A 72,089-nucleotide genomic window follows, 5' to 3' on the forward strand; every position below is an offset into this window, starting at 1 on the left:
TAAGCTTGGGGATGCCCAAGGCACCTCGAGGTAATATTCAAGGACAACCAAGCATCTATGCTTGGGGATGCCCCGATTGGCATCCCCTCTTCTGTCTTCGTTCCGTTAGTAAATTTACTTGAGGCTATATTGTTATTCACCACATGATATGTGTTTTGCTTGGAGCGTCTTGTATCATATGAGTATTTTCTTTTTAGTTTTCCACAATCATCCTTACTGTACACACCTTTTGAGAGGGACACACATTAATCGTGAATTTATTAGAATACTCTATGTGCTTCACTTATATCTTTTGAGCTAGGCAGTTTGCTCTAGTGCTTCACTTATATCTTTTTAAAGCACGACAGTGGCTTTATTTTATAGAAATTGTTGAACTCTCATGCTTCACTTATATTATTTTGAGAGTCTTTAAACAGCATTGTAATTTTCTTAGGTTATGAATTTAGTCCTAATATGATGGGCATCCAAGAGGGATATAATAAGAACTTTCATATAAAGAGCATTGAATACTATGAGAAGTTTGATTCCTTGCATATTGTTTTGAGATATAAAGATGGTGATATTAGAGTCATGCTAGTGAGTAATTGTGGATTGGTAGAAATACTTGTGTTAAAGTTTTTGATTCCCATAGTATGCACGTATGGCGAACCGTTATGTGATGAAGTCGGAGCATGATTTATTTTTTGATTGTCTTCCTTAGGAGTGGCGTTCGAGGACGAGCGATGGTCTTTTCCGACCAATCTCGTTGGGAAACGTTGCATGGAAAACAAAAAAATTCTACGCACATGCAAGATCTATCGAGGAGATGCATAGCAACGAGAGGGGAGAGTGTGTCTACGTATCCTCATAGACCGTAAGCGGAAGTGTTTAGTAACGCGCTTGATGTAGTCGAACTTCTTCGTGATCCAACCGATCGAGTACCGAATGTACGACAACTCCGTGTTCAGCACACGTTCAGCTCGGTGACGTCTGTGCCTTCTTGATCTAGCAAGACAGTGAGGTAGTGGTTGAGTTCCGGCAGCACGACGGCGTGGTGACGGGGATGGTGATGCTATCTCCGCAGGGCTTCGCCTAAGCACTATGAAAATAGGACCGAGGGTGTAAACGGTGGAGGGGGCACCGCACACGGCTAAGAGATTGTCGTGGTTGTGCTAGGCGCCTTCCTCCCACACACACACACACGGATATATATATATATATATATATATATATGGGGGAGGAGGGAGCAGCCAGGAGGCACCTCCAAGTAGGCCAAATCCTACTTGGGCCCTCCCCAAGTGGCCCCCCTTTCCTTATTTGAGCGCGGGAGGAAGGAAGGAGGAGGTGGCGCCGCCCTCTTTCCTTTCTCTCCTGAGGAGGAAAAGGCAGGAGGGGCCTCCCCTTTACTTCCCCTAGGGCCGGTCAGCCAAGGAGAGGGGAATGTCAACCCCTAGTGGGCTGGTCTGTCCCCTCCTTTGGCCCATTAGGCCCATACACTTACCGGGAGTGTCCGGAACCACTTCGAGTGACCCGATGACTACGTGGTGCACTCCGGAACTCTTCCGATGTACGAATACCATTGTCCTATATATCAATCTTTACCTCTCGACGATTTCGAGACTCCTCATCATGTCTATGATCTTATCTAGGTTTCCGAACAACATTCGTTCACCAAATCATATAACTCATATAACACTATATCGTCAACGAACGTTAAGCGTGCGGACCCTACGGGTTTGATGACTATGTAGACATGACCGAGACACCTCTTCGGTTAATAACCAATAGCAGAATCTAGATGCCCATATTGTATCCTACATAATCTACGAAGATCTTTTATCGGTCGAACCTTATGACAACATACGTAATTCCCTTTGTCCATCGGTATGCTACTTGGCCGAGATTTGATCATTGGTATCTTCATACCTAGTTCAATCTCGTTACCGGCAAGTCTCTTTACTCGTTCCGTAATACTCATCTTGCAACTAACTCATTAGTCACTTTTCCTGCAAGGATTCTTATGATGTGTATTACCGAGAGGGCCTAGAGATGCCTCTCTCATACTCGGAGTGACAAATCGTAATCTCGATCTATGCCAACTCAACAAACACCTTTGGAGATACCTGTAGAGCATCTTTATGATCACCCAGTTACGTTGTGACCTTTGATAGCACACCAGCTATTCCTCCGGTATCCGGGAGTTGCATAATCTCATAGTCGAAGGAATATGTATTTTACATTAAGAAAACAATAGCAATAAACTGAGTGGTCAATATGCTAAGATAACGGATGGGTCTTTGAGGGAGTCCTGGATTAAGGGGTCCTCGGGCGTCCGGGCAATGTGATGGGGGACGGACTAATGGGCCGTGAAGATACAAGACAGAGGACCTCCTCCTGTGTCCGGATGGGACTCTCCTTTGCGTGGAAGGCAAGCTTGGCATTCGGATATGAAGATTCCTTTCTCTGTAAACCAACTTTGTACAACCCTAGGTCCCTCCGGTGTCTATATAAACCGGAGGGTTTAGTCCGTAGAGGCAATCATAATCATGCAGGCTAGACATCTAGGGTTTGGACATTATGATCTCGAGGTAGATCAACTCTTGTAACCCCATATTCATCCAAGATAATCAAGCAGGAAGTAGGGTATTACCTCTATCGAGAGGGCCCGAACCTGGGTAAACGTCGTGTCCCTGTCTCCTGTTACCTTCGATCCTCAGACGCACAGTTCGGGACCCCCTACCCGAGATCTGCCGATTTTGGCACCAACATTGGTGCTTTCATTGAGAGTTCCTCTGTGGCGTCGACAACAGGTTTCATGGCTCACCTTGTTATCAAGGGCAGTGTCACTTCCGGCGAGGCCCTGGCCTCAGGCCAAATCCTCTGGTTGGGCAGCTTTACCATGGCTGCCAGTTTTACCTTTAAGCCGACGATAACTTCCCAAGTCGTCGAAAATCGCCTCCGTGTTGACCCCGAATACTCCAAACGAATGGATCCGGTGGATTTGCCGTCTTTAAACGAACTCCTGGATCGCATCGCCGCCCTAGGGGTCGCTTCAGACTATGATCGGATTGGGCTTAAACCCGATCAGAGAGAAATCAAATCTCCGCCGATCACCCATCAGATAGCGGTCGTGGAGGAGCGAAACAACGACTCTTCACCTATATTGAAAACAAGCTATGTTCGGATCTCTGAGCTCGGAGAGCCGGATACCCGTCTGCCGAGGGACACTCCCAATCCTTCGAATTTAGAACCGGGCGTTGATCCTAAAGAATCATTGGACATCACAGAGCCACTGATAAACTCGGAAGTTTCCCAAACTCCGGACTCCACATTGGGTCAGGGTTCGGATTTAACGCCACCAACCCACCACAAGTAATATTCACCAAGCAATTCCGGTCCCCCGGATATATGCGACCTCATGTACGTACGGCGGCAGTCTCAGGAAACAGCCCATCACTTCTGGGCCAGATTCCTCCTTGTCAAGGACAGGAATAAAGATTGCCGCGACGAGGACGCGATTTCAGTATTCTGCAATAATTGCATAGACGAAGGAATTCTCAACGCCCTCAATCGTCGTCGTGTACTATACTTCGCCGACTTGGCAACAATAGTACAGAAGTACTGCGCAATGGAAAGCGCCTGGAAAACTCAGACCGCTCGCTGGGAACCACCTGCCTCCATGCCACCTCCCTGGCGGGCAAAAAGGATGCACACTCGCGGGGCACCCGACCCCGTAGGCAAAAAAATTAAACCCATTACGGGGCGTGGAACCGTTCTTGAGGGATGGCTCGATAAGCCATGCAAGATACACACGACACCGGATTCCGAATCAACCCACAGCCTTATAGCATGTTGGATACTCCGGCAAGTGGCCAAGAGCGGCGACGATATCCTCACCAAAAATACCTCAGAGTAGTACTCTCCGGAAGACGACGACCTCAGTGTATTGACGGTCTTCGAGACTTTCACCTCAAACAATCGGCGCAAGAGGGCACTCCGTGACCTCGCCGAAGTCTGCCAAGTCGCAGCAATAAATCCTTGGAACGACACGACCATAACTTTTAATGCCGATGACGAACCAAAATTCTGGTCAGTCGAGGAACCAGCCACCTTAGTCCTCAATCCAATTTTGGATGGATTTCGGCTCACTAAAGTGCTCATGGACGGCGGCGGCGGGCTGAACCTCATCTACGAGGACACGCTCAATAAAATGCAAATAGACAGAAGCCGAATCGAGCAAAGTAATACGACTTTTCGAGGAATCATTCCCAGTCAGGAAGCAAGATGCGCAGGAAAAATTAAGCTCGACGTGGTATTCGGCACTTTGGAGAACTATCGGTCCGAAGAGATAACCTTCCAAGTTACCCCTTTCAACAGTGGGTATCACGCCCTGTTGGGGCGAGATGCATTCACGCGCTTTCAAGCCATACCTCATTACGGGTATATGAAGCTCAAGATGCCCGGGCCTAACACTATTATCACTCTCGCTAGTGATCCGGACATAGCACTCCGCGCCGAAAACAAAACCGCATCCCTGGCGCTCGAGGCACTACCCGAGGCTTTTGCAGTAGAAGAATTAACCGCACTACGCTCCACGGTGGATAGAGACAATGTAATCCTTGATAAACGGCCCAAATCCACCTCCTTCAAACCAGCAGACGAAATAGTCAAATTCCAAGTTCACCCGACGGACCCCAAGAAGACAGCTTCCATCGGGGCACAGCTAGACCCGACGGTCGACGCCGCACTAAGCACGTTCCTGTGCGAGAACTGGGACATATTCGCCTGGCACCATTCTGATATGCTAGGAATCCCACGCAGATTAGCCGAACACAACCTCAATATATTGAAGGGATACAGGCCGGTCAAGCAAACACTGCGGCGCTTTTCCAAACCCAAACGACAAGCTATGGGGGAGGAGCTAGCCAAGTTAATTGAGGTCGGGTTCATCAGAGAAATAAAGCACCCGGACTGGCTAGCAAACCTGGTGATGGTACCAAACAAGGATAAATCCTGGCGCCTGTGTGTCGATTTCAAAGACCTCAACAAGGCCTTTCCTAAAGATCCCTTCCCCCTCCCCCGCATTGATCAGGTCATTGATGCTACTGCAGGACACGACTCACTGTGTTTCCTCGATGCATACTCCGGATACCATCAAATCAAAATGAAGGAGTCTGGTCAAGCCGCAACAGCCTTCATTACCCCATACGGGCCTTTCTGCTATAACACTATGCCCTTCAGGCTGAAAACCACCAGCGACACCTACCAATGCATGATTCAAACATGCCTGGAGAAACAAATCAGCAAGACGGTCGAAGCATATGTGGAAGAAGTTTTATGAAAACTAAGCACGTCGAGTCACTAGTAGACGACCTGCGTCTCACATTCGACAACCTCCATACATATGACATCAAGCTCAATCCGGAAAAGTGTGTCTTTGTTGTCCCCGCCGGAAAACTACTAGGCTTCATCATTTACAATAGAGGAATTGAGGCAAACCCAGCCAAAATCCAAGCTTTGTCACAATTGGCTACACCAACAGACCTTAAACAGGTCCAAAAACTAGCTGGATGCTTGGCAGCTTTAGGAGAAAAGGCATTGCCACTATATCACCTGCTGTGACGCACCGACCACTTCGAGTTGACGGACACGGCAACGGCCGGAGTAGAAGAAATAAAAGCTCTTTTAGCAAGCAACCCAATCCTGGCCGTGGCGAACGTCGGCGAACCCATGTTATTATACATCTCTGCAACACACCAGGTGGTGAGTGTGGTGCTTGTCGTCGAACGAGAGGAGGACAGACATAAATTCCCACTTCAGAACCGGTATACTATGTATCCACTGTCCTCACACCATGCTAATATCCGTACCCTCATTGCCAAAAGATAGCATATGCGGTGTTCATGGCATCCCGGAAGCTACGGCACTACTTCCAAGAGTGCTCGATCACGGTGGCTTGCGAAGTACCACTCAATGACATAATAAACAACTGCAATGCTACAGGCCGGAGTGCCAAGTGGGCCATTGAGCTTTTGCCATTCGATATAACATACAAACCACGCCGAGCCATTAAATCCCAAGTATTGGCCGACTTCGTCCCCGAATGGAAAGAGTGAGGGAGTCCTGGACTAAGGGGTCCTCGGGCGTCCGGCCTGTTATTCATTGGGCCAGACTAGTGGGCTGTGAAGATACGAAGGCCGAAGACTATACCCGTGTCCGGATTGGACTTTCCTTGGCGTGGAAGGCAAGCTAGGCGACCAGCTATGAAGATTCCTTCTTATGTAACCGACTCCATGTAACCCTAGATCTCTCATGTGTCTATATAAACCGGAGAGAATAGTCCGGATAGGGGACATTCAATACCATATACATGTAGGCTAGGCTTCTAGGGTTTAGCCATTAGGATCTCGTGGTAGATCATCTCTTGTAACACTGATATTCATCAAGATCAATCAAGCAGGAAGTAGGGTATTACCTCCATAGAGAGGGCCCGAACCTGTGTAAACATCGTGTCCCCCGTCTCCTGTTACCATCGATCCTAGACGCACAGTTCGGGACCCCCTACCCGAGATCCGCCGGTTTTGACACCGACATTGGTGCTTTCATTAAGAGTTCCACTATGCCGTCGGCAAAGGGCTCGATGGCCCCTTCGATCGTCAGTAATGATGTTGTCCAGGGAGAAACCTTCCTCCCCGGACAGACCTTCGTATTCGGCGGCTTCGTACTGCAGGCCAACTCGTTTGGCCATCTAGAGCAGATCAGCAGCTACGCCCCTGGCCATCAGGTCAGATTTGGAAGCTTGAACTACGTCGCTGATACCCGTGGAGACTCGATCTTCGACGGATTCGAGACTGCGGCAGTCGCTCCCCCTCTCTCCGATGAACATGACTTAAATATGTCATCGGATCACATCCAGGAGATGGATCCTGTTGCTGCAACGGCCTCAGAACCGAAGCAGATCGCGCCCTCTGAGGCCACAAAGTCCACGGCGTTGGAGCCGCACACGGACTCGACATCCTGCAATACCTGCGTCAATGGAACTCCGGACTCATTTCCGGCTACACGTTCCGGATCAGGTGCGCCTATGGAGACCGAGCTGGATCGGTTATCGATTTTTGAATTTGGCGCCGCGGACTTCTTCCAGCACTCACCTTTTGGTGACATGCTAAATTCTTTAAAGAACTTATCCTTGGAGGAGGACTCACAACCGAACTATGTTCGGGTCAAGCTAGAGACGGACGACGAGGAATTTTGCTTCCCACCCGCCACCCAGTTCATAGCCACTGTCGATGACTTCACCGACGTGCTTGACTATGGCTCCGAAGACATCGACGGTATGGATGACGATGCCGATATGGAGCAAGGCCAAGACCCGCCATTCACTGGATGTTGGACGGCTACCTCTTCGTACGACGTGTACATGGTTGATACACCCAAAAGATCTGGCGACGACAACGAAGAGTCAGATGCGAATAAAACCTCTGAGACGCAGTCCAAGCGCCGACGCCCCAAACACCGCTTTAAGCCTCGTCGCTCAAAAGACGGCAACACCGGCACCGGAGATAATAGTACTCCAGGCGACGCCGAAAATAATGAAGACCCTGTCGGAGCTACATCCGAACAGGAGGAACATGACAACAGGCAAGACAACCCTGATAAAGAGGCCATAGAAGATGACTCGAAGGACGACAGTTACCGTCCACCCTCTGAGGAGGAGACAAGCCTCGGCAACGAAGACTTCATCGTGCCAGACGATCCTCTAGAGCAGGAGCGCTTTAAGCTTCAGCTCATAGCCACTGCAAGGAGCCTGAAAAAGAAACAGCAGCAGCTTCAAGCTGAACAAGATCTGCTCGTCAACAGATGGACTGATGTCCTAACAGCCGAAGAATACGGCCTCAGGCGCCCAGCCAAGAGCTACCCGAAACGCAGACTGCTACCTCAATTCGATCAGGAAGCACCGAAGCACACATCTCCCGCGCGTAATGCGGAACGACCACCACGTGGTCGAGACAGGGCGGCCGACCGGCCACCCCGCGGCCGGGATAAAGCGGCAACTCAGGGCGAACAGCAGTGTGATAGCCTGGTTTTTGCCCTTTCTTATTTGCTTGAAATTTCATTTGAAAGTTTTTGAAACGTGGACTTTCTAAATCTTTTCATTTGGACTTAAACACTTGGGCATCCTTGGCTTTCACCCAAATGTTCACTTCTCTCCCAAACCATCACTCCACTTCTGATCCACCACAAAATAACCTTTGGAATATTTTTCTTAAATGAAAAATATTCATTTTCTCTCAAAAACCCTAAGCTAGATCTGTTTGCTTCAAGGCAACCCTAATTTTTATGGCTCAGAAAATTCTAAGATAATTCACAAATATTCTAGGGACCCTAGGGCACCTCCCTGAGCAAAAATATTTCATCACTTTTTGGAATATTTTTGCTATAGAAAATCTTTTCTGTTCTGGACAGAAATGGTGGTTTCTACAGCAACTACCATTTTACTTGCTCCATTTGACCTGAACTTTCTTGTGCATCTTTACCTTAGTAACTTATAACTAGCCTCCAAAGCACAGCCCCAAACTCCCAGCCATTTGACCACAGTAACATCACAAAGTTACTGACCAGAAACTTACCTGGCTTGTAAAATCTTCTCTACTGCACCTGGATCCAAACCAAACCGTGGTAAACTTCAAAACTACCACGAACAACATGCCAGACATGATTTTTGGACGAAGGCTGGCCTGAGGAGAGAGTTCGCGCGGTGACCACGCGGGTCCACGATGCCAGGCATGCGTGTCGACGCACTCTGGGTGACGCCGAGCGCTCTGTTCGAGCGTGCTAGCTTCCCCCGCCTGCGCAACCATGCCAAACCCCGCCACCATCATCGTCTCAACGTCCTTAACTCCTCCCTGGCACTCGCCGACGCCGGAGCTCACCGCAGCGAGCACGGGCAAGGTCCGGCTAGCCCAACAGTGCGGTGCGCACTGTGCTCGTCGCCATCCCCTTGATCCTGTGCTCGTCTCCGCTCGCCCACAGTGGCCGCGTAACTTCCGTCGCCTTCTCCCCCTCTCACTGACGCCGCTCGTCGCCGGGCGCCATGGACAGGTTTCCAACGGCAGAGCCCGAAGCACCCTCGCCGCTCGCCTATAAATAGAGCCACTCCCAGCCTCCTCGAGCACCATCCAGCACTCACACACACCCCACGATCGAGTAGGAAGCCGTAGCCCGGCCGGGCAGGCCTCGGGCCACCGTCCCTGAGCTCGAGCTCACCGGCAATCCCCTCTGGTCGCCGCCGTAGCTCCAGCCCCTCCCAGGCCTGGGCGACCCCTCCAAGGCCTCCGCCTCTCTCCGGTGAGGCCATCTCGCCCGCTTGGAGCCTCTGGAGTGACCTCTGCTCACCGTCTTCCTCAACTCCGGCGACCTCCACGTTCTGCCTCCGCTTGCGAGCTAGTTTCCGACGCCGTCCGACCACCCCTAGCCACGCTACGGGTACAGGCAGGTGCGCCATCGTCCCCTCTCTCAATCCCTCCCTCTCATTTGGGCCAAGGAGCCCTCGTCGCCGGCGAGAGCTCAGGTGAAGCCGCGGCCCTCTCTATTTCTCTCTCCCTCTTCCCCCACCTGACTAGCGGGGCCCGCTAGTCAGCCACTCAGTACACGCGTGAAGCGGTATGAGTGGTGGCGCCCCTGGGCTTTACGCCTTCGACGTCACCCCCCCAGCTGTTTCTTTTTATTCAAATTCATTTATATTCCAGAGAGCTTCAAACAATTTTAACCTTTTAACCATAAGTCCAAATGAGATGATTATTCTTGCATTGTGTTCTTTGAAAGGAAATCTAACAAGTCACCAAAGATGAGATTTTTCTGAGCTGTTTAGAGTTTCTGGTGAATTTCAGAAGTGTTCTTGATATTCTCTTTTTGTGTTTAAAATTATTTTCAGAAGGTGAGGCTTGTCTTGAGGATCACCAGGAGGCTTGTGAACCTCATCTTCACTAAGGCAAGCCACAGCAACATTTTTATGATGCCATTTCAATATTTGTGATTTTCTCACTTAAGTGAAATGATTAACCCATGCATTTAAATAATTATTGAATTATTTGTATTCTGTTAAGTATTGGTCAGTTGTTATGCTTGATTTACAGAATAGTTGAAACTAGTTTAAGTGGGTAAAGCAAGTTAAAATTTATTTGAGGTGATGTTAGAAATAATTTTGTTATGCATGTTAGTAATTATTTAAAGCTTTGTGTTTGCATTCTTAAATTGATAAAAATTTGTTAGAAAATATTCTGTTAAATACTTGTTTAATCATATTACTTGTCTTACAGAATGTTTGAACCCAACTTAGTGATAAAGAAATTAAGAGTTGTTGATAATGATATCTTTTGGTCAAGCATATGAAAAATTTATCGGAGTTACTTTCTTGCGTAGGAAATTAATAAAACTTGTTGCAAAATATTTTGGTTAAGTTGTGAGTCATTTTGAGCAAGTAGAGTAATATGAGTTGTTGACGTTTATGCTTGGTGTGCATATGGATGACGTCGGTCATTTTTATCAATATGTGATGCATGTGTTGTTTTGCATTTCATGGCATGCTATGACACCGGTCATTTTTAGTTTAAAGTTAATCCTGAATATAACTCAACTTGAATATACCGTTGACTGGGTCATGGTGCCGCTGAATCGAGTTTCTTTCCAGTGCAACCACATTTGCCTTGTGGGAAGGCCTTGATTCGGTCCATTGACACGGCCTCTGGTCGGTGCCTCCATCTAGGGAAGATTATGTCGTGTTTGCCCTGGCCCGGTAAGCACACATAATCTTGTGTGCTCGTTGATGAGATTATGGTACCGAGTCCCCGAGTGGGAGTGTTTTGACCACGACGGTGGTCGGGGTGTCTTTGGTAGACACGGGGCCACCCAGGACCAGCCCGTTGGGGATTTGGGTCGGAGTGGCCGGGAGAGTGCTGTGGCAATGGAGGGGTTTTGTCGGAATGCCGTTGGTCCACCCGAATGGGAATGCGAGGCCATGGGTTCCGTGGTGTGGGTACAGTGTGCTACCTCTGCAGAGTGTATAATCTATCGATAGCCGAGTCCACGGTCACGGACACCTCGTACTAGGTCCCACCATGAGTCAACGTTTAATAAAAATTGCACACTAAGCTATGAACTTTGCATTGTCAATGGATGGCAGAAAGGCCATCGAGGTATTTGGGACCAAATGATGGTCGTGGTTGTGATCGCCGTAAGGATCACGAGTTGTTCTTGAGAAAGACCACTATGGTGGTGTGTTTGTGGTCCAGAGATGATCACAGTTGGTAAGCTGTCCTGAGGGACGTTCGGGCTTGATCACAGCATGTTGACATATAATGTTGCATTATTAATAATTGGTTAAATATCATGATATTGTTTGTCATTATGATTATGCTTGTTGTGAGCTTGCAAGTACATTCAATGTACTGACCTGGCGTGTCATGCCAGATTTCAGGAAAGTCTCGTTGGAAAGGAGCGCTGTTCGAGTCTAGATCGTGTCCACATCAGTGTCCCTGTGATATGGAGCTTCCGCTACGACGTTATTCCGCTGCCACGTAGTTGTTCGAGTCGAGGCCCCTTTATGTTCACTAAATAATGTACATATTGTTCCGCCGCACCGAGTGTGCCGCTTGGCCTCGACCACTGTTGTAATATGAACTCTGTTCCGCTAGCATCAATAAAGCGGTTGTTTTCTGTACCAATATGTTGTGTGTTGCCAGAAGACATGATCTCTGGGCTGGCAATGGAGGGTAAACCGGTCGCTCTGAGCCGGGGTGCCACAACGGTTGGTATCAGAGCCGCGCTGACTGTAGGCCACGCTAGACTACGACGTGTTAACTGGACGCTAGACACGAGTAAATGTGAGTGTCGGTAGCAGTTATAGCTGGTTGTTGCATTGTAGTCATTTGATTATTATTTTTATGCTAACCTGTTAATGGTTGTGAGTGTAGATGGCTCCGGTGCCGTATCCGTGCCAGTTGCAGTTGATGTCGTACACGTCACCACACCTTCTCCGCAATGTGTGGCGTCGGCTGTACCCTCACGGAGACGAACCAGTCTACCGTGTGTACCGGGAGCGTCTAGCAGACTCAGTCTATGAGTATCACGCAGTGGTTACTCTGCGCACCAGTTCCGATTCCGGCTCTTACACTCGCACTTCTCGGAGCGGTTACGCCTCCACCGCTTCTCAGGCTGTCCAGTTTGCCGCATTTGAGGTCCTTGTCGAGCTTCGTTATACCGAGGTTCAAATGCAGCATCACCCAGGATTCTATTACTACCCATCTCTGCACGACAACGGTCGTGTCCGTTTTCCTCTCGTTAACCCGGAGTCTGATAGTGTTGCTAGCCATCTTGCTCGCTATATCACTGCTAGCTATCTGATGATCCACGAGCTGGCTCGAGAGCTGACTCGTGCCCGTACTGCTTTAGCCGCTACCTTGGTCACTACTAGATCCACCACTACTCCATCCTCACTGGGATTTACCCCTTATGTCCCAGTTAGCTCTAGCTCCCCTATTTCGCCGGTTACTCCCCCGAGTAGCACAGGCGTTCCGGCCGTGAACCCTCTCAGTACTCCTGCCGAGTGGGTCTCACTTCTTGCTACTCCTGCAGCCCCGATGCTTCATCCTACCCCTGCCCCTGAGGGAGAGCCCTCGAGGCAGCGTCGTCGTGTTACCTTTAACCCGGAGGTTTCCGTTAACCACGTCAGTTCGGGATCTGAGACCGCTTCAGGGGAGGACACCGCAGCACCAGCAGAGCAGTAGTGTCTTTGAGTATTCGCAGTCGTCTAGATGGTGTACGGATGTAGTTGTACGAGTCATGATGCTTCATGTATGAGAGTAGTGGAACCAGTCAGGTTGTTAAATTTTCATGTATGAGTCTATGTATAATTATGATGGGACTTTAATCGCCGTATTCTCTTCGCTCTTTTGTCTTTTTCGAGAATTGTTGCTGGCTTTTCCCCAATTTTATTCTTGGATGTCTCTCATCTCGATTTCGTTGCCTTGGGAAAAATACTCAATAGGATGACGCGGGGAGGCGGCAGTAGCAACGTTCGTGAGGGAACTCCTGTTCGTCGTTCCGCACGACAGGCAGGATATTCTCCCGAGCCGTACGTTCAGCCACCACCTCCTCCGCCTGATCCTCCCTCCACCGAGCAAGTTCTGCGTATGTTTGAAGAAAAAAGGAACAATGATCTGATTGAAATATTGAGAAGTGTGCAAGCTATAGTTGGACAAAATGGAAATCAGAATGGTCATCACTCAAAGCTGTCAGATTTTCAGAGGACCAATCCACCCAATTTCAGTCAGGTTGTTGACCCATTGGATGCAGACGATTGGTTGCGCACCATGGAGAAAAAGCTTGAGATCGCCCGTACTGAAGGAAATGATAAAGTCCCATTTGCAACCCATTACCTTGAAGGCGCAGCTGCCATATGGTGGGAAAATACAAAAGCCATGTGGCCGATTGATGAGGAAGTCACCTGGGAAAAATTCAAGGATAAGTTCCGCAAATATCACATCCCTACTGGAGTTATGAAGGCCAAGCAGCGTGAATTTCTCGCGCTTGTCCAAGGAAATCAATCTGTGGCTGAGTATCTGCAAAAGTTCAATCATCTGGCCTGTTACTCTCTGTATGACGTAGCCACCGAAGAAAGGAAGATGGACAGATTTCTTGGAGGTTTAAATCAGCAACTTCGGTGTGCTCTCAGTATGTTTGATTTCACGGATTTCCAAACTCTGGTAGACAAGGTATTCATTGCTGCACGGGAACACAAGCTTATATCAGATAATAGGCCTGTTAACGACAACAAGCGCAAGTTTGAGCCAAAGAAGGATGGGCAACCTATGCAAAATGCTCGTACCTGGCAGTAGACTCAGGTGGAATACCGGCCAAATTGGCAGCAGAATGTTAACAAGACCAACACTCAAGTCAAGAATGTTGTGTCCAATCCAATGCATGAGGAGCGGCAGCGCAATAATTCTTGTTTCACTTGTGGGCAGCCCGAACATTATGCCAAACAGTGCCCCAAGAACCACAAGGTGAATGCGCTGAGCAGGCCACAAGTCAACTTTATGGAGTCAGGGCCAACCCAGGAAAACTTCACTAGGCACGTGAATCATATCTCCGCCGATGAATCCCAAGAGAAGCCACAAGTCGTCAGTGGTATGTTTTCTGTTAATGACATACCTGCAGTAATTTTATTTGACTCTGGGGCTTCCCATTCTTTTATTTCTCGAAGTTTTTCCGCCCAAAAGAATTTTCCTTGCACAATTTTGGGCAAAAATGTGCTGGTACAAACCCCGGGATCTATAATCAAGAGCAATCTAGTCTGCCGTGATCTGGAGATCAATATCAACTGGGTCCACTTTCCAACACCTCTGATAATCATTGAGTCTGAACAGTTGGATATTCTATTGGGAATGAATTGCCTGGCCAAATATCAAGTTTGTATAAACTGCACAACCCGAGAAGTCAATTTAACCAGTCTGAATGGGCAGCTCACCAAATTCTATGCTCGCAAGCATATACCCAAGCCGGAACTAGTGTGCACTGCTGTGGTCAAATTGGAATTTATTCCTGTGGTCAGTGAGTACCCTGATGTGTTTCCAGAAGAACTGCCAGGCATGCCACCAGATCGGGAACTGGAATTTGCCATAGATCTTGTGCCCGGAACCGCACCATCATACAAGAAGTATTACCGGATGCCCTCATCAGAATTAGTGGAACTAAAGAAACAGCTTGACGAATTACTCCGGAAAGGTTATATTCGTCCTAGCTCTTCACCGTGGGGGTCACCTGCAATCTTCGTGGGTAAAAAGGATGGCAGTCTTCGTATGTGCATAGATTATCGCCAGCTGAATGAGGTCACCATCAAAAATAAATACCCACTGCCAAGGATTGATGATCTGTTCGATCAGCTCAGTGGGGCTAAAGTATTCTCAAAAATCGATTTATGGACCGGGTATCATCAGCTCAAGATTAAAAGGGAAGATATTCCTAAGACCGCATTCACTACACGATACGGTCTTTACGAATATACTGGATGTCCTTTGGTCTCACCAATGCCCCTGCCTTCTTCATGCATATGATGAACAAGGTGTTCATGGACTTCCTCGACAAATTTGTGGTAGTCTTTATCGAGGACATCCTCATTTACTCCAAGAGTGAAGAAGAGCATAAGGATCACCTCCGGGCAGTGCTACAACGGCTCCGCAACCATCAGCTATACGCCAAGTTCAGTAAGTGCGAATTTTGGCTCAAGCAAGTTGGGTTTCTCGGGCATGTACTATCCGCCGAAGGCATAGCCGTGGACCCGAGCAAAGTAAAGGATGTGCTCGATTGGGTACCGCCCACGACTGTAACACAGATCCGAAGTTTCCTTGGATTAGCTGGATACTATCGTCGTTTCATTGAAGGGTTTTCCAAAATTGCTAAACCTATGACGGAACTGCTCAAAAAGGATACAAAGTTTAAGTGAACCAAGGACTGTGAGAAGACTTTTTATGAGCTAAAGACGCGTCTGACAACCGCACCCGTATTGACTCTTCCAGACATTTATCGCAGCTTCTACGTGTACTGCGATGCCTCCAGACAAGGTATTGGTTGTGTATTGATGCAAGACGGCAAGGTAGTAGCCTATGCATCACGACAACTACGACCACATGAGGGAAATTATCCTACTCATGATTTGGAATTGGCTGCAGTGGTTCATGCATTAAAAATTTGGAGACACTATCTCATTGGAAAAAGGTGCCAAATTTTTACCGACCACAAAAGCCTCAAGTACATCTTCACTCAGCCAGATTTAAATCTCCGTCAGCGAAGATGGTTAGAGTTGGTCAAGGATTATGACCTTGGAATAAATTACCATCCAGGCAAGGCCAACGTCATTGCCGATGCGCTCAGTCGAAAGCCCGTCAGCTTAAATGCCATGTTAAAATCATTGCCTACCGAACTTCAGGAGGAGATCGCTCAGCTCCACTTGGTCATCGTGGATGCTGGCCTCACTAATATTTTGGAAGTTACCCCCACACTTGAGATGGAAATCCGCAAGGCCCAGCCAGATGACGCCAAGCTACAAAAACATGCAAGGCAGCCCCCAAATTTCTTCAAGGACAACTTCGGTACCCTCCAATTCTGTGGACGAATTTGTGTACCAAATCAACCGGACTTGAAGAGAAAATCTTGTCAGAAGCACATGAATCCTCATATTCCATTCATCTGGGAAGTACAAAAATGTATGAAGATCTTAAACAAATATTCCGGTGGAATGGGATGAAGAAAGACATTGCCCATTTTGTAGCCTGTTGCGACATATGCAACAAGGTGAAAGCAGAGCATCAGAAGCCAGCCGGACTTCTCCAACCACTGCCAGTTTCACAATGGAAATGGGATGATGTTTGCATGGACTTCATCACCGGATTGCCTAGGACTCAGCGAGGCAAAGACGCAATCTGGGTTATAGTGGACACCCTAACCAAGGTTGCACATTTCATCTCGGTCAGCACCAGATACAGAGCAAATGAACTGGCGCAACTGTATGTATCCAGAATTGTCAGTCTGCATGGGGTACCCCGGACTATCACTTCCGACCGAGGTTCTTTGTTTACCTCCGCTTTCTGGTCCCGCCTCCATCAAGCCTTGGGAATAGCACTAAAATATAGTACTGCTTATCACCCCCAGACGGATGGTCAGACAGAGCGACTAAATCAAATACTCGAAGATATGTTGCGAGCCTGTGTGCTAGCCAACGGGGCGAACTGGCAAGATTGCTTGCCATACGCCGAGTTCTCGCATAACAACAGTTTCCAGACCAGTCTAAAGATGTCACCCTATGAAGCTCTATATGGTCGTAACTGCCGCACTCCTCTAAATTGGTCTCAAGCTGGAGATAGCCATATCTTCGGAACCGATCTCATGATGGAAGCCGAGAAACAAGTCAGGGAAATCAGAGACCAACTGCATTCGGCCAAATCCCGTCAGAAGAGTTATTATGATACAAAGCACCGGCAGGTCAGTTTTGAACCCGGAGAACATGTGTACCTCCGAGTCACTCCTATGAAAGGAGTTAAGCAATTTCTGACTCATGGAAAGCTCGCACCCAGATTCATTGGTCCATTCTCAATTATGTCTCGAGAGGGTACGGTTGCATACCAACTGGAACTACCCCCGGAGTTGTCAGAAATACACAATGTATTCCATGTTTCGCAATTGAGATGATGCATATCCCCGCCAGAGAAAAGGACTGCAATGGCTGAGATAGAATTGGCAAAGGATTTAACTTATGAAGAAAGACCGTCCAAAATTTTGGATCAAGTGGAAAGGGTCACTCGCAGCAAAGTCAGAAAAATTTTCAAAGTTCAGTGGGAGCATCACACCGAGTCAGAAGCAACTTGGGAGCAGGAATAGTTCCTTAAGAGTCAGTATCCAGAGTGGTTTTCCCAAGCAACCGAATCTCGAGGACGAGATTCATTCTAAGTGGGGGAGGTTTGTGACAGACTGGTTTTTGCCCTTTCTTATTTGCTTGAAATTTCATTTGAAAGTTTTTGAAACTTGGAGTTTCTGAATCTTTTCATTTGGACTTAAACACTTGGGCATCCTTGGCTTTCACCCACGTGTTCACTTCTCTCCCAAACCATCACTTCACTTCTGATCCACCACAAAATAACCTTTGGAATATTTTTCTTAAATGAAAAATATTCATTTTATCTCATAAACCCTAAGCCAGATCTGTTTGCTTCAAGGCAACCCTAATTTTTATGGCTCAGAAAATTCTAAGATAATTCACAAATATTCTAGGCACCCTAGGGCACCTCCCTGAGCAAAAATATTTCATCACTTTTTGGAATATTTTTGCTACAGAAAAGCTTTTCTATTCTGGGCAGAAATGGTGGTATCTACAGCAACTACCATTTTACTTGCTCCATTTGACCTGAACTTTCTTGTGCATCTTTACCTTAGTAACTTATAACTAGCCTCCAAAGCACGGCCCCAAACTCCTAGCCATTTGACCACAGTAACATCACAAAGTTACTGACCAGAAACTTACCTGGCTTGTAAAATCTTCTCTACTGCACCTGGATCCAAATTAAACCGTGGTAAACTTCAAAACTACCACGAACAACATGCCAGACATGATTTTTGGATGAAGGCTGGCCTGAGGAGAGAGTTCGCGCGGTGACCACGCGTGTCCATGATGCCAGGCATGCGTGTTGAAGCGCTCTGGGTGACGCCGAGCGCTCTGTTCGAGCGTGCTCGCTTCCCCCGCCTGCCCAACCATGCAAAACCCCGCCACCATCATCGTCTCGACGTCCTTAACTCCTCCCTGGCACTCGCCGACGCCGGAGCTGGCCGCAACGAGCACGGGCAAGGTCCGGCCAGCCAAACAGTGCGGAGCGCACTGTGCTCGTCGCCATCCCCTTGATCCCGTGCTCGTCTCCGCTCGCCCACAGTGGCCGCGTGACCTCCGTCGCCTTCTCACCCTCTCACTGACGCCGCTCGTCGCTGGGCGCCGTGGACAGGTGTCCACCGGCGGAGCCCGAAGCACCCTCGCTGCTCGCCTATAAATAGAGCCACCCCCAGCCTCCTCGAGCACCATTCGGCACTCTCACACACCCCACGATCGATTAGGAAGCCGTAGCCCGGTCGGGCAGGCCTCGGGCCGCCGTCCCCGAGCTCGAGCTCGCCGGCGATCCCCTCTGGTCGCCGCGGTAGCTCCAGCCCCTCCCAGGCCTGGGCGACCCCTCCAAGGCATCCGCCTCTCTCCGGTGAGGCCATCTCGCCCGCTTGGAGCCTCTGGAGTGACCTCTGCTCGCCGCCTTCCTCAACTCCGGCGACCTCCATGTTCTGCCTCCGCTTGCGAGCTAGTTTCCGACGCCGTCCGACCACCCCTAGCCACACTACGGGTACGGGCAGGTGCGCCATCGTCCCCTCTCTCAATCCCTCCCTCTCGTTTGGGCCAAGGAGCCCTCGTCGCCGGCGAGAGCTCCGGCGAAGCCGCGGCCCTCTCTGTTTCTCTCTCCCTCTTCCCCCACCTGACTAACGGGGCCCGCTAGTCAGCCACTCAGTACACGCGCGAAGCGGTACGAGTGGTGGCGCCCCTGGGCTTTACACCTTTGACGTCACCCCCCCCCAAACAAAGCCCTCCTGCCCGCAGCCCTATTCTAGAAATTAGGCCCCCCAGCTGTTTCTTTTTATTCAAATTCATTTATATTCCAGAGAGCTTCAAACAATTTTAACTTTTTAACCATAAGTCCAAATGAGATGATTCTTTTTGCATTGTGTTCTTTGAAAGGTAATCTAACAGCTCACCAAAGATGAGATTTTTCTGAGCTGTTTAGAATTTCTGGTGAATTTCAGAAGTGTTCTTGATATTCTCTTTTTGTGTTTAAAATTATTTTCAGAAGGTGAGGCTTGTCTTGAGGATCACCAGGAGGCTTGTGAACCTCATCTGCACTAAGGCAAGCCACAACAACATTTTTATGATGCCATTTCAATATTTGTGATTTCCTCACTTAAATGAAATGATTCACCCATGCATGTATATAATTATTGAATTATTTGTATTCTGTTAAGTATTTGTCAGTTGTTATGCTTGATTTACAGAATAGTTGAAACTAGTTTAAGTGGGTAAAGCAAGTTAAAATTTATTTGAGGTGATGTTAGAAATAATTTTGTTATGCATGTTAGTAATTATTTAAAGCTTTGTGTTTGCATTCTTAAATTGATAAAAATTTGTTAGAAAATATTCTGTTAAATACTTGTTTAATCATATTACTTGTCTTACAGAATGTTTGAACCCAACTTAGTGATAAAGAAATTAAGAGTTGTTGATAATTATATCTTTTGGTCAAGCATATGAAAAATTTATCGGAGTTACTTTCTTGCGTAGGAAATTAATAAAACTTGTTGCAAAATATTTGGTTAAGTTGTGAGTCATTTTGAGCAAGTAGAGTAATATGAGTTGTTGACGTTTATGCTTGGTGTGTATATGGATGACGTCGGTCATTTTTATCAATATGTGATGCATGTGTTGTTTTGCATTTCATGGCATGCTATGACACCGGTCATTTTTAGTTTAAAGTTAATCCTGAATATAACTCAACTTGAATATACCGTTGACTGGGTCATGGTGCCGCAGAATCGAGTTTCTTTCTAGTGCAACCACATTTGCCTTGTGGGAAGGCCTTGATTCGGTTCATTGACACGGCCTCTGGTCGGTGCCTCCATCTAGGGAAGATTATGTCGTGTTTGCCCTGGCCCGGTAAGCACACATAATGTTGTGTGCTCGTTGATGAGATTATGGTACCGAGTCCCCGAGTGGGAGCGTTTTGACCACGACGGTGGTCGGGGTGTCTTTGGTAGACACGGGGCCACCCAGGACCAGCCCGTTGGGGATTTGGGTCGGAGTGGCCGGGAGAGTGTTGTGGCAATGGAGGGATTTTGTCGGAATGTCGTTGGTCCACCCGAATGGGAATGCGAGGCCATGGGTTCCGTGGTGTGGGTACAGTGTGCTACCTCCGCAGAGTGTATAATCTATCGATAGCCGAGTCCACGGTCACGGACACCTCGTACTAGGTCCCACCATGAGTCAACGTTTAATAAAAATTGCACACTAAGCTATGAACTTTGCATTGTCAATGGATGGCAGAAAGGCCATCGAGGTATTTGGGACCAAATGATGGTCGTGGTTGTGATCGCCGTAAGGATCACGAGTTGTTCTTGAGAAAGACCACTATGGTGGTGTGTTTGTGGTCCAGAGATGATCACAGTTGGTAAGCTATCCTGAGGGACGTTCGGGCTTGATCACAGCATGTTGACATATAATGTTGCATTATTAATAATTGGTTAAATATCATGATATTGTTTGTCATTATGATTATGCTTGTTGTGAGCTTGCAAGTACATTCAATGTACTGACCTGGGGTGTCATGCCAGATTTCAGGAAAGTCTCGTTGGAAAGGAGCGCTGTTCGAGTCTAGATCGTGTCCACATCAGTGTCCCTGTGATATGGAGCTTCCGCTACGACGTTATTCCGCTGCCACGTAGTTGTTTGAGTCGAGGCCCCTTTATGTTCACTAAATAATGTACATATTGTTCCGCCGCACCGAGTGTGCCGCTTGGCCTCGACCACTGTTGTAATATGAACTCTGTTCCGCTAGCATTAATAAAGCGGTTGTTTTCTGTACCAATATGTTGTGTGTTGCCAGAAGACATGATCTCTGGGCTGGCAATGCAAGGTAAACCGGTCGCTCTGAGCCGGGGTGCCACAAGTAGCCTGCCCCACCGCCTCGTAAAAATAGAGACGGAAGAGTTCGGGGTCACACGTACGACCTCCGGCAGATCCTGGACGATATTGCAGGACATACAAGATCGATCTACGGATCACGAGGGCGTGCCTCAAGGCACGACAACAGCTACCTATTCGGACGTGATAAACCTAACCACGCCCGGGCTGAATATCGCAGAAGGACTCCATCAGAGCTACGCCACGACGCGGCCCGATATAGAGGCGCCGCACACCCTCTCTGCTTCACAGATGAAGTACTGGATCACGAATTCCCCGAGGGGTTCAAGCCTGTCAACATTGAATCATACAACGGCACAACCGATCCTGCAGTATGGATCGAGGATTTCATTCTCCATATCCATATGGCTCGAGGAGATGACCTCCACGCCATCAAATACCTCCCATTAAAGCTCAAAGGGCCAGCTCGGCACTGGTTAAATAGCCTGCCTGAGAATTTCATCGGCAGCTGGGAAGACTTGGAAGAGGCTTTCCTTGATAACTTCCAAGGAACTTATGTCCGGCCACTGGACGCTGACGACTTAAGCCACATAGTTCAACAACCTGGAGAATCAGCCAGAAAGTTCTGGACTAGATTCCTAACCAAAAAGAACCAGATCGTTGAATGTCCGGATGCCGAGGCCCTAGCAGCCTTCAAACACAGCATCCATGACGAATGGCTAGCACGCCACCTCGGCCAAGAAAAGCCGAAGTCTATGGCAGCCCTCACGGCACTCATGACCCGCTTCTGTGCGGGTGAGGACAGCTGGCTGGCTCGTAGTAAAAACACAGCCAGCGAGGCAGACCCCGTTGAGGTCAAGAACAGCACCGGCAAGCTCCGGCGCAATGGCAACAACACCGATGACACCATAGTCAACGCTGGATCCAGCGGCTCCAAGTCCAGCCAACGGAAGAAGCCATACAAAAGAAACAATGAAGGACCTTCCAGCCTGGACCGCATACTCGACCGTCCGTGCCAAATTCACGGCACCCCGGATAAGCAAGCCAATGATACCAACAGGGATTGTTGGGTCTTCAAGCAGGCCGGCAAGTTAAATGCCGAAAACAAAGAAAAGGGATCACAAAGTGAGGACGAGGATGAAGAGCCCCGGCAGCCGAATACTGGGGGGCAGAAGAAATTTCCCCCTCAAGTCAAAACGGTGAACATGATATACGCTACGCACATCCCCAAAAGGGAGCGTAAGCGAGCACTTAGGGACGTCTACGCGATAGAGCTAGTCGCCCCAAAATTCAATCCGTGGTCATCATTCCCGATCACCTTCACTCGCCGGGATCACCTAACTAGTATCCGCCATGGCGGTTCAGCCGCACTAGTCCTCGACCCAATTATCGACGGGTTCCACCTAACACGAGTCCTGATGGACGGTGGTAGCAGCCTCAACCTGCTTTATCAGGACACAGTGCGGAAGATGGGCATTAACCCCTCACGAATCAAACCAACAAAGACTACCTTTAAAGGAGTCATACCAGGCGTAGAGGCCCGCTGTACGGGCTCAATCACGCTGGAGGTGGTCTTCGGTTCTCCGGACAACTTCCGAAGCGAAGAGTTAATCTTCGATGTTGTCCCCTTCCGCAGCGGCTATCACGCACTGCTCGGACGAACCGCATTTGCTAGATTCAACGTAGTGCCACACTATGCTTATCTCAAGATCAAGATGACCGGTCCACGCGGCGTCATAACAGTCAATGGCAATACGGAACGCTCCCTCCAAACAGAGGAGCACACCGCCGCCCTAGCAGCAGAAGTACAGAGCGGCCTTCTCAAGCAGCACCATAGTATGGCTGCCGAGCCCTCAGACATCATTAAGAGGTCCCGGACTACACTTCAACAGGACGGTGCGGCTCGTCAAGAGCTCGACTAGCAATCCGGCCTCCATCCCAGTCCCAATGAGGTAGTGGCATTCGTACCACGCGTACACAATTACGCACTCAAAATTCCATGCACATCGACAGAGGCACAAGATAACCCGGGGTCTATAGTTCGGCCAGACAGATCCTGGACAAACATACTTTTACCTTTTTCTTGTTTCAGGTTCCTTTTTCCGTGGGCCTGATCGCAAGTCCTTTAGAAGGATTGGCACACAACGGTGGCAAGCAACACATGTGTGTAGGGTAACCTTTATACGTTCTTCTTGACGGTATTCATATTTATTTCTCAGAACCCGCACGCTGCGCCCTACTGATTCCGGCATGTTGAATAGCCCGGATACTGTTCGCACCATCTGTACAGGATACGCCTTGACGTATCCATCCAGTTATAATAAAAATGGTTCGTGGCCCAGTTTCTGTGGTTTTCACTTCTCACTCCGTTTTATTTTGATCTGCTTATTTGCTGCATCGATACTCTTCTGTAAGTTTCATATTTGCCAGGGGCTACTTGTCGCCCCACAATATGGCAGTAAAGTCCGAACACTCCTTATATATAAGTTCGGCACCCCGAATTTAGCATTATATGCATCGGCTCCGAATCATGTCTTTGGTCAATAGTTGGGTTGCCCGGCTCCTGTGCTTGCTACCCTACGTTCCGCTCTATCGGCTAGGGTAGTAAAGGGAGAACTACTGCGATTGTGCCCTGGCCTTGACCGGATGAGCACCTCAGTAGAGAAAGCCGAAAACTGACTGTCATGATACGGCGAGTGCCGGTCAGCAATTCGAGGGTTACAAAATCATTGGAGATTTTTTCCGCATCATGCGAAGGATCGGCACTTCCCGATCAGATGCTGACAGCACCCTGGCCTGGACCAGGGGCTGCACACTTGCTTAATTATAAAACTCCTATGGCTAAGTGAGGGCGTTCAAGCCATACAGTCCGATTGCCTTGTTCGTTGCGCTAAACAACTCCTCCAAAGGACCATATAATTGGATCAAGATTGTTTAGAATCCATCCCGAACACCTCCGTACTACCTACGTGAGGGCGGAAGTCGACGATTGGCCAACCCTCAGATTACAAACAACACGGCCGCACAGGAGGAAACAATTCAAAGCATAATAAAATTATTTTACAAAAACCGGCTTTGTTCCCATAATACAAGGCAAGGGCAACATGAATACATTTATTCAAATACAATGTCCTGCGAACATTGCACCGCCACAAGTCGAGACCCCTCTATGACATCCGTGAAATATCGCTTGAGTTTGCGGTGCTCCTTGCCCTCCGGCGGCCCGCTGGCAACTTCAACACCGTTCATCTTCGCCCACCACATCTTGCAGCGAGCGAAGGCCGTGCGGGCACCTTCAATACAGGCGGAGCGCTTGATGACATCCAGCCGCGGACAGGCCTCCACCAGACGCCTCACGAGTCCGAAGTAGCTGCCGGGCATAGCTTCGGCTGGCCATAGCCGGATTGTCGAATCGTTCATGGCTAGTTCGGCCACCCTGTGCAGCTCCACCAGCTGTTTCAGCTGATCGGTGAAGGACACGGGATGCTCTGGCATCACGTACTGCGACCAGAATAGCTTCTCCGTAGAACCTCCTCCTTCGGCTCAGTAGAACTCTACATCGTCTGATACGCTGCGTGGTAGATCCGCAAAAGCCCCTGGGGAACTCCGAATCCGGGTTAGTAAAAGGTATTGCTTCTCCGCATACTTGCTTTGCATCTTAAATGCCTTACACGCCGTGATCTTCTTGGCCTCCTGGATCTCCTGGAGGGCGGCCTGGGCCTCATTCCGTGCGGTCACCGCGCTGTGACGAGCCTTGGTGAGCTCGGCCTCTTGAGCCGACGCATCATTCTCCAAGGTCTCACATTTTTTCACCGCATCCTGGAGCTCCTGCTGGATTTCCTTGACCCGGTCCTCGAGCTTCTTACGGGCGGCCTGCTGCTGGACAGTTTTCTCCTCGTTCTCGCCCAGGGCCTTCCTCAGGGCCTCGACCTCGGTCGCGGCTCCTGCACATATTACGACACTACAGTCAATAAACATCGCCTATGCTTTCCGAACATACAACAAGTCGTTATTCGCCTTGCTTCTCCTGGAGCCGAACCCTAACCTCGCCGAGCTAATTCTCGGTCCGCTCCAGCCTCTGCCTCAATTCAGAGACTTTGGCAGCATGCGAGGTTGCGGCCAACAGCGACGCCTGCTTATGCATACATGCTATATTAGTCTCCCACAATAGATCCTATGTCCGGTTCTTCTCGCTGAACACCGGACAGTGTCTCAGGGGCTACTAACTACAGGGTTTTTTTTCTTTCTATGTCACTTACCTCGAAACCTGTCAACAGGTTGCTGCAGGCTTCATTTAGTCCACTCTTGGCGGACTGAACCTTCTCAATCACCGCGCCCATAAGGACATGGTGCTCGTCCATAACGGAGGCGCCTCGTAGCGCCTCCATCAGGTTGTCCGGCGCCCCTGGATGGACAAGGACCACCGGCGGAAACGGCGCACCCCCCTCCTTCAAAGGGGGCTGCTCGCCCGACTCCGGAGCCATATGGGTCTCCGGAATCGTATTCGGCTGAGGGCCAAACTGGATGCGGCCCCCTTCGCCAGTCTCCATGGGGATCGTCTCCTCCATGTGTCCGGCAGTGGAGGCTTCGCCTCGTGGCGCCTCCCGGACAGCGTCCTGGGCTCCTCCCCGGTTCAGATTGGCCCTCTGGGACAGCACTTCGGTGTCGTCCCTGGCCCCGGGTGAGTAAGCAGGCAGTGGCGACTGGCTCGCCATCTCCGATGGAGCCAACGAACCTCCAGACGAGGATCGCTGGATCAGGTCGCGAGCCGGACTGCAATAGTACAGTTAACTACATCAAGATGATGGAGAGAAAGGGTTGGATGTGCGCACGAGAGAGCCCTGTCACTTATGATGCGGCCTGGGGCTTAGTGCGGGGGCGCCGTTCCGGACTACTGTCAACGTCACACGCGGTGTTGACCGCTGGGGCGCCCTTCCCCTTTTTGGGTGCCTTTGCCTCCGGATGTGCTGAGGCCGCCCTCTTCTTCTTCTCCTCGGGAGGAGGGTTGTTTTCCTCCTACTCCTCCTCCTCGTCGTCGTTGTCCTCAGGAACAGAGGAATGAGCCTCGTCGTCTTCGGACGCCGTGTCCGGAGTGCCCTTGCGACGGGGGCCACTCTTGGCCCCCTTGGCCTTCTTCTTGGCCTTCTTCTCCGACGCCGGCACCAGCATCTCCGCTAGGCGAGGGATGACCGGTTCTTCGGGCAGCGGAGACGAACACTGAATCCGCTCCGCCCTCTCCATCCAGTCCTGAAGGAACCATAATAAAAGCTCAAACATCATCCTCGAAACAATGAGGTTGGGAATACGTCAGAAATAACATACCTTGCTGGCGGGGTGTGTACAATCGTGACCACAGTTTGAATCCGTGGCCGGTGGCTTCTCATTGCCCTTAAAAAGCAACTTCCAGGCGCCTTCGTGAGTAGTCTCGAAGAGCCTTACAAAGGTCTGGTGCTTCTTCGAATTGAACTCCCACAAAGGGCGGCTTCGGCGCTGGCACGGAAGAATCCGGCGGACCAGCATCACCTGGATAATGTCAACGAGCTTGACGTTCTTGGTCACCATGCTTTGAACGCGCGTCTGCAGCGCTATCAGCTCGTCAGGTGAGCACCAGTCTGGACTCTTCTCGTCCCAGGAGGTGAGTCGCATGGGAGCTCTAGAGCGGAATTCGGCAGCCGCGGCCTAGGTGGTGCCGCGAGGTTCTGTGATTTAGAACCACTGCTTCTGCCATTCCTTTACTGTCTCCACAAAAGTGCCTTTGGGCCAGGAGACGTTGGATAGCTTGCTCGCCATGGCTCCTCCGCACTCCGCGTGCTAGCCATCCACCACCTTCGGCTTCACGTTGAAGACTTTGAGCCACAGCCCGAAGTGGGGCTGGATGTGGAGGAAGGCCTCACACACGAAGATAAACGCCGAGACGTTGAGGAAGGAATTCGGGGACAGATCATGGAAATCTATCCCGTAATAATACATCAGCCCGCGGACGAAAGGGTGGAGTGGAAACCCCAGCCCGCGGAAGAAATGAGGAAGGAATACTACACTCTCGTTGGGCTCCGGCGTGGGGACGATTTGTCCCTCGGCCGGCAAGCGGTGGGCGATTCCCTTCGCCAAATATCCAGTCGCTCGGAGCTCGGTAATGTCCTCCTCCTTGACGGAGGAGACCATCCACTTGCCCTGACCACCGGATCCGGACATGGTTGCTTGAGTGGAAAGGAGATGAGAACTTGGGCGCTGGAGCTCGAGATCGGGAAGGCGGAGACAGAGAGAAAACGTGAGAAGAGGAAGAGGGAATCCTTATCCTCTTATAAAGGCAGCAAACATTAAATGCCTCCTCACTCGCCTTAACATTCGCCTATTCCCAAGGGATGTGTAAACGGCACGGTTGAGTTACCCATGCCCGCATTGATGAGAATCCCGCAATAAGGGGACACGATCTCTGTTTCGACAAGACGTGCCAATAGCAACCGCGTCTCGGAACGTGGGATGGCAGATAAAAAACGGTTTGAAATTATGACCGGACAGACACAATGCCGTGTTGTAAAGAAGCTATCGACAGATTAGATTCGTGCAAATATTATATTCTCTCTGCGGTTGTGTATGGTGTGTGTAACAGGTCCGGATACAATCATCGCATCCGAAGACTATATTGGAGTTCGGAGAAAGGGGAACCCGCCTTGCAATGCCGAAGATAATCTGCGCGCCGGACTCCTCATCATTGAAGCCAGGTTCAGGGGCTACTGAGGGAGTCCTGGACTAAGGGATCCTCGGGCGTCCGACCTGTTATTCATTGGGCCGGACTGATGGGCCATGAAGATACGAAGGCCGAAAACTATACCCGTGTCCGGTTTGGACTTTCCTTGGCATGGAAGGCAAGCTAGGCGACCAGCTGTGAAGATTTCTTCTTATGTAACTGACTCCATGTAACCCTAGATCTCTCCGGTGTCTATATAAACCGGAGAGCATAGTCCGGATAGGGGACATTCATTACCATATACTCCCTCTGTCCAAAAATACTTGTCATCAAAATGAATAAAATGGGATGTATCTAGATGTATTTTAATTCTAGATACATCCTTTTCTATTCATTTTGATGACAAGTATTTTCGGACGGAGGGAGTACATGTAGGCTAGGCTTCTAGGGTTTAGCCATTACGATCTCGTGGTAGATCATCTCTTGTAACACTCATATTCATCAAGATCAATCAAGCAAGAAGTAGGGTATTACCTCCATAGAGAGGGCCCAAACTTGGGTAAACATCGTGTCCCCCGTCTCCTGTTACCATTGATCCTAGACACACAGTTCGGGACCCCCTACCCGAGATCCGCCGGTTTTGACACCGACAAAGAGGTCGAACTCCCTAAAGAGTATGGCACATATTCCAACTAGGTCATCCACTTCGATGGCTCTAAAATGCTGGCCGGTTTAGGAGTGGGCGTTGTCTTAACGTCCACCACAGGAGACACGGTCCAGTACGTACTCCAAATATTATACGCTGACTCCAATAACGCAGCCGAATACGAGGCCTTATTGCACGGTCTTCGGATGGCTGTCTCCATGGGCATACAATGCCTGGAGGTGCGCGGGGATTCAAATCTCGCAATATCCCAAATAAATGGAGACTTCGACGCCAAAGATCCGAAGATGGCGGCCTATCATAGCGCCGTACTCAAAATGTCAGCTCGGTTCGAGGGTCTCCAGTTTCATCATGTGGCTCGAGAAAGTAATCAATCGGCGGATGTCCTTGCTCGCATGGGCGCCAAGCGTGACCCCGTCCCGCTCAACATCTTTTTGGAAAGGCTCTTCAATCCATCCGTGGTGTGGCAGGATGAGAGCGGCAACCCTAGTCCGCATCCGATTATACCCCCAGATTCCGAACACAATATTGATATCATCGGGGGCTCAGCCACCGAAATAACACCATCTTCCCATCTAATAATGGCAGTAATTGCCCCATGGACCGAACCCTTCTTGGCCTACCTTAGTAGGCATGAACTCCCTGAGGATCAGAATGAGGCTCGATGCATCCTTCGACGTTTAAAAGCCTACAAGGTTCATGAAGGAGAGCTCTACAAGAAGAGCGCTACAGGAATACTTCAAAGATGTATCTCCGAAGAAGAAGGATGGCAGCTCCTGGCCAAAATCCATGCTGGTCTCGGCGGTCACCACCCGCGGCTCGGGCTCTTGTAAGTAAAGCCTTCCGTAACGGTTTCTTCTGGCCGACGGCCCGAGCAGTTGCACAGGACCTTGTCCGACGTTGTGTGGGATGCCAGCTCTTCGCCAATCAAAGCCATATGCCGCCTAACGCCCTACAAACAATCCCCATTACTTGGCCTTTCGCGGCCTGGGGGCTTAATATGGCCGGACCCCTTAAAGGGGGAAGCCATAAGAAAAAATATAGGCTCGTCATGGTAGATAAATGCACTAAGTGGATAGAGGCCAAACCAGTTAAAACGGACGAAGCCGGACCATTGATAGACTTTATATCCGGTGTCGTACACCGTTATGGTGTCCCACACAGCATAATCATAGATAACGGCTCCAACTTTACAGCCGACGAAGTGAAAACCTTGTGTGCTAACCTGGGCATCAAGCTCGATTATGCCTCCGTCTATCACCCCCAAACAAACGGCCAAGTCGAACGAGCTAATGGTCTCATCAGGAGCGGCATTAAGCCAAGACTAGTTCAGTCTTTAAAAGAATCAGACAAACACTGGGTCGAGGAGCCCGACTCCGTACTCTGGGGGCTGCAGACCACGCCCAATCGCACTACCGGTTACACACGATTCTTCATGGTGTACAGCGCGGAGGCTGTTTTGCCCTGCGACATCATTCATGACTCACCTCTAGTGCGCATGTACGAAGAGAGAGAAGCCGAGCTTCATCGGCAGGACAGTTTAGATGCCCTAGAGCAGGAGTGCGACGTTGCAAAAGCCCGTTCCGCATTCTATCAACAACAAGCTCGCAGATACCAAAGCAGGGAAGTGCGGGCCAAGACTTACAATGTTGGTGAACTCGTTCTACGCTTGCCAGAAAAGAAAAAGGACAAACTCAAGCCCAAGTGGGAAGGTCCCTTCATTATAGATGAAGTTCTCACTGGAGGTACGTACCGTCTGCGTGATGCATCGGATAATCGCTTAGGGCCGAACCGTGGAATGCCACCAGACTCCGAAGATTCTATGCCTAGAGCCAGACTCATTGTTCATTTTTCTTTTTCTCCTTTTCCATTTTCTCTGTCTTTAAATTTTTCTTTGGCTTTATAGCTCTTGTACGGCTAGATCGCACACTTATGAGGTACACATCCTTAAATGTAGATGCCCATAATACCTGGGGGCTTCTTTTATAGAAGCTTATTATCATTGTCCGAGCATGAAGCTCACCACATATGTGTCCTTTTCACATATATACCTTTTCTTCGCCATTATCTGCACCTTTATGACTTAAGTTTTTGCCAAGATGGGTTGCTTGGCTCATGTGCTTATGCCCTATGTTCCCGTTTGTTCAGCTAGGGCATAAAGGGAGCACCTCTGCGATTGTTACAGCCGGGTCATCCGGACTTGTACCTCAGACTGGGTGAAGCCGGAAGCTAGCGTTCTTAAGGGAATAATCGTTCGGCAGACTAAAGATGTTTTACCCTCGTTGCACTATGAACCCCCAGATATTATGTATACTGCGATTTTTCGAATCACAGTTTGGGCATGCATACTAATGCATGTTCACCCAGGGAAAGGAATCCTTAACTGAACTATTCTCTCTGGAAGATGTTTCTTACAATCAATAAGTAATATAACATAGCTAGCCGAATACAACTTGTCATTTCAAGCAACTATGACCCCTACGCCTGGTCTCCACGCATGCCCAGGTATTTATTGCCGGTCTGGTATTCGGAAACTCTTCGCACCTTCGGCGCCGGAGGTCGCAGCGAAAAGGTCTGCCATGACAATCGTTTTACAATTCGGCTAGGGACAAATTTGTCAATTGAAGTACATAGTCACTTGGACTCAAAAACTTCTTCCTCTATACCGTCTAACAGGCTGTCTAGCTTACAATCCTGTTGTGAAAACTTGGCGGCTATCTTTACTTGGTCATATACCAAGCTCACTGGGATCTCTTGTCCATCTGACCTCCAAGGTCCTAACCGGGCCATATGATTCGGATCAAGCCCAGTGTACCGCGTTTTCACCATGACCCGGGCCTCTCGCGCGCCTTCCGGGCAAGCCGATATTTTCCACAATTCAAACCGGCACCGAGCTCCCTTGAATAGCTTTACAAGCTCCTCCATACTTCCTGGAGGGGATGCGGTTGGCCATAAAGCCTTGGCAACACTCCGCATCGCTTTCCGAGCTCGCTCATACACTTGCGACAGCTCTTGCAGCAGATCGCCTTGAGCTCCGGACATTTCTTATTCGGGCCGGCCAGTCAGCATACCTGCAGACATAAATCGGTTAACTCATTTCTTTGTCGCACTACACAAGGATAAGTTCAAAAGCATATTGAATATGCCACCCCGTTGCTACCTCTTGAGCATGCGTTGGTTTTCCCTTGAAGAGGAAAGGGTGATGCAGCAAAGTAGCGTAAGTATCTCCATCAATTTTTGAGAACCAAGGTATCAATCCAGTAGGAGACTACACGCAAATCCCTAGTACCTGCACAAACAAATAAGAACCTTGCAACCAACGCGATAAAGGGGTTGTCAATCCCTTCACGGCCACTTGCAAAAGTGAGATCTGATAAAGATAATAAGATAAATATTTTTGGTATTTTTGTTGTATAGATTGAAAATTAAAGATTGCAAAATAAAAGGAAAAAGAAATAGCTAATTGATGGGAGATTAATATGATGGAAGATAGACCCGGGGGCCATAGGTTTCACTAGTGGCTTCTCTCAAGATAGCAAATTCTACGGTGGGTGAACAAATTATTGTCGAGCAATTGATAGAAAAGTGCATAATTATGAGAATATCTAGGCATGATCATGTATATAGGCATCACGTCCGTGACAAGTAGACCAAAACGATTCTGCATCTACTACTGTTACTCCACACATCGACCGCTATCCAGCATGCATCTAGAGTATTAAGTTCATAAGAACAGAGTAATGCATTAGGCAAGATGACATGATGTAGAGGGATAAAATCAAGCAATATGATATAAACCCCATCTTTTTTATCATCGATGGCAACAATACAATACGTGCCTTGCTGCCCCTGCTGTCACTGGGAAAGGACACCGCAAGATTGAACCCAAAGCTAAGCACTTCTCCCATTGCAAGAAAGATCAATCTAGTAGGCCAAACCAAACTGATAATTGGAAGAGACTTGCAAAGATATCAAATCATGCATATAAGAATTCAGAGAAGAATGAAATATTATTCATAGATAATCTTGATCATAAACCCACAATTCATCAGATCTCGACAAACACACCGCAAAAGGTATTACATCAAATAGATCTCCAAGAGAATCGAGGAGAACTTTGTATTGAGATCCAAAGAGAGAGAAGAAGCCATCTAGCTAACAACTATGGACCCGAAGGTCTGTGGTAAACTACTCACACATCATCGGAGAGGCTATGGTGTGGATGTAGAAGCCCTCGGTGATCGATTCCCCCTTCGGCAGAGCGCCGGACAAGGCCCCAAAATGTGATCTCAGGGGTACAGAAGGTTGTGTCGGTGGAAATAGGGTTTCGTGGTGCTCCTGGATGTTTTCAGGGTATATGAGTATATATAGGCGAAAGAAGTAGGCCGGTGGAGCTGCAAGGGGCCCACGAGGGTGGTGGGCACGCCTACCCCCTGGGCGCACCCTCCTACCTCTTGGCCACCTCGTGGCTTCCTTTACGTCCACTCCAAGTCTCCTGGATTGTGTTTGTTCCAAAAACGATCCACGCGAAGGTTTCATTCCGTTTGGATTTCGTTTGATATTCCTTTTCTACGAAACACTGAAATAGGCAAAAAATAGCAATTTGCACTGGGCCTTCGGTTAGTAGGTTAGTCCCAAAAATAATATAAAAGTGCATAATAAAGCCCATTAAACATCCAAAACAGATAATATAATAGCATGGAACAATCAAAAATTATAGATACATTGGAAACGTATCACCCGTAGCCTCCTGTTTTCTTTTACGGCGTCCGCTAGCTGGGCTCGCATGTCTTTCAGCTATTCGCCCAGCAAGGTGTTGGAATCCTGCAGCTTGTTCTTATCATCCCTGGTCCGTGTCAGCACACGTTCACCAGCGTCCAGTTGCTTTTTGGCTTGATGTTTACCCGCCTGCGCGACCTTCAGTTCCTCTTTCAGTTGATCTAATGATCCTGCGATGGGAGATACAACAATGTTAATATTACTGGTATATGATTATATTTTTCTGGATGAAGGAGAACATTACCAGGCGGCGCCTCCTTGGATTTCTCCAGTTCGGCAGCTAGCTGGGCCCGGCACTCTTCCAGCTCATGAGACATCATGTTGTTCTTCTCCGTGAGTGCCTGATTACACAATGATCCTTAAATCAGTTGCTTCAACTGCTTCATGTCTCGGGGGCTACTGGTATATGATTACCAGATCTATACAATGTGTACTTACCCGCATATCTTTCAAATGTTGGTCAGTGGCTCTGGCAAGCCCTTCCCGAGCAGCTCAGATGTACGCATCAGCCGAGCTGAAGGCATTGAACGCCTCTTTAGTAAAGCCAGGGTCGCGAAGAGCGGCCCTCCGGCGCCGATGATTCATGGCGCTCTCCACTTTAGAGTTTGTGACAGATACATTATCTGAATCCTCTGAAGGAGGACAATCCGGCGTCGCTCCCGTGCCAGCCCCCGCCCTAGAGGCAGGGTCTAGAACCTTGGTGGAGGCGCGACCAGCAGGATCCCCGGACATAGTCCAGCGAACACTCTTCCTGATAAAACACAGTGGACAATGTCACGGTTCGATGTGACTACCAGGGGGCATATTTAAAGCCATACCTCTTTGAATGCTCAGCAGTGTTGTCATTTGCCTTCCTCTTCGAAGACCCACCTGGCGTAGGCGCCGCTCTTTTATGAGACGCCTCGGGTGCGGCATGACGCGCCGAGTGCCTCCCCTTTGGAGCACGAGACAGTGCGATGGATGAGGCATAATGAGGAAGCTCTTTCGGAGGAGATGTCTCCTGGCTACTTGCATGTGAGGCAGGAAGGAGGCCAGGATAATCGGCCATGATGGTCACTTCTGTGCCATCATAGCTCACCTGGTAGAAGACTCCCTCTTTGAGCTCTACAAATATGTCTGGATCCTCTTCGAATCCGGGATCGAGGTCCCGGTTATGGTCCTCCGGCTGTGGAGCAGGGCTATAAGTCCCCGCGATAGCCTTCTGCCATTCCTATTAAAATGGACGGGTAAATGTCAATTAAACATGACTCAGGGAGAGGATTGAGTAAGGTGGTGGCATTAAAACTCACCCAGCTAGTGGGATTGTACATGGAGAATCCCTCTTGGCGCTTAAGACGAGTAAACTCCTCTTTCTCCCCTTTATACAGATCGGTCAATATTATGGCCAGGCCGACAGGGGTGTCCGGACCCTTCCGTCCATAGCATGAGGCGTCATCTTCCCCATTATAGTGCCACATAGGGAGCCCTCTTAATTGGAGTGGCTGAACACCTCGCACTATGGAGGTCGCCATTACCTCGATTATTGATAATCCGGATTAGGCAAGTGTCCTTATCTTGCCCATTAATTGTTGGACTTCCGCGCTATCTTCCTCCTCGAGGCTCCGAGGGCGCCAGCTGTGGCGTTTCATCAATGGAGCGCTGGAAAATTCGGGAAGGCCCATTCGGACTGGGTCGGGGATAGCGACATCTTCAATATAAAACCACTCCGAGGGCCACTCTTCGGATGCCTTCTTCGGCATGCCGGATAGGTATCCGGTCCCGGCTATGCGCCATATTTCGGCGCCGCTCACCTCGAACACGGATCCCTTTTGGGTGCAAGGGACGAGGCACAAAAGCTTCCTCTATAACTCGAAATGGGCCTCGCAGCCCAGGAATAGCTCGCAAAGAGCGACGAATCCCGCAATGTGCAGGATAGAGGCCGGCGTAAGGTTATGCAGTTGGAGGCCATAGTACTCCAGGAGACCTCAGAGGAAAGGGTGGATTTGAAATCCGACGCCTCTTAATAAAAAGGAGATGAAGCACACTCGTTCCCCCTGGTTGGATTGGGGAAATTTTCTGCCAGGGTTTCACCGATGAAAGAGGTTAATCCTGCCCGAACGGGGACTAGATCCGTGGGGGGGGGGGAGGAATCCCTGCGTTTGAAGCTTAACCAGCTGGTCGTGGGATACCAAACATCTCTCCGGATCGCCTTTTTCGGAGTCGTGGGGGCGGGAGGAAGAACTGGGAGCATTAGCCATGTTTGAGTGGTTTCTCTTAGCAAGCTCTAAGGATTTTCCGCCTGGTGTGGGATGGCATCTGAGATCCAATCCCTTTAAATAGACGCCTTCCTTATATGGCCAGGGTGTTATGTGCAAAAGATACCCTGACCTTTTGTATTCGCTCGACACGTGGAGGCGGAAGCAACGGGGGCGCAGAAGCCAAAGGGTATGACATTAAATGAAAAGGCAAGTATAGCTCTTTGGGTCAGATGTTTCGAAGTATTCGGAGAAAAAACCCGCCTTGCAATGCCGAAGACAATCTGTGCGCCGGACACATCGTCATTGAAGCCTGGTTCGGGGGCTACTGAGGGAGTCCTGGATTAAGGGGTCCTCGGGCGTCCGGGCTATGTGATGTGGGCCGGACTAATGGGTCGTGAAGATACAAGACACAGGACCTCCTCCCGTGTCCGGATGGGACTCTCCTTTGCATGGAAGGCAAGCTTGGCGTTCGTATATGAAGATTCCTTTCTCTGTAAACCGACTTTGTACAACCCTAGGTCCCTCCGGTGTCTATATAAACCGGAGGGTTTAGTCCGTAGAGGCAATCATAATCATACAAGCTAGACATCTAGGGTTTAGCTATTACGATCTCGAGGTAGATCAACTCTTGTAACCCCATATTCATCCAAGATAATCAAGCAGGAAGTAGGGTATTACCTCCATCGAGAGGGTCCGAACCTGGGTAAACGTCGTGTCCCCGTCTCCTGTTACCTTTGATCCTCAGACGCACAGTTCAGGACCCCCTACTCGAGATCTGCCGATGTTGACACCGACAGTGAATGATGTGATCCCATTATCAAATGACAAACATGTCTATGGTTAGGAAACCTTAACCATCTTTGATCAACGAGCTAGTCTAGTAGAGGCTTACTAGGGACACGGTATTTTTTTATGTATTCACACATGTATTTAAGTTTACAATCAATACAATTCTAGCATGAATAATAAACCTTTATCATGAATAAGGAAATATAAAATAACAACTTTATTATTGCCTCTAGGGCATATTTCCTTCAGTCTCCCACTTGCACTAGAGTCAATAATCTAGATTACATAGTAATGAATCTAACACCCATAGGGTTAAAGAGGACTCGTCTCTTTTACAACATAGGGTTAAAACAGCACATAGAGCTGCTCTGATCACCTTTTGTACTTCTATTGTATAGCATCCTTCTCTTTCTTTTGAACTGGTTGAGCAGCCACACATTAGGTTTGGCTGCAACAAAAATGTGATGTAAAGTAACTGATATGTCTATGTAAACCCCCCATTTATATAGATATATGATACCACAGTAGGGGATTTCCACCTACTGTCTTCTTTGTCAAAAAAATCTAACACCCATGGAATCTTGGTGCTGACCATGTTTTGCTGGTGGAAGAGGCTTAGTCAATGGGTCTGCTACATTCAGATCCGTATGTATTTTGCAAACTTCTATGTCTCCATCCTTGACCTTTTCAGGAATAGAGTTGAAGCTTCTCTTGATGTGTTTGGTTCTCTTGTGAAACCTAGATTCCTTCGCCAAGGCAATTGCTCCAGTGTTGTCACAAAAGATTTTCATTGGACTCGATGCACTGGGTATTACACCCAGATCAGAAATGAACTCCTTCATCCAGACTCCTTCATGAGCTGCTTCTGAAGCAGCTATGTACTCCACTTCACACGTAGATCCCGCCACAACGCTCTGCTTGGAACTGCACCAACTGACAGCTCCACCATTCAATATAAATATGAATCCAGTTTGTGACTTAGAGTCATCCGGATCAGTGTCAAAACTAGCATCGACGTAACCATTTACGACGAGCTCTTCATCACCTCCATAAACGAGAAAACATATCCTTGGTCCTTTTTAGGTACTTCAGGATGTTCTTGACCGCTGTCTAGTGATCCACTCCTGGATTACTTTGGTACCTCACTGCCAAACTTATTGCAAGGCACACATCATGTCTAGTACATAGCATAGCATACATGATAGAACCTATGGATGAGGCATAGGGAATGACTTTTACTTTCTCTCTATCTTCTGCAGTGGTTGCGCTTTGAGTCTGACTCAATTTTTCACCTTGTAACACAGGTAAGAAACCTTTTTTTGACTGATCCATTTTGAACTTATTCAAAATTTTATCAAGGTATGTGCTTTGTGAAAGTCCTATTAAGTGTCTCGATCTATCCCTGTCGGTGATATACCCCGCGGTATGACTTGGACGGATATATGACCCGACCGGACTTGGCGACTCACTGGTGACCCACCCTGACTTGGCGACTCACAAAGTGACCCGCCCGGATCTCCCCACTCACTGATGACCCTGTAGAACCAGGTGACTCATTGTGACCCGGTCGGCGGGTCAGAGGAGCGACAAGACCTGGAGGCCTAGAAGGCGGTTCATGGAAGGCCGGCTCGTGTTATGGTGGGTCGGCTTAAAGATGAAAAGCATAAGGAATATTCTCCTACAAAGGAAGCAAGACTAGGACTCCACTTGTAATAGAATAGTCCTAATCCTACCAGGACTAGTCATGTAACCACTAGTAGAAAAAGGGGCTTTTGGCCCAGTTGGTAAGGCCCTTTAGTCCCGGTTTTTGAACCGGGACTAAAGGGTCGTTACTAATGCCTCTCCCCTTTAGTCCCGGTTCTTACACAACCGGGACTAAAGGCCGCGGCCACGTGGAGCTCCACCTTTAGTCCTTTACACAACCGGGACTAAAGGAAATTTTATGATTTTTTTTGAATTTTTTTTTATTTTTTTTTTAATTTTTTTTATTTTCAAATTTCTGAATTATTTTAACCTCTAATCTCTAATCATCACCCCTCATCACTGCTCAATTTATCCTCTAATCTCTAATCACCCCTCATCATTCCAAATCATCTAACTTCCCGAACGGTCACCCATCCTCCCACTCCCCCAGCCTGAGCACTCTTAACTTTCGGGTTCTATTCTCCCTCGTTTCCAAGTATGCACTTGTTGTTTTCCTGACAATAGTAAGATGTCAATCCTATTAACCCTCAGAAATTTTGCTTGAGCACGAAGTGACACATTTCATTGTTTGAATTTGAAACTATTGTTTAAAAAACAATAATTATTTAGTAACACTAATATTTCTTGAATAATTAGTTTGACCATTGTTTGACCACAGTTTGACCACAGTTTGACCACAGTTTGACCAAATTTGACCAAAATTCAAAATAACTGAAATAATTATTTAGTAACACTAATATTCTAGAATAATTAGTTTGACCATTGTTTGACCAAAATTCAAAATAACTGAAATAATTATTTAGTAACACTAATATTCTAGAATAATTAGTTTGACCATTGTTTGATCACAGTTTGACCATGGTGCGCCACTGGTAAGTTTGAAATTTTTTCGATTTTTTCCACTCTAGATCTTAAAAGCCCCGTAACTTTTTCTGTTAGGTTTTGAGGATTTTGAAAAAGTTTAACGAGGTTCTCCCGTTAAATTCGGATGTAACTTTTCGAGTAGATGATTTTTCATATAAAAACTTTTTCAACCGAGTTCGTATGCAAAAGTTATGCCCATTTTACAAATTTCAGAGAGATTTTGCAAATAAAGTCGAAATTCATATTTGTAAATTTTCCCAACAACTAGACCACATATCACATGAGAAACTTATTTTATTTTATTTTTCTGACATTTCCATCATTTTCTTTTGTTTTTTCTAAAACTGAAAAGGCGGTCGGGGGTAGTTTGAAAATGGAACCTTTAGTACCGGTTCGTGCCATGAACCGGTACTAATGCCTCAAAGGCCATTAGTACCGGTTGGTGGCACCAACCAGAACTAAAGGTTGGCACCAACCGGGACTAAAGGGCCCAGGTGAAACGAGACTAATGCCTTAGCCGCACGAACCGGGACGAATGCTCACACTAGTCCCGGTTCGTGACTGAACCAGGACTAATGTGAATACTGCCCTGTGACCAAAGCCCTGTTTTGTACTAGTGAACCCGCCCTTTCAACTTATATAAGAAGGGGCAGGGCACCCCAAGAGGGACAAGTTTTGACAAGTTTAGACAGACAATCAATAGTTCTTGAGAGAGAGGTAGCCAAAGAGCACCCTTGTAATCGTGAGCTCCATGATCAATATCAATATGTAGGCTTTTACCTCCACCGTGAGGGGCCGAACCTGGGTAAAAAATATCGCGTCTCTCGGTTTCGACCAACCCCTCTCAAGCTACCATGTAGATGTGTTGGTCTCATGACTAAGTCGTCACACTAAGGACATCTGCCGTGACAAATCCACGACAGTTGGCGCCCACCGTGGGGCCGGTGCACGGTGGTGTTGAGTTCTTGAAGGGAATTCTTGAAAGATTGAGAAACTCGCGATATGCGGAAAAAAGAGGAGAAGACGCAGAAGGATCTGCAGGCTCGACGAGCAGTCGCAATGGCGTGCACGAAATTGAGATCAACAGAGTTTAGGTTTGTGCTCTGTCCGCCATCTCAACCGTGCGATCCAGAAGACCGATGGGTTATTCTTTCCGTTGTAATCAACCTACCGTAACAGTCAATCGAGCCCTCGGGGAGTTCCGCTGCAAATTCGATCTACGGCGGCCGTGTCCGAGTGCTACTGCATCTTGTCATAAGCGTGCAACACAATGGTTCAAATCCCAAGGCTATTGCCGTCAATCGAGTCACCAGGGGTACTTTAGTTTAATCCACTTCAGACTTACTAGCGCACAAAGCAACATGGGATCTCAAAAAGGAAAAGCATCAGTACAGATACTTGCGCGCTTCAGAAACACAAGGATACTGTGATCAGGCGCCATCTGGTGTTGTGCATAAAAAGGGGGAAAGGGGGGAGAAGGACGACCGAGAAACAGATACGGCCACGGCCTGGACTCTGCTATCGCTGCTTGCGTAGCGCCTGGCCTCCTGCACCACCCCGTGCCGGCTCCGTATCGGACTCGCCAAGCCGCACGTGGTCCGCCATCGAGCCGCCATCTCCATGGACTCACAAGCTGCCTCCATCGGCCGACCTCGACCGCGACATCGGGCCGTCGACCGCCGAGTCACCTCTGCCTCTCAACTCCACGGCGCTCGCCGCCTTCGTCGACCGTTTCCAGAGCCGCCGGCGAGTCGCCTTCGAGTTGCCAGCTCGGATGGCTATCAACCTCTGTGAGCCGCCGCCTCCGTTCTTCGTCGCCCGCGCAGGCATACATCCGCCCCTGCGCCCGCTTCCACCTCACCGACCTCGCGCTAAGCAGGCCCATTCCGAGTCGCATCGCCTTCGCACTCGGCCAAGCCGCCTGTTGGTTTTGCCACACCGCGGTCGCCGTTTGAGCTGCCCTTGCTTGACCTCTGCTCCGGGCTGCCCCCGCTTCACGGCGTAAGCCTCAGCGACCACCGTCTGCAAAGAGCCGCTGCCCGGGTCTCGGGTCTCATCTCTGCCGGCCATCTGCACCATGCTGAGCCGCCGTCTTGTTACGGCCCGTGTCAAGCTGCTCGCCGTCGCCGCCCTGTCTACCCGCCGCTGCTCCGGGCGCCTTCATCTTGCCTCGCAACCACCTCCGCCGCGGCTCTGCCTCGCGTCAAACCGCCCCGCTGCAGATCACGCGACGAGTCGCCCGAACCATAGTGACTCGCCTCCGAGCGCCTCATCGGCTTGATTCCGCTTCCGAGCCGCCCGCAGCGCCGCGTCCCCGCCTGGTTCCGCCTCTGACCCGTGGCTCGACTGAGCCGCCGACCTGCCTCCGCCGCTTCCAAGTGGCCCTGCGTCCGCGCCAAATCGCCTCCGCTGCTGCGGTCGACCCGCCGTCTGCTCACCGTGCTGGCTATGGAGTTTTATTCAGCTGCAAAAGCTTTACATTCATTTACATTCTGGCCTCTACGGAGCTACATCCAATGGATGAGTTGAAAACTGCTGCTGAACAGACCGCGGGGTTAGCCGTTGCCCGCCACTGCAGCTGCGACCCACGAACCCGCTTTCACTCAAGATGACAGACGCCGTCTCTGCCTCTGCCTCAACTACTATGACTGCGACCCCGACCCGCCGACCCGCTTGGCTGCCCTCGTCGTGGCGCGACCCCACTGCTGTGGACTCCGCTGTTTCGGGCCACCGCTGTGGTTTGTTGCGTTCTTCCCCTCACACTGCGCTCAGTCGCGGGTTAAATAAGAGTGACCAGTGCTCTTCCACTCATTACAGTTGTTAACAATCAGCTTTGCAGCTAATTACAGTGAGAAGGATCTGAAGAAGTATGACAAGCTGAAATAATAAGTGGATTGCTCTTAGACAGTTGCTTGAACAGTCTGTATTGATGGATGGATGGGGCCTTGCTTTCCGAACCTGTGGTGATTGGATGATTGTCATGGAAGGCTTAATTATTTCTATTGGTAGCATCATTGAGCTTAATTCATGGGTTTCGGATGAGCAACTGCCTGTGTGAAATTTGGTTGCCACATGGCAATTAGGGACTTCGTGTATTACTACGCCGTGATGGGTTGCTGAGTCCATTAAGAATTGGGCACAGAGGATATGATATGTATACGTGCCAAGGATTGCGGGCATCTACGATTCGCCCGCGGTTGACTTCAGCTTCACCGCGATGATCAACTCCGTGGTTGATAATTTCCGGCCAAACATATGAGGTGAATTATGTTCAGTCAATTGTTATTGATATGTATTTATTCTTTAAAGGGCAATTACTCCGGCTTGCGATATTGTTTATGCAGGAGAATTGTCACTACAAGAGCGATTGTCATTCCATGAATATAAAGCTCGCGCTAATATTGTCATGTGCTAGTATCCGACTGTACAGCATGGTGGAACAAAGGCGTACAAGTCGCTGCGACTGCGGTTTGTTTAACTTCAACAACCGGCTGGGTTGAACCACTGGCCGGATTACTGGTACAAATCATACGGGGTCATTTATAACACGCCGAGCTTCAACATATTACAGCGTTCCGTTGTTCAACTATATGTTGGTTTATATCACGATCAAGTATGGAGAATCTTATGACAACTCCTCGAGTCGTCTTAAGACTTGGGGGTGACGATGACATGACTTAGCAAATTTTGCCGGATTCAAGAACCCCGGGTCATTGGAGGGAAAATAACCCGGTCTCAGAGGCTACTGCCATATTGATGAAAATTTAAAGGCCGTCAAAAAATTTCCGGCTTAAAAAGAAGATTCCTGTTCAAGAGGAATTCATCTCTCGCAAGTTCGAGTTCTCGGAAAAATTAAAGGTTGCCAAAGAGAACTTGTTGCAGTGTGCGGTTCAAACATGGGTATCCTGCCTTATTGGCTTGTCATATTATTGGTCATTTGGGGGCTACCTGCGCAAATTAGCAGAGCCGTGATTACCCTCTTGATCCGACTTACATGTCGATTTTATTGGTCATTTGGGGGCGACCTGCTTAAATGAGCAGAGCCTTGATTACCCTCTTGATCCGGATTACATTTCGACTCATTGGTCACTTGGGAGCTTCCTGCTCAATGAGCATAGCTGTGCTTACCCTCTTGATCCGGCTTACACGCCTTGTTACAAATTACTTGGGGGCTTCCTGCTCACTGAGCATAGCTGTAACTACCCTTTTGATCCGGCTTATACGCCTTGTTGCAAATTACTTGGGGGTTTCTTGCCCAATTTAAAAGGTTACCAAAGAGAACTTGGTTGAGCAGTTCAAACATAGGTAACCCTCCTTGATGGCTTGTTATAGGTCACTTGGGGGCTTTCTGTTCAATGAACATAGCTATATTTCCCTTTTGATCGGCTTGGACGCCAGGTGTATTCACCAAAATTCCGGGTTATCCTGCCTTGTATGCCTACCACTCTGCCCAGGTAATCCTGGAATGACCCGCCGTACTCTTGACAGTCAATCTTATAAAGACCCTGAACTTGTCAAAGTTAAAATGGCGGTTGGTCATGTGAGGCCCGACTTACAGGTTTAAATGAAGGATTAACTCAGTGGTTGTGCGGCCCATGAATAACACTTGATAATGAGGTTTGGCAGCCTATGAAAGCCTTGCTTTGTCTGATTTGTTATTTTCTCTAAACATTATTTGGGTTCATACCCTTGTACCATATTGACATATGGTTTAAAACGATTCAGGCCATGTAGCCTTAATCCTTATGGCTCATATTGGAGCATATTTTTGGATTTTGATAACCCGTTCTGGCTCTGGACGTTAAGTTGCTAGTATACTTGGATTGCACCAATTGGAAGTGATGCGTTATAAGTCTTTGGGCTATCACCTTCACCGGATTCAGCGATGTAAGCCGGCAGTGTGAAATAATTTCACAGGTATGTTTTTACTTGTTATATGAATATGCGAGGTTTGATAACCCGCCCTGGCTTTGGACGATAAGTCGCCAATATACTTTGGATTGCGCCATTGGAATCATGCGCTTATCAATCTTTGGATTATCACCCTCATTGGATATGGCAATGTAAGCCGGCAGTACAAGTCAATTCTACAGGTATGTTTTCCTGGGTATATAAATATGCGAGGTTTGATAACCCACCCTGGTTTTTGACTTTAAGTCGCTGGTATGTTTAAGATTGAATGGCCTTAATTCCAGTCTTCTCCATAATTGCATAAGACTATATTATGTTTGGGTTGTTACCCGCCCTGGTTTTTGACGATAAGTCGCCAGGGCATGTGTTGTTTAAACTTTGTGCAGAACATGCAGAGCTATGGCTTGCATAAATGATAAATTTCAAGCCCATCATCAAAATCGGTGTTTCAAAAGGGTTATCAGTTCTTGATTTTTACAAAGGCTATAAGCCGCCGGGTTGAATCCTGAAGTACAATGGATGCGCATTAAGTCGCCATCGGCCAAGAGCCGCCAGGTATTTAACTCCGGATTTACTTGTCAACAGATAAAGTATTCAAGTCTTTAATAGCCAAAGTTGGCTGGATTATCATTATGATATTTAATGATTGATGTTTTCATACCGGATTATATTATTCAAATCTGGGATAGCCAACATGGCTGGATTTTTGTTATGGTTATCAATAACCAGTACTATGCTTGAGGTTTTCAAAGTCGCTTCAGTACAATGGCTATTGTTTCTTTATCAATGGATATGATTAATTCTACAATGGAAGGGATGGTCCCGAGTCGCCGCAGGCACACGACCCGGCACTTGGGGGCTACATTATTCAAATCATGATTATATCAAATATGGAAGTCCCATGTAGCTGCAAGCATGCACCATGACAGTTGGGGGCTAATGCAAGGTCATTTTTAACTTGCCTTATTGAAGGCCCGACCCGTCATATTGTGATGAGCCGACCCTTGGGGGCTACTAATTGCTCCTGTCAAAGGTAACCTGAAACTTGGGAGCTACATCATTTGGTGTTTATTTTTGAAGTACATGTAAAGTCCCAACTCAATATTATCTTACTGAGCCGGCCCTTGGGGGCTACACATTGATGCTTAAGTCTACATAATCAAATCTACAAAGTCCCTGATCATTATTGCATAATGACCCAGCCCTTGGGGGCTACACTGGTTGAAGTTTTTTTATGAGCATAAGGCAATTACAAGTCCCAGGTTGCTGCAAGCAAGACAACCCGGTACTTGGGGGCTACATATGTGGAACATTCAGTTTGTGACTGGTCACTCAGATGAACAACTCAGATTTCTCCAAGGTTGTAATAATTATATTGAGACAAGTCTTAAGCTATCACTACGTTTTCCTCTTAAGACTTGGGGGCTACGGGTGATATGTGTATAAGGGAGGAACATATTCAAATTCTCAGTTTTGAGCAAACCAGTCGGCTGAATATCAGATGAATATTTCAAAGACCAAAATTTTTGTCAAGACAGAGCATTGGAGGCCGACTCAAAAATGGATTATTATTCACAATGTTTTTTCACAAGAAGCTAATGTCAGCAAATTGACTATGAAGTTGGCTTATTGACCGGATTTTCTAGAAGAAGGAAATGACAATGACTTAAGGATGATCAGGTGTCGGTTCAAAAGAATGTTTGACCTGATGCACAACCTGTCTAATTTGTTATTGTGTTTATTTTGCAGGATCATTTTAACATGGATAAATCCAAATTAAACAGGGGGCTAATGTCGAGGATATACCCCGCGGTATGACCCGGCCGGATATATGACCCGGCCGGACTTGGCGATTCACTGGTGACCCGCCCTGACTTGGCGACTCACTAAGTGACCCGCTCGGATCTCTCCACTCACTGATGACCCGACCGAACCAGGTGACTCATTGTCACCCGGTCGGCGGGCCAGAGGAGCGACAAGACACGGAGGCCCAAAAGGCGGTTCATGGAAGGCCGGCTCGTGTTATTGTGGGTCGGCTTAAAGATGAAAGGCATAAGGAATATTCTCCTACAAAGGAAGCAAGACTACAACTCCACTTGTAATAGAGTAGTCCTAATCCTACTAGGACTAGTCATGTAACCCGCCCCTTCAACTTATATAAGGAGGGGCGGGGCACACCAAGAGGGACAAGTTTTGACAAGTTTAGACAGACAGTCAATAGTTCTTGAGAGAGAGGTAGTGAAAGAGCACCCTTGTAATCGTGAGCTCCATGATCAGTATCAATGAAGCAGGATGTAGGCTTTTACCTCCACCGTGAGGGGCCGAACCTGGGTAAAAAATCTCGCGTCTCTCGGTTCCGACCAACCCCTCTCAAGCTACCACATGGATGTGTTGGCCTCATGACTAAGTCCTCACACTAGGACATCTGTCGTGACAAATCCACAGCAATCCCTATAGATCTTCATGCCCAATATATAAGCAGCTTCACCAAGGTCTTTCATTGAAAAATTCTTATTCAAGTATCCTTTTATGCTATCCAGAAATTCTACATCATTTCCAATCAACAATATGTCATCCACATATAATATCAGAAATGTATAGAGCTACCACTCACTTTCTTGTAAATACAGGCTTCACCATAGGTCTGTATAAACCTAAAACCTTAAAAGTGCACGCGCACTATCTTGTCGAACCGAGCGGTCGGCTCTCCACCACACGATTGCGTCGTGATCGAACCGCGCAAGCGCCAGGTGCCGCCTGGTCCGTTTCCTCCATCCGCACAGTCGTGGGTGCTTTGTCCTTATCCGAGCCAGCATGGGACCCACATGTAAGTGGCTAGAGGGAGACCATGTGCGACAGTTTTGAAATGCGAGCCATTCTCTCCCCCATTTCCTCCGCTAGGCGTGGCACTCTCATCCCTTTCCGCTCTCGCTCTCGCCCGCAACTGTGGCGGAATCGCGCTGCGGCTCTCAAATCGCCAGCGGATTCGTTGCTGGACCGCGCGGGGGGGGGGGGATTCGCTGCTGGCCGTCGATGGTGTTGCAGGTATCTACTACTGCCCTCCATTACTCTGTCTCGTCGCCGAGGGGTTCTAGGTCGTGTCGAGGTCGTTGTTGGCGGAAATGGCGGGCTGGGATTCCTAGGGTTCCTATGGCATCAACTGCCTCGTATGGTCGATTTGGTGTAGACGTGTTGTGTGTGCTTCCGTTCGACTCTCCTGTCCTTGGATTTGTGCGGCAGGAAGGACAGTGGTGGTGGGGATTCATGGCGGGAGGGTGCGTTGGTGTTGGTGGGTGTGGTTATTCGGTTTTGCGGTCAACGCAGACGTCCGTGCGACCTTCTGTTGTCCTTCCTCTCTCTCTCCCGTCACCGGGGGTGGGGCCGTGTCCAGGTTGACGGTGGCGGTTGTGGCGGGCTGCATAGGGTCCCTTGCTGTGTTTGCTCCGATTGGACCTTCGTATGCTTCATTTTTGTGCAAATTAGGAGCAGTTGTAGACAAATTTTGAGACAATATAGCCAATCTCGCCAGCCTCTATGGTGGATCTCCTGGTTAATGTGTCTTCCCCTGTTGTGTGCAACTAGGGACCATTACCTGTTCAAATTAGTACCTATCCTTGCCTATATACTTCTATCCAATATACTGTATCCAAGCTACCAGCCTTTGTGATGGATCTGGTGGTTTGTGCGTTTTCCCCCTGCTGTGTGCAACCAGGCACCCTTGTTTGTGCAATTTAGCACTAATGCTTGCCAGTTTTCCAATATGGTCTACCCAATCTGTCAGTCTTGTTGTGTATGTGGTTGTTCATGTGTGTTTCCTCTGCTGTGTGCAACTAGGGACCATTATTTGTGCAAATTAGTCCCAATGCTTGCCAATTTTCCAACATGGTCTACCCAATCTCTCAGCCTTGTTGTGTATGTGGTTGTTCATGTGTGTTTCGCCTGCTGTGTGCAACTAGGGACATTTATTTGTGCAAATTAGTTCCAATGCTTGCTAATTTTCCAACATGGTCTACCCAATCTCCCAGTCTTGTTGTGGATGTGGTTGTTCATGTGTTTTCCCCTGCTGTGTGCAACTAGGGACCATTATTTGATTAGTTCCAATGTTTTCCAATTTTCCATCATGCTCTACCCAATCTCTCAGTCTTGTTGTGGATGTGGTTGTTCATGTGTTTTCCCCTGTTGTGTGCAACTAGGGACCATTATTTGTGCAAATTAGTTCCAATGCTTGCCAATTTTCTAACATAGTATATTATTTGTTGCACAAGTTCTCTTTGTCCCAGTTGCACAAGTAATCATAATGAGCTTGTTGCCTTTAGTTAACTATTTTCTGCCTAGTTATTACTTGCCACAGTTAAACTTAGTTGGTTATATGTTGTACAGTTTGCACAAGGTTGACTGCCAGTTGGATGCATCATTGTAGTAGTTGGTTGTCCACATGTTTTATAGTTTTTTGCAATATGCTTATGTGTAGAGGTCTGGAGATCAAAGCAACCTTTTATGATTTCTCTAGTTTGTTTGCACATCTTCTAACTATGTTTTCTTTTCTTGTATTTCCCCCACAGGCTAAAAATGGTTATAATAGGAGGATATGCGGATGGCAATGAAGAAGATGTATTTTTCCACTTTTTCTGTGTTTTTGAGTTGTTTTCAACTTATGCACGTATGCTAATTTCCATTTTTCATGTTTTCTTTGGTTGCTTAATCAGCGTTTTGGAAGTCAATCGCTTCGCCGGAACTCGAAGTGTCCTGCTAATCGTCAGCCACGACCTGCGCGGAGTGTTCAGCAGGGAGAGGAAGTTGAGGTAAGTGGCATGCTGATGACGCAAGCCCCTTTTTTGGTTTTGTTTGGGTCATATAACAATTTTTTTGTTTTTTCCCATGCTCATGTTTTTTATTTTTCTTAGGATGCTGATCAGTTTCGTGTTGTAAAGCGGACTAGACGTGCAGCACTTGGAAGGGGATCTGAGTCATCTTCTAGGGTAAGTAAATTCTTGAATATAAGTGTTTCTCGCTTTTTAGACGCTGATGAAATTATGCAGCCGTTGGCACCACTATTTTTCTTTTTAGTTGGTCAATAACAATCTTTTAGTTGACATCTCTGGTCATCTTGATCTAAATATAGTTGACATTAGTTGGCATTAGTTGGCATGTTTTAGTTGACAAGTTGGCATCTTATAGTTGACTTCAGTGGTCAATTTTTGTGCAGGCAACAGTTGTTGGAGGAGCTGTCGCATCTTCCGCAGCAGATGCTGAGGTATGTGGGTTTTTTGTGTTTATGAGCTATTGAATAGTTTCTTGCAAACCTTTTTTTAGTTGCTGTTATCTTGTTGCAATATCATTTCTTATCGTTGCACATCCCCTATAACTTTTTGTAGTTGTCAGGTCTAGTATATTTTCTTAGTTTTTTTTTGCAGGTTGCACACTGGTAGTCTTCAGTTGTCATCATGAGCTTTATTAGTTGCACAAAAACATCATATTAGTTGGCATGATCCATTTTATGTTTATATATTTTTTGCAATACTGATCCAAATGATGATTGCTAGTTTTTTTCCATTCCTATTTTTTCTCTTGTGTTTAATGTTTCCTTAATGTTTTTATTTTCTCATCAACAGGCTAGCGGTGAAGCACTTGAGGTGGCTGCAGGGGAAGATATGGAGCGACCATCACAAGCGGTCAGGATAAGGGCATCACCAGCGCGGTTTGCAAATTTCAACAGCTCTCTATCCCCACCGCAGAAGTCTGAGCTAGTTTCGAGGTTGTTCGGGGGCCTCTTGAACTTATCAGACACACTTCCAGCGGACCTCACTAAATTCCTGGTGCAGTCCTACCAGCCAGAGAGCTCTGAAATGGTTTTCCCAGGCAAGGGAAGGATCCGCGTCGATGCTGATAGTGTTCACAAGCTATTTGATCTCCCAAACAGGGGTCAAAAAGTCAGATATGTAGTAGACAAGGATGCAACTAGGAGATTCAGAGAGGCTTTCAACATAACTGAAAATTCTCATCCCCAGATCACTACATGGTGCAAGATGATTCAGGATATGGCTGGAAGAACGGATGACACATTCTTTATGGCCTGTCTTGCGGTTGCCTTCAGCACTTTTCTAGCACCAACCACGGCCCTGAAGCTCAGCCCAAAGTGCTACGGACTTGTGCTAGATCATGAATTGCTCAAGAACACAAACATCTGCCTCTTTGTAGCAGAACACATAAATGAAGCTTTCCGGAACATGGACCAGGAGAAGCAAACCGTCTGTTGCTGCTTGTATCACTTGATGGTTAGTGAAAACGAGCACTTCCATGTGTTCTTCTTCTTTGTGCAGTTAAAGTTTGCTGAAATACTCCTCATAATAACTGAACTTTGGCTTTTTTCCCTTGTGGGGTCTGGTGCAGATACTATACCTTGATGCGCTCATTCATGATATCCCAGTAAGCAACTGCGTGATACGAGCGAATGCATGGGATAGTATTCTAATTGCCAAGGTGATCAAAAAGGACACGATCTCTCTTGGTGTGTTCGGCAAATTACAAGTGAGTTCTCTTTGTTTTTTCCAACAGTGTCTTCTTTTTATGTTGCACAAAAATTGTGATCAGTTGGCACAACAATTCATGTAGTTGCACAGCTTGTAGCTTTAAGTTGGGCATCTGCACACATGTTCATTTTTAATTGGCACACCATCTGTTTTAAGTTGCACAATTTTACTTATCTTGTTGCACACATGTGTGACATCAGTTGGCAGAAACTTTTTTTAGGTGCCATGTGGGTTGCACAGTTTTATTGTCTTTGTTCAGTTGCATATATGTAGAATCGAATTGTCTAAACAGTATCTTGTTGTAGTTGCATAGGTTATAATGTTTGGTTTCGTTCAACACACACATCTGTTTTGATAACATTGTTCTTTTGTTTTTCTCTTTTTTACATTAGTTTAAAGAGGAGTATAGGGGCACGGAGCAGACACCACTGTTTGGTGGTATTTTGCAAGCTGAAGCATTCGTGGCATCCAAGTTACCAATAACCTACAATCCGCAGGTTAGTCTTTTTGATACAAAAGTTTGTATCAGTTGCCAACATTTTCTTTTGGCTGTTATGTATGTTCAGTTGCGCATATATGCCTTTTTAGTTGCGAGAATACAGGATTCAGTTGGCTGGGATGTATGTTTAGTTGCACATATATGCTTTTTTGGTTGCACATATTCTTTGGACAGTCAATGTGTTCGTTTGCAACCAATGACATCAACTTGGCAGAATGCATATTTATTTTTGGCCACAATGCATGTGTAGTTGGCTAGAATCATGTTTTTAGTTGGCCAGAAAATGTGTATTGGTCGGCTTGCTTAACACATCATGGTCAGTTACACACATTTTCCTTTTTTTAAATGTTTTCTAACTGAATCAGTACTGAATCTTTTTTTGCGCTGATGCAGAAAAAGGCAAAGATTGCCAAAGTGGTTAATGACCTGTGCAAGGCTGTAACTGAAAAGGTTGGCACCTTCATTGAAGCAGTTGCCAAGATCAAGACGAGGAGCTGGATATTGATCCCTACGTACAGCAGCCATCAATGGGAACCGGTACGTCACGCTGTGCTCCAAAAAGAAAGAGACGAGTTTTGACTATACAAGAAGAAGAAGAGTTTGTTGAGGAGGAGTCAGAAGAAGATGAGGAAATGGAAGCAGCGCTAGATGTTGACGATGACAAGGACATAGATGCGGATGAATCAGAGGAGGAGGAGGACAAAGAGGAGGATGACAAACAAGAAGATGCAGAGGAGGAGGAGGAAGAAGAAGAAGAAGAAGAAGAGGAGAAAGAAGAGGAGGACAAAGGAGAGGAGGAGGACAAGGAAGAAGATAGTGAGGCAGAGGAGGAGGAAGAAGAAGATGAGGCCAAAGAGGGGGACGGAGACAAAGGTGCACCAGTTGATGGCAGTGAGGGGGGAGAAGATGATGAGGAAGAAGACGGGGATGTTGATGGTGATGATCAAGGGGGGATACAATGGAGGCAGTGATAACATCGATGATGATGATGACAACGCCCCTGGTTCTGGTGGTACAGGCGGCAACACATCCAGGAGGACTTGCAGCTCCGCCAACCCTGCCAGCAGCAGTAATTCATTGAGCAGCAGGAGCACACTTCAGATGTTGATTGACAAAACTTGCTGGAAAGACAAGGATTTGCTGAAGTCAAAGAAAAACGACGAAGCAGAGTCTCAGGGCAGCATTGATATGTTCAAGCTATGCAACTTGAAGCCAGCTTTCCCAACCACCTTCCCTTGCTAGATTTTAGTGACAAAGAGATGTGTGAGAACATCAACTTTGCCGTTGATCAGAGCATGTTCTTAGCAAGTGAGGCTGAAAAGAATCAAATTGACATGGAGGAAGCAGGAAAGGGTCTTGGCTGGGTTCATTCAAAGAAAAAAATACAAGGAATATTTGAAGCAGCTTCCAGATGTAAGCTGCAGCAAGAGCAAGGCAGCATCCATGGCAAAGCGTCACGTGGTCGAGAAGCGCAAAGAAGTTTCAATGAAGAAGAATCTGCAGTTGCCTCAAACCAAGAAGAATATGGTGAGTGCAGATGCTGAAATAAATGTGGTCAAGGAAGCTGTGGTTCAAACTGATATGCCAACAGTAGTGAGCAGAGAGCCAACCACCATCACAGGAGTTCAACAGATCAAAGGGAAGACTCCTCTTTCAGCAGTCCCACCTAAACCAGCTAAGCAGCAAAAGATTGTCAAGTTTGCCAAGGGCATAAAGGGGGAACAGGGCACAAAAGGTGTGGGGTTCAGAGACGAGACAGAATTGCGTGCCACAACAATTGATGCAGGGGTGCCAAGTTCTGCTAGGTTGCTGCCAACTGAGATTGGAAATATGCCAACTGAAGATACCAGTGTGCCAACTGATGTGTCAGTTAGCAGCGTGGTCACAGTCAAAACCACCACTACTGCTCAGGAAGGCATCACTGCAACTGCAAGCCCCAAGGTGCCAACTCATATAGAACTTCAATGCCAAACACAAAAGGAGGTGATCAAACTGCCAAAGTGTCGTCCCCACGAGCTAGCACATAGCAGCCAAGCAAGCCTGCATCACCAAGAGCTGACTTTTAGCACTCATTAACACAAGAGGATGTCTTCAACATTGTAAGCAGGTGAAAGCCTCCAAGGCTGCCAACTACAACACTATTGCGAACCAAGTCAGCGAATGATGCACCTGTGTATGTACCGCAAGGAGATGCCCTGGGCCTTGAACCCATACGCAGATCAATCTCTTGCAGCTATCGTGGTGATGGGTTCTGCGATGCACCATCTTTTGACCTCAGCATAGATGGTGATGCTTCAGCGCCTGCTCCAGCAGCAGAAACAGCGCAAGCCGGTGTGTTTGTCATAGATCAGGGTGAGTTGGACCCAGCAGCTGTGAATGAAGGATGCGCTGCTGCTGATGCTGGCAAGGCAATAGCTCAAGAGCCAGATGTTGGATCACCAGACAGTTGCCACACCCCGATATGCGCAGAACCAGAAGTTGGCACGAGCAGTTCTTCAGGACCACCTGTTGCACGAAGACACAGGAGGGTAATAAGGCCCGCAGCATCTCAAAGGTCTCCATTCATTGATTACAACAAGAAGAAGATGTTCAGCTCTAATGAGGCAGTCAACAGGCTTTACGCTGCCCTCATGTATTGGGCCAGGCATCACCCAGGAGCAAATGATGAGGCTACCAGGTAAACCAACACCCCACAGCCTACATACATATCCTTTTCAGTTGCACAAGACCACCCACTTAGTTGCACAGAAAGCAGAGCATGTTCCACAGAATGGGGCTTTTAGTTGCACACTGTTTTGTATTAATTTCATACACATTTTTGTTGTTGCTGTGACCCTTCGAGCTAACTTGTCTTTTCATTTCTTTAAAAAAATTCAGCCCTGAGATAATCAGGTATAGTGCTTTCTACATTTCTTTAAAGGAGTTAGTTGATTCCATGAAGCCGGTTCAATGGCTGTCAAGAATTGTTATTGAGGTTGGAATCTTATATATCATGGATAACTTACTAGAAGGGTCAAAGAAGGTCGTTATGCCACTAAGGTTTTCTGTAAGTTTTTTCAAAACGTTTTTCCCCTCTTCTTTTTCTGTAGCGCTTTTGTTTACCAATTCAGGGAGTCGTTTCATCTAGTAAGTAGTTTGAGGCATGCTTATAATTTCTGCAGATCAATTTAAAGCAAGGGATCCACAATGTGAATGAGATAAACAAGAAGTTTGATTACAAGAACCGTCTCGACAAGCAAGACTTGGTGAGTGTTGTGCCCACATGATCCATCTCTTGGTTGGCACTCATAACATGTTCAGTTGCACATGACACATCTTTTAGTTGGCAAATACTTTATGGCTACTTGTTTTAACTTCGCCAATTCTTTACTGTTTTTTCTTACCCTATATCGTGTATCTGTGTCTGAATCGTTCATGCATGTAGGTCATGCTGCCGGTGCTCGAGTGCGTTGATATAAATGATAAAGAGGGAGGGAGGCATTATTGGGTGATGTCAACTTGAGGGACGAACGCTTTGAAGTTCTTGATTCAAACAGGAAGCTGGAGAACATTGAGCTGATGACCACCGCCTCTACCATCCGCGGGGGCAGTACGCCAGCTATTGAGGAAGCATTACCCAAAGTTCAGCATCGAGCACTTCCAGATTATTGACATTGACGTACCGAAGCAGCTCCGCAAGTAAGACAATAAGCATGGCATTCTTCTCAATTTCTTACCATCAATTTGTAGTTTTTAAATTTTTCTACATGTGCAATCTTTAGCTTTTTATAAGACACAGAACTAGTCTGCAATCTGTTTTTCATTTTTATGAGTTTCTCATGGATTATCTAGTCAGTTGCACAGCGGCACAAAAGTAGTTGCATAGTGGCACATAAGCAGTTGCACAGTGGAACATCAGTAGTTGCACAGTGGCACATAAGCCGTTGCACAGTTGCACAGAGTGCATTATCTTTTTTTGGTTTTAATTTTCTGTGACAAGTTTTCTTCTTTTTTTTGCCCACACGCAGCAATGAGTGTGGGCTATTCCCACTGCTTAGCGCCACTAAGTGGAACGGTAGCCAACTGCCCAACTACGAACCCAAGGAAGTACTCAACATCGGGAAGAAGCTGGCATATGATTGGGTCACCAGCCCGCACAACTCCGACCCATGGAGGAAGTTGCTCATATATGACAAGAACTAGGTCAGTTGCTGGTTTCCACAATTTTTGAGCAGATTTTGTAGTTGCACACTAGTAGTAATTCCGTTTGCAACTCAATATCATCACTTTTGTTGACACATTAGGAGCACTGGACATACAATTGTTCAACAACTAAATATTTAACTAGTTGCCACCAAAGGCACAAATAGCAACCTTTTTTTACATAGTGCATGAACTAATTCAAGGAGCATAAATGAGATAAGAGAAAGCATAGATGCTGAATGTGTCCACTTGGTCCCAACATTGCTAAAACCATCATTCTTTTCCTTTTTTGTCCCAAAGTTACAAACAATGAAAGAGAATCACAGCAGCCTGAGTGGACACACACCAGCAGTGTGCTCTGTAGATTGGCACTGGCTGCATTTGTTTTTCTTCTTTGGGTGTAGCTCCAGCACCGATTTGTACGTCGACTCTTTGCCCTACCCTTTGTAGTAGACCTTGGAGGATCCCTGGGCACAAAATCATCCGAGGCTTGTGCAGGGGATGCAGCCTCCAACGGGGTAGTAGGACCATCGCGAGGTTGTGTTCGATCACCTGTGTAATAATCATATAAAAAGTTTAGTACTTTTTTGTGCAACCAGCACTGATGTTCTCTGCAACCACACAGCCCTTGTTGTGCAACTAACTAGTTGCTGTGTGCAAGTTAAGTTGAAAAAAACACCTGTAGTAGCACAGCCCGTCATGGTACTTGGATTGTAATCACCTATGGGCAGAACAGGAAAAACAAGTTATTTTTTTATCTTGATGCTCAAACTAACATAGCGCATGCAACTAGCTAGCCTGTTCTGTGCAACTGGGCACTATGATGTGTGCAACTGAAGTCACACACCTAGTTTCATTTGGAGTTGGGGAAGGTAATTACCTGGGTGATGAGCCCCCTGAGTACTGCATGTAGGTCCACTGGGAGGAGCACGCGGGGCACTGCTTGTTGGGCCAGGCGGGGGAGGAGGTGGCGGAGCATGCCGTGTTGGGCCAGGAGGTGGAGGAGGTCCTCGAGGGTTGCCATCACCTATAGCCAGAACAGGACAAACAAGTTAGTTGTGTTATCTTGATGCTCGAACTAACACGGCGTGCGCAACTAGGTAGCCTGTTCTGTGCAACTGGCACCATGATGTGTGCAATTGAAGTTACACACCTAGTTAGATGGGGAGTTGGGGCAGGGAATTACCTGGATGATGAGCCCCCTGAGTGCTGCCTGTAGGGCCATTGGGAGGAGCACGCGGGGCACTGCTTGTTGGTCCAGGTGGGGGAGGAGGTGGCGGAGCATGCCATGTAGGGCCTGGAGGTGGAGGAGGTCCTCGAGGGTTGCCATCATCTGATGGCCCCGTAGCAGCAGCCGTTTTTTTCTTTTTCTTGGACTTGTTCAGGTGGCCAATCTCGGTACATGCTCCGCGCATATGCTTGTATACAATGGCCTGTGCTGTATCAGAGCCACTCGCAAACTTGGCTAGTTTCCAAAAATCGAATATCATGTTTCTCTCCCTTATCTGCTTCTTTGATTGAGGAGGCATTTCATCCAGTTGCTCATACCCTATCCTGACGCACTAGGGACAGCAGTAGGTGTCCACCGTCTTAGCATGTACCTTTCCGGTATGACATCAACTCCAAGATGGGTGCACACCTTGAGGATGTGGCAACAGAGCATGGCGTCCTTGTCCATTTTGCAGCACTCACACAAATAGGAACCGTCCTCCACCCTTGCCTGCACGAAGTAGTTTCAAGAACCATATTTGGCAACAAATTCCTGGTTTGGTCTGAGCTCAAAAAGGTTAGCACCAACTTGGAACGCATTATAACGTCCAATCAGCTCAAACTCTTCTCTGAACATGCAGTAAAGGTCCCTAGTGTAGGTTTCGTAAGCTTGCCTCTCTATTGGGAAGTTGGACCATAGCTCAATCTCAAGGTGTTCTGTCCTGTAATCATTGCAGCCTTCCTTGGCAAGGATGTGGTTCTGAATTTTTTCATATTGCTTGATGAAGTTCAACATTGAGTTGTGTGGGATCACATGTCTTTTTAGGACGCCGCTGAACCCCTCACTACGCTGTGTAGACTGTAGGAAGGGGAAGAACCTGTGTTTGAAGTAGCACGGCACCCAAGTTGACCTGTATTCGTACAACTTCTCAAAGTGTGTGTGTGTCATAGCCTCGTACTTCATCATTAACCCAGCCCAATTCTGCTCAAACTCGTCTATAGTGAAGCTGAAGTCAACACAGTACTTGAAATCATCAGAGAGCCCTGGATTCCGACACAGCAACCAACCAACTTTTTCCTGAGCCTTTTTCATGATGTGCCATCGACAACAGCGGTGCATGGTGGTTGGAAAGATGCTCTGTATTGACTGCCTCATTGCACCATCCTGATCGGTTATGAAGTTGTCAGGAGGTTTGCCATCCATAGCCTCTAGGAATGCTCCGAAGACCCAATCAAAGCTCGATGCCAACTCCTGCCTCACGAACGCGCAACCCAGCATGAAAGATTGGCCATGTCGGTTTATTTCGATGAAGGGCGTGAATGGCATATTGTACATGTTGGTCATGTAGGTGGTGTCAAACGATATGCAATCGTGGTATGCCTCCGCATAAGCTTTTGGAGCTGAGCCATACACCCAAAATATGTTGACAACTCTGTCCTCTTCATCATATTTCACCTTATAGAAGAAGTCTGGATCTGTTTTTTGTATATCCTTGAAGTGCGCAATTGTCTCAATCATGTCACCCTCCTTTGTGTCATCTCTACGGAAACTTGTACATAGATTTGTTATTGCCTTTGGTCCGAACGGCACCATCATCTCAGATCCATAATGCATCATACGTCATGCATAATACAAAAAGAAACAATATCTCTTTTTTAGTCGCACGAATGCACATATCCAGCTGCACAATAATATGACATGTGTTGGCACAGAAGATAGTTGCAGGAAATGGACAACCAACTGCACCTTTTAAAAAACACTTGCACTTTGCACACAGGACATTATGTAGTTGCACAGTGAAGGTAATCTAGTTGCACATGAACATTATGTAGTTGCACAGTGAAGGTAATCTAGTTGCACACTTAAGGCATTTTAGTTGCACACCAGTACCATAACAGTTGCACACTGGACTGCCTAGAGGGAAACTTAATTCTGTAAGGGATATAGAAACACACCTGTAGTCAAGTTGCAGTTATACAAGATGCGCAAAAACTCCTTTTCATCAGGAGAGATGCCTTGGTGGGATCTCAAGTATTTGGACAACAAAGTTTTGTTCACCAACGGATGATTGTGGTCACGAACAAAGTGCGTCACCTCCCATCGCCCATCTATCAGCTTCACCAACATTTTCACCTTGCATTGAGTCTAGTTTATTGTCTCGCGTTTGCGCTTCTTCTTTGTCTTACTAGTACCAGCCTCCTCTTCAGCAAATATTGGAGGTTCTTATTCCATCTCCTCATCACTGTCAACAGGTTTTGGATCTGGTATAGGATCCAGGACAGGAGGAGCCTCAGCTCCTCCATCATCAGCTTTTGGCTTCTTGTACTTGTTGCAGCAAAACTGTTGTTTTACCAATACATTTGTGCGAGCTATCCGCCTAGAGGTGTTCATTTTTACAGAGAAACCCATCCGTAGGGCGTAGCTGTTGTAGTGATCCTTAGCAATTTGAAGGGTGTCAAACCTCATGCCAACATAGGGTTCCATTGGCTGAGAACCAGCCTCATCTTCTCCTTCTCCTTCCACAGCACCGTCAACAGCCCCAGCTCCGAGCTCAGTCCTGGTTGGACCAGGAACATTTGTCGCGGTGCCCGTGTCATTAAGAGTATGGCTCTCTGACTACAAAGACACCACTACAGGGGCACCACGGGTTGATGACTGCCCTGCCACATTGTCATCACCCATAGGGTTAGGCCCACGACTTGTCTGCGTGTAGTAAACAGAGCGCCCATTTTCTGTCCATTTTCCTTGTGGTATGCTGGGTTGCTGCTCATCCATATCATGAGGAAGCTCATTGAGATTAGGAGGCAACTCACTGAGATCAAGCATTTTTTTCTTTTTCTGGTTGCTGCCACACATCCACTACATATAAAAAGAAGGAAGTGATGTCAAGTTTTAATCATCAAATAGTGTTTCAAAGAACCTAAAAACTTAGTAAATAGGCAGTTGCAGAACATTTTATGACAATCTTAGTTCCAAAAGCAACATGCCTATAGCAGAATCTTTTATTATAACAGGTATGCATTTTTTTTGCATAGACTTGTTATGTTAGTTGCACAGTTTGCAGTAAATAGTTGGCAAGAACATGACTTTCTTTCCTACAGAGTTTTTCTGAATTTTTCCTCTGTTTGTTGCAATGATCCGCAGGTTTTATGTTGGCAAGGAGCTGATTCAGATTTTTCTGCACATAATTTGGACACAATTCGATGCTACACTTTGAGATGGAAAATCCAGGTGAAAGAAGAAAGAAGAATTGGATGACAGACTATAGACATATGTTCTTCATCATCGTTTCTGTTTTTACTTCAAGTATATTTGAACATATTTTTACACTATAGCTTTGCAATAGGTGTGCTACCAGAATATATGTGTGGGACAAGTATATATGCGTGACTACTTTAATATGGTTTATGGCTTCAATAGCCTTGTTTATTTTCTCTGTTCCACAAATAGCTGGAGATGTTGCTATTGATCATTGTGTAGCTTTCACAAAAGTTCCTGTGTTTTAGCTGTCGTACTGCAGATTTTTGGTTTTGGCTAGAATAAATCTTTTCAGTTGGCCAGGAGGCATATATCAGTTGGCCAGGATGCATGTTTAGTTTTACAGTCAATGTCTTCAGTTGGCTAGGATAGATCTTTTAGTTGGCCGGGATGCATATATCAGTTGGCCAGCATGCATGTTTAGTTTTACAGTCAATGTGTTCATCTAGCTAGAATAGATGTTTCAATTTCCCAGGATGCATAAATCAGTTGGCCAGCATGCATGTTCAGTTGCACAGTCAGTGTGTTCAGTTGGCTAGAATAGATGTTTCAATTTCCCAGGATGCATATATCAGTTGGCCAGCATCCATGTTCAGTTGCACAGTCAATGTGTTCAGCTGGCTAGAATAGATGTTTCAGTTGGCCAGGATGCATATACCAGTTGGCCAGCATGCATGTTCAGTTGGCTAGAATCATGTTTTAGTTGGCCAGAAAATATGTCTTGGTTGGCTTGCTGAACACATACAGGGGGGGAACTTGCCTGGCATGCATGTTAGAAAACATGTTCAGTTTTGATCTCAAATCAAATCATGTTTAGTGTGCAGATGCGTTCATGGGGGGTGGGGGTGGTGTGATGTTGACAATGGGGTGATGTGGCAGCTTTCTCCATGGATTTGCTGATAGATCCATGGAGAAGGGTGTTTATAGATGCAGTACAAGAAGGGGGAGAACTGAAGAGGGGCAGAGAGGAATTACTTGCCTGTTTGTTGATGCCTGGTATGGCTCTGATCACCCTGCCCTTCAGATCAACTTTTTGAAGCAATTTCTTCTAATTTTGGGCTGCCATGGCGGCTGTACATGAGGAGGAAGAAGGAGCCTTGGATCCCCTTCTTTCGTGGAGGACAAGGTAGCGTGGGAGGGGCTGGGGCGTGGGGGTGAGCGAGCATGGGGACAGCTGGTCCCATGGGGATCGTGCTTTCCTGTTCGGGACTGGGCGCTCCATCGCCTCGGTTTGGTGGCCGCCTGTCCCCTTCCTTTTCTGTACCGCGGGGGACAGGGGCTTACCTTTTTAGGCCGGCCGCTCGATCGCACTAGTGGGCAGCCGACCGCCCACTAGACGTGTCCCTGTATAAAACCATATGCTTTGATCACAACATCAAAGCGTATATTCCAACTCCGAGATGCTTGCACCAGTCCATAGATGGATCGCTGGAGCTTGCACACTTTGTTAGCACCTTTAGGATCAACAAAACCTTCCGGTTGCATCATATACAACTCTTCTTTAAGAAATCCATTAAGGAATGCAGTTTTGATGTCCATTTGCCAGATTTCATAATTATAAAATGCGGCAATTGCTAACATGATTTGGACTGACTTAAGCATTGCTACGGGTGAGAAGGTCTCATCGTAGTCAACCCCTTGAACTTGTAAAAAAAACCTTTTGTGACAAGTCCAGCTTTGTAGATGATGACATTACCATCAGCGTCTGTCTTCTTCTTGAAGATCCATTTATTCTCAATGGCTTGCCGATCATCCGGCAAGTCCACCAAAGTGCACACTTTGTTCTCATACATGGATCCTATCTCAGATTTCATGGCCTCAAGCCATTTATCGGAATCTGGGCTCATCATAGCTTCTTCATAGTTCGTAGGTTCGCCATGGTCTAATAACATGACTTCCAAGACAGGATTACCATAACACTCTAGTGCGGAACGTGCTTTGTTCGACCTACGAGGTCCAGTAGTAACTTGATCCGAAGTTTCATGATCATCATTAGCTTCCTCTTTAGTTGGTGTAGGCATCACGGGAACAGATTTCTCTGATGTGTTACTTTCCAATTCGAGAGAAGGTACAATTACCTCATCAAGTTCTACTTTCCTCCCACTCACTTCTTTCAAAAGAAACTCCTTCTCTGGGAAGGTTCCATTCTTGGCAACAAAGATCTTGCCTTTGGATTTGTGGTAGAAGGTGTACCCAATTGTTTCCTTAGGGTATCCTATGAAGACGCACTTCTCCAATTTGGATTCGAGCTTATCAGGCTGAAGCCTTTTGACATAAGTGTCGCAACCCCAAACTTTAAGAAACAACATCTTAGGTTTCTTGCCAAACCATAGTTCATACGGTGTCGTCTCAACGGATTTAGACGGTGCCCTATTTAAAGTGAATGCAGTTGTCTCTAATGCATAACCCCAAAACCGATAGTGGTAAATCAGTAAGAGACATCATAGAACGCACCATATCGAATAGAATACGGTTACGACGTTCGGACACACCATTACGTTGTGGTGTTCCAGGTGGCGTGAGTTGTGAAACAATTCCACATTGTTTCAAATGAAGGCCAAACTCGTAACTCAAATATTCGCCTCCGCGATCAGATCATAGAAACTTTATTTTCTTGTTACGATGATTCTCCACTTCACTCTCAAATTCTTTGAACTTTTCAAATGTTTTAGACTTGTGTTGCATCAGGTAGATATACCCATACCTACTCAAATCATATGTGAAGGTCAGAAAATAGCAATACCGCCGCGTGCTTCAACACTCATTGGACTGCGTACATCGGTATGTATTATTTCCAATAAGTCATTAGCTCACTCCATTGTTCTGGAGAATGGAGTTTTACTCATCTTGCCCATGAGGCATGGTTCACAAGTATCAAATGATTCATAATCAAGTGATTCCAAAACTCCATCCGAATGGAGTTTCTTCATGCGCTTTACACCAATATGACCTAAACGGCAGTGCCAAAAATATGTTGCACTATCATTATCAACTTTGCATCTTTTGGCGTCAATATTACGAATATGTGTATCACTACGATCGAGCTTCAACAAGAATAGACCATTCATCAAGGGTGCATGACCATAAAAGATATTACTCATAGAAATAAAGCAACCATTATTCTCCAATTTAAATGAATAAATGTCTCGCAATAAACAAGATCCAAATATAATGTGCATGCTTAACGATGGCGCCAAATAACAATTATTTAGGTCCAAAACTAATCTCGAAGGTAGATGTAGAGGTAGCGTGCCGATGGCGATCACATCGACCTTGGAACCATTTCCCGACGTGCGTCATCACCTCGTCCTTAGCCAATCTTCATTTATTCCTTAGCTCCTATTTCGAGTTACAAATATGAGCAACCGAACCAGTATCAAATACCCAGGTGCTACTATGACCATTAGTAAGGTACACATCAATAACATTTATATCAAATATACCTTTGTTCACTTTGCCATCCTTCTTATGCGCCAAGTATTTGGGGTAGTTCTGCTTCCAGTGACCAGTTCCTTTACACTAGAAGCACTCAGTTTCAGGTTGGGTGTAGCTTTGGGATTCTTCCCAGGAGTGGCAACTTGCTTGCCATTCTTCTTGAAGTTCCCTTTCTTTCCCTTGCCCTTTTCCTTGAAACTAGTGGTCTTGTTACCCATCAACACTTGATGTTCCTTCTTGATTTCTACCTCCGCGGCCTTAAGCATTGCGAAGAGCTCAGGAATCGTTTTATTCATCCCTTGCATATTATAGTCCATCATGAAGCCTTTGTAGCTTGGTGGCAGTGATTGAAGAACTCTGTCAAAACACTATCAACTGGAAATTCAACTCCCAGCTGAGTCAAGTGGTTAGGATACCCAAACATTTTGAGTATGTATTCATAGACAGAACTGTTCTCCTCCATCTTGCAGGTATAGAACTTGTTGGAGACTTCATATCTCTCAACTCGGGCATTTGCTTGAAATATTAACTTCAACTCTTGGAACACCTCATATGCTCCATGACATTCAAAACATCTTTGAAGTCCCGGTTCTAGGCCGTAAAGCATGGCACACTAAACTATCGAGTAGTCATCAGATTGAGCTTTCTAGATGTTCATAACGTCTGCTTCAGCTCCTGTAGTAGGTCTGTCACCTAGCGGTGCATCAAGGACGTAATTCTTCTGTGCAGCAATGAGGATAATACTCAAGTTACGGACCTAGTCTGCGTAGTTGCTACCATCATCTTTCAACTTAGCTTTCTCTAGGAATGCATTAAAATTCAGGGGAGCGGTAGCTCGGGCCATTGATCTACAACATAGATATGCAAAACTATAAGACTAAGTTCATGATAAACTAAGTTCAATTAATCAAATTACTAAAGAACTCCCACTTAAATAAACATCCCTCAAGTTATCTAAGCGATACGAGATCCAAATCAACTAACCCATGTCCGATCATCACGTTAGATGGGGTAGTCATCAATGGTGAACATCTCTATCCTGATCATATCTACTGTATGACTCACATTCGACCTTTCGGTCTCCAGTGTTCCGAGACCATGTCTGTACATGCTAGGCTTGTCAAGTTTAACCCAAGTATTATGCATGTGCAAAACTGTCTTACATACATTGTATCTGAACGTAGAGTCTATCACACCCAATCATCACGAGGTGCTTTGAACTGACAAACTTTGGCAATGGTTTATACTCGGGGAGAACACTTTTATCTTGAAATTTAGTGAAGAGATCATCTTATAATGCTACCGCCGTTCTAAGCAAAATAAGATGCATAATAGATAAACATCACATGCAATCAAAATATGTGACATGATATAGCCATCGTCATCTTGTGCTTTTGATCTCCATCCCCAAAGCATCGTCATGATCTCCATCGTCACCGGCTCGACACCTTGATCTCCATCGTTGTGTCGGGGTCGTCTCGCCAACTATTGCTTCTACAATTATTGCTAACACATAGCGATAAAGTAAAGAAATTACATGGCGCTTGCACTTTATACAATAAAGAGACAACCCTAAGGCTCCTGCTGGTTGTCGATATTAAAAAACATGATCATCTCATACAACAACGTATATCACATCACGTCTTGATCATATCACATACAAACATGCCCTGCAAAAACAAGTTAGACGTCCTCTACTTTGTTGTTGCAAGTTTTACATGGCTGCTACGGGCTTCTAGCAAGAACCGTTCTTAACTACGCAAAAACCACAACGGTGATTTATCAAGTTTGCTGTTTTAACCTTCTTCAAGGACCGGCCGTAGTCAAATTCGATTCAACTAAAGTAGGAGAAACAGACACCCGCCAGCAGCCTTTTATGCAAAACTAGTTGCATGTCAGTCGGTGGAACCGGTCTCATGTGCGTGGACATGTAAGGTTGGTCCGGGCCGCTTCATCCCACAATACCGCCGAATCAAAATAAGACGTTGGTGGTAAGTAGTATGACTATCACCACCCACAACTCTTTGTGTTCTACTCGTGCATATCATCTATGCATAGACCTGGTTCGGATGCCACTGTTGGGAAACGTTGCATGGAAAACAAAAAAATTCTACGCACACGCAAGATCTATCAAGGAGATGCATAGCAATGAGAGGGGAGAGTGTGTCTACGTACCATCGTAGACCGTAAGCGGAAGCGTTTGGTAACGTTGTTGATGTACTCGTACTTCTTCCCGATCGAACCGATCGAGTACCAAACGTATGACACCTCCGCGTTCAGCACATGTTCAGCTCGGTGATGTCTGCGCCTTCTTGATCCAGCAAGATGGCGAGGTAGTGGATGAGTTCCAGCAGCACGACGGCGTGGTGATGGTGATGCTATCTCCGCTGGGCTTCGCCTAAGCACTACGAAAATATCACCGAGGGTGTAAACGGAGGACGGGGTGCCGCACATGGCTAAGAGATTGTCATGGTTGTGCTAGGCACCCCTCTCCCACATATATATATATAGGTGGGGGAGGAGGGAGCAGCCATGAGGCGTCCCCAAGTAGGATGAATCCTACTTGGGGTCCTCCCCATGTGGCTCCCCCCTTTCCTTATTTGACTGTGGGAGGAAGGAAGGAAGGAGGAGGTGGCGCCCCCCTCTTTCCTTTCTCTCCTGAGGAGGGAAAGGCAGGAGGAGCCACCCCTCCCATTTCCTTCCCCTAGGGCCGGCCAGCCAAGGAGAGGGGCGTGCTAGCTCCCTTGTGGGCTGGTCTGTCCCCTCCTTTAGCCATTAGGCCCATACACTTACCGGGGGTGTCCGGAACCCCTTCCGGTGACCCGATGACTACCTGGTGCACTCCGGAACTCTTCCGGTGTCCGAATACCATCGTCCTATATATCAATCTTTGCCTCTCGACCATTTCGAGACTCCTCGTCATGTCTGTGATCTTATCCGGGACTCCGAACAATCTTCGGTCACCAAATGATATAACTCATATAACACTATATCATCAATGGACGTTAAGCGTGCGGACCCTACGGGTTGGAGAACTATGTAGACATGACCTAGACACATCTCTGATCAATAACCAAAAGCGGAACCTGGATGCTCATATTGGTTCCTACATATTTTACGAAGATCTTTATCGGTCAAACCGCAATAACAACATACATTATTCCCTTTGTCATCGGTATGTTACTTGCCCGAGATTCGATCGTCGGTATCCTCATACCTAGTTCAATCTTGTTACCGGCAAGTCTCCTTACTCGTTCCATAATGCATCATCTCGTAACTAACTCATTAGTCACATTGCTTGCAAGGCTTATCATGATGTGCATTACCGAGAGGGCCCAGAGATACCTCTCTCATACTTGGAGTGACAAATCCTAATCTCGATCTATGCCAACCCAACAAAACACCTTCGGAGACACCTGTAGAGCATCTTTATAATCACCCAGTTACATTGTGACATTTCATAGCACACAAGGTGTTCCTCCGGTATTCGGGAGTTGCATAATCTCATAGTCAGAGGAATATGTATAAGTCATGAAGAAAGCAATAGCAATAAAACTTAACGATCATTATGCTAAGCTAACGGATGGGTCTTGTCCATCACATCATTCTCCTAATGATGTGATCCCGTTCATCAAATGACAACACATGTCTATGGTTAGGAAACTTAACCATCTTTGATTAACGAGCTAGTTAAGTAGAGGCATACTAGGGATACTATGTTTTGTCTATGTATTCACACATGTATCAAGTTTCCGGTTAATACAATTCTAGCATGAATAATAAAATTTATCATGATATAAGGAAATATAAATAACAACTTTATTATTGCCTCTAGGGCATATTTCCTTCAGTCTCCCACTTGCACTAGAGTCAATAGTCTAGATTAAATTGTAATGATTCTAACACCCATGGAGTCTTGGTGCTGATCATGTTTTGCTCGTGGAAGAGGCTTAGTCAATGGGTCTGCATCATTCAGATCCATTTGTATTTTGCAAATCTCTATGTCTCCCTCCTTGACTTGATCGCGGATGGAGTTGAAGCGTCTCTATATGTGTTTGGTTCTCTAGTGAAATCTGGATTCCTTCGCTAAGGCAATTGCTCCAGTATTGTTACAAAATATTTTCATTGGACCCGATGCACTAGGTATTACACCTAGATCGGATATGAACTCCGTCATCCAGACTCCTTCATTTGCAGCTTCCGAAGCAGCTATGTACTCCGCTTCACACGTAGATCTCGCCATGACGCTCTGCTTGGAACTGCACCAACTGACAGCTCCACCATTCAATATAATACGTATCCGGTCCGCGACTTAGAGTCATCCGGATCAGTGTCAAAGCTAGCATCGACGTCACCATTTACGACAAGCTCTTTGTCACCTCCATAAACAAGAAACATATCCTTAGTCCTTTTCAGGTATTTCAGGATGTTCTTGACCGCTGTCTAGTGATCCACTCCTGCATTACTTTGGTACCTCCCTACTAAACTTATATCAAGGCACACATCAGGTCTGGTACACAATATTGCATACATGATAGAACCTATGGCTGAGGCATAGGGAATGACTTTCATTTTCTCTCTATCTTCTGCAGTGGTCGGGCATTGAGTCTGACTCAACTTCACACCTTGTAACAAAGGCAAGAACCCTTTCTTTGACTGGTCCATTTTGAACTTCTTCAAAACTTTATCAAGGTATGTGCTTTCTGAAAGTCCAATTAAGTGTCTTGATCTATCTCTATAGATCTTGATGCCCAATATATAACCAGCTTCACCGAGGTCTTTCATTGAAAAATTCTTATTCAAGTATCCTTTTATGCTATCCAGAAATTCTATATCATTTCCAATCAACAATATGTCATCCACTTATAATATTAGAAATGCTATAGAGATCCCACTCACTTTCTGGTAAATACAGGCTTCTCCAAAAGTCTGTATAAAACCATATGCTTTGATCACACTATCAAAGCATTTATTCCAACTCCGAGAGGCTTGCACCAGTCCAGAAATGGATCGTTGGAGCTTGCACACTTTGTTAGCACCTTTAGGATCTACAAAACCTTCTGGTTGCATCATATACAACTATTCTTTAAGAAATCCATTAAGGAATGCAGTTTTGACATCCATTTGCCAAATTTCATAATTATAAAATGCGGCAATTGCTAACATGATTCGGGCAGACTTAAGCATTTCTACGGGTGAGAAGGTCTCATCGTAGTCAACTCCTTCAACTTGTCGAAAACCTTTTGCAACAAGTCGAGCTTTGTAGACAGTAACATTACCATCAACGTCAGTTTTCTTCTTGAAGATCCATTTATTTTCTATGGCTTGTCGATCATCGAGCAAGTCAACCAAAGTCCATATGTTGTTCTCATACATGGATCCCATCTCAGATTTCATGGCCTCAAGCCATTTCACGGAATCTGGGCTCATCATCGCTTCCTCATAGTTCGTAGGTTCGTCATGGTCTAGTAACATGACTTCCAGAACAGGATTACCGTACCACTCTGGCACGGAACGAACTCTGGTTGACCTACGAGGTTCGGTAGTAACTTGATCTGAAGTTTCATGATCATCATCATTAGCTTCCTCACTAATTGGTGTAGGCATCACTGGAATTGATTTCTGTGATGAACCACTTTCTAATTCGAGAGAAGGTACAACTACCTCATCCAGTTCTACTTTCCTCCCACTCGCTTCTTTTGAGAGAAACTCCTTCTCTAGAAAGGATCCATTCTTAGCAACAAAGATCTTGCCTTCGGATATGTGATGGAAGGTGTACCCAACAGATTCTTTTGGGTATCCTATGAAGACGCACTTCACCGATTTGGCTTCGAGCTTATTAGGTTGAAGTTTTTTCACATAAGCATCGCAGCCCCAAACTTTAAGAAATGATAGCTTAGGTTTCTTGCTAAACCACAGTTCATATGGTGTCGTCTCAACGGATTTAGATGGTGCCCTATTTAATATCAATGCAGCCGTCTCTAAAGCATAACCCCAAAACGATAGTGGTAAATCGGTAAGAGACCTCATAGATCGCACCATACCTAATAAAGTACGATTATGACGTTCGGACACACCATTACGCTGTGGTGTTATAGGTGGCGTGAGTTGCGAAACTATTCCACATTGTTTCAAATGAAGACCAAACTCGTAACTCAAATATTCGCCTTCGTGATCAGATCGTAGAAACTTTATTTTCTTGTTGCAATGATTTTCCACTTCACTCTGAAATTGTTTGAACTTTTCAAATGTTTCAGACTTGTGTTTCATTAAGTAAATATACCCATATCTGCTCAAATCATCTGTGAAGGTCAGAAAATAACGATACCCGCCACGAGCCTCAACACTAATTGGACCGCATACATCGGTATGTATTATTTACAATAAGTCAGTGGCTCGCTCCATTGTTCCGGAGAACGGAGTCTTAGTCATCTTGCCCATGAGGCATGGTTCGCAAGCATCAAGTGATTCATAATCAGGTGATTCCAAAAGCCCATCTTTATGGAGTTTCTTCATGTGTTTTACACCAATATGACCTAAACGGCAGTGCCACAAATAAGTTGCACTATCATTATTAACTTTGCATCTTTTGGCATCAATATTATGAATATATGTATCACTACGATCGAGATTCAACAAAAATAGACCACTCATCAAGGGTGCATGACCATAAAAGATATTACTCATATAAATAGAATAACCACTATTCTCTGATTTAAATTGTCGGATTCAGGGTTCCGCAGACCCTTGAGAGGTTCGAACTCTAGGGTGCGTGCGAAGAGCTCTCCCTTCCCAGTATGCCTGCTCAACAATTCCATGGCCTAGCTCGACGAAACCAAGGGACAAGGGACACAGTAGTTTATCCTGGTTCGGGCCACCTTGCGGTGTAATACCCTACTCCAGCTTTGTGGTGGATTGCCTTGAGGGGCTGAGGATGAACTAGTATAGTGGTGGAACAGCCTCGAGAGGTGAGGTGTTCTTGAGCTCGATGAGCTGGTGAGGTGGTCAGGGAGGAGTTGATCTGTCGTCCTCCATGGTGGTGGCTAAGTCCTATTTATAGTGGCCTTGGTCCTCTTCCCAAATGTAGGCGGGAAGGGATCCCACAATGGCCAAATTTGAAGGGAGAAAACTAGTACAAGCTATCCTGACAAAAGTAGTGTTCGCCTCCAAAAGGCTCTGGTGGTGACGCTGCGATGGGCTCTGCGACGACCTCCGTTCTGCCGTCCTTTGGTCTTGGTCTTATTGCACCGATATGGAAACCTTTGCTTGATGCATTGGGACCCCGCGCCTGCGCTTGCCTCCTTAGCACCAAAGAGGAAACTAGTACACTGCGCCTGCCTGGCCTTGGTCGTCATGGCTCACATCAGGTGAACCTCGCGAGGTAGGCCCTGTTCGGGAACGTAGTAATTTCAAAAAAATTCCTACGCACACGCAAGATCATGGTGATGCATAGCAACGAGAGGGGAGAGTGTTGTCCACGTACCCTCATAGACCGAAAGCGGAAGCGTTATGACAACGCGGTTGATGTAGTCGTATGTCTTAACGATCCGACCGATCCAAGTACCGAACGCACGGCACCTCCGAGTTCAGCACACATTCAGCTCGATGACGTCCCACGAACTCTGATCAAGGAGAGCCTCGCGGGAGAGTTCCGTCAGCACGACGGCGTGATGACGGTGACGATGTTGCTACCGACACAGGGCTTCGCCTAAGCACCGCTACGATATGACCGAGGTGGATTATGGTGGAGGGGGGCACCGCACACGGCTTGGAAGAATCAACTTGTGTGTCTTTGGGTGCCCCCCTCGCCCCCGTATATAAAGGAGCAAGGGGGGAGGCCGGCCGGCCTTGGTGCGCCCCAAGGATAGGAGGAATCTTCCTCCTAGTAGGAGTAGGATTCATCCTTTCCTAGTCCTACTAGGAAGGGGGAAGGGGAAGGAAAGAGAGGGAGAGGGAGAGGGAAAGAGGGGCCGTGCCCCCCTCCCCTAGTCCCATTCAGACTCCCCATGGGGGGGCGCCACCTCCTGAGCTGCTGCCCTCTCTCTCCCCTCAGGCACACTAAGGCCCAATACTTCCCCGGGGGGTTCCGGTAACCCCTCCGGCACTCCGGTTTTCTTCGAAACCATCCGGAACACTTCCTGTGTCCGAATATAGCCGTCCAATATATCAATCTTTACGTCTCGACCATTCCGAGACTCCTCGGCATGTCCGTGATCACATCCGGGACTCCGAAATACCTTCGGTACATCAAAACACATAAACTCATATTACCGATCGTCACCAAACTTTAAGTGTGCAGACCCTACGGGTTCGAGAACTATGTAGACATGACCGAGGCTCGTCTCCGGTCAATAACCAATAGCGGAATCTGGATGCTCATATTGGCTTCTACATATTCTACAAAGATCTTTATCGGTCAAACCGAATAACGACATACGTTGTTCCCTTTGTCATCGGTATGTTACTTGCCCGAGATTCGATCGTCGGTATCTCAATACCTAGTTCAATCTCGTTACCGGCAAGTCTCTTTACTCGATCCGTAATACATCATTGCGTAACTAACTCATTAGTTGCATTGCTCGCAAGGCTTATAGTGATGTGCATTACCGAGAGGGCCCAGAGATACCTCTCCGACAATCGAAGTGACAAATCCTACCATCGGAGACACCTGTAGAGCACCTTTATAATCACCCAGTTACGTTGTGACGTTTGGTAGCACACAAAGTGTTCCTCCGGTATTCGGGAGTTGCACAATCTCATAGTCATAGGAACATGTATAAGTCATGAAGAAAGCAATAGCAATATACTAAACGATCGAATGCTAAGCTAACGGAATGGGTCAAGTCAATCACATCATTCTCTAATGATGTGATCCCGTTAAGCAAATGACAACTCATGTCTATGGCTAGGAAACTTAACCATCTTTGATTCAACGAGTTAGTCAAGTAGAGGCATACTAGTGACACTTAGTTTGTCTATGTATTCACACATGTACTAAGTTTCCGGTTAATACAATTCTAGCATGAATAATAAACATTTATCATGATATAAGGAAATATAAATAACAACTTTATTATTGCCTCTAGGGC

This window comes from Triticum aestivum, chromosome 5D (assembly GCF_018294505.1).
Source record: "Triticum aestivum cultivar Chinese Spring chromosome 5D, IWGSC CS RefSeq v2.1, whole genome shotgun sequence".
Lineage (NCBI taxonomy): Eukaryota > Viridiplantae > Streptophyta > Magnoliopsida > Poales > Poaceae > Triticum > Triticum aestivum.